This window comes from Elephas maximus, chromosome 3 (assembly GCF_024166365.1).
Source record: "Elephas maximus indicus isolate mEleMax1 chromosome 3, mEleMax1 primary haplotype, whole genome shotgun sequence".
Taxonomy (NCBI): Eukaryota; Metazoa; Chordata; class Mammalia; order Proboscidea; family Elephantidae; genus Elephas; species Elephas maximus.
This window is the reverse complement of record NC_064821.1, coordinates 144,672,076-144,744,164: the sequence shown is the minus strand read 5'-3', so window position 1 is coordinate 144,744,164 and position 72,089 is coordinate 144,672,076.

Below are 72,089 nucleotides of genomic sequence, written 5' to 3'. Positions count from 1 at the left end.
CAAAAGGTTGGCAGTTCAAATACACCGGCCACTCCTTGGAAACCCTATGGGGAGCAGTTCTACTCTGTCCTACGGGGTCGCTGTAAGTCAGAATCTACTCAGCCGCAATGGGTTTGGTTTTTGGTTTTGGAATTCTTGTTGTTAGGTTGTTGTTAGGTGCCATTAAGTCAGTTTCGACTCAGTGACCCTATGTACAACGGTACAAAACACTACCCAGTCCTGTGCCATCCTCATGATCATTGTTATGTTTGAGACCATTTTTACAGCCACTTTGTTGATCCATCTAGCTAAAGGTACTCCTCTTTTTTGGCTGACCTTCTACCAACCATGATGTCCTTCTCCAGGGAATGGTCCCTTCTGATAAGTATGCAAAATGAAGTCTCACCATTCTTGCCTCTAGGAGCATTCCGGCTGTACTTATTCTAAGACAGATTTGTTCTCTCTTTTGGCAGTCCGTGGTATATTCATTATTTTTCAACAACACCATAACTCTAAGGTATCAATTCTTCTTCACTCTTCGTGATTCATTGCCCAGCTTTCACTTGCGTATGAGATGATTGAAAACACCATGCCTTGAGTCAGGCTCACCTTAATCCTTAAATTGATATCTTTGCACTTTAACGCTTTAAAGAGGTCTTTAGCAGCAGATTTGCCCAATGCAATGTGTCTTTTGATTTCTTAACTGCTGCTTCCATGGCTGTCGATTGTGGATCCAAGTAAAATGAAAACCTTGACAAACTCAACCTCTTCTCCATTTATCATGATGTTGCATACTGGTCCTGTTGTGAGGATTTTTGTTCTCTTTATGTTGAGGTGTAATCCATACTGAAGGCTATGGCCTTTGATCTTCACCAGTAAGTCCTTCAAGTCTTCTTCACTTTCGGCAAACAAGGTTGAGTCATCGCAGATTGTCAATGAGTCTTCCTCCAATCCTGATGCCCTGTTCTTCTTCATATAGTCCAGCTTCTCGGATTATTTGCTCAGCATACAGATTGAATAAATATGGTGAAAAGATACAAACCTGACTCACACCTTTCCTGACTTTATACCATGCAGCATTCTCTTTTTCTGTTCGTATGACTGCCTCTTGATCTATGTACAGGTTCCTCATGGGCACACTTAAGTGTTCTGGAGTTCCCATTCTTCGTAATGTTACCTATAATTTGTTATGATCCACACAGTCGAATGCTTTTGCATAGTCAATAAAGATGCAGCTAAACATCTTTCTGTTATTCTCTGCTTTCAGCCAGGATCCATTTGACATTAGCAGTGATATCTCTCGTTTCATATTCTCTTCTGAATCTGGCTTGAATTTCTGGCAGTTCCCTGTTGATGTAGTGCTGCAGCCGCTGCAGCCACTTCAGCAAAATTTTACTTGTGTGTGATATTAATGATATTGTTTGATAATTTCTGCATTCCTTTGAATCACCTTTCTTTGGAATGGGCATAGATATGGATCTCTTCCAGTTGGTTGGCCAGGTAGCTGTCTTCCAAATTTCTTGGCACAGAGAAGTGAGCACTTCCAGTGGTACATCCATTTGTTGAAACATCTCAGCTGGTATTCTATCAATTCCTGGAGCCTTGTTTTTTTTTTTTTTTTTTGCCAATTCTGTCAGTACAGCTTGGACTTCTTCTTCAGTACTATTGGTTCCTGGTCATACGCTATCTCCTGAAATGGTTAAACGTCAACCAATTCCTTTTGTAGAGACTCCATGTATTTCTTCCTTCTTCTTTTGATGCTTTCTGCACCATTCACCATTATGCCCATAGAATCTTTCAATATTGAACTCAAGGCTTGATTTTTTTCTTCAGTTCTTTCAGCTTGAGAAATGCCAAGCATGTTCTTCCCTTTTGGTTTTATGACTCCAGGTCTTTGCACATTTCATTATAATACTTTGTCTTCTCGAGCTACCCTTTGAAATCTTCTGTTCAGCTCTTTTACTTCATCATTTCTTCCATTCACCTTAGCTACTTGATGTACAAGAGCAAGTTTCAGAGTCTCTCCTGACATGCATTTTCATCTTTTCTTTCTTGCTTGCTTTTTTATGACCTCTTGCTCCCTTCATGTATGATGTCCTTGATGTCATTCTATAACTCTCCTGGTCTTTGGCCATTAGTTTTCAATGCATCAAATCTGTTCTTGAGATGATCTCTAAATTCTGGTGGAATATACTCAAGGTCATATGTCGGCTCTCATGCATTTGTTCTAAATTTCTCCAACTTCAACTTGAACTTGCATATGAACAGTTGATGATCTGTTCCTCACTTGGCCCCTGGCCTTGTTCTGACTGATGATATTGAACTTTTCCATTGTCTTTTTTCACTAATGTAGTCAATTTGATTCCTATGTATTCCATCTGGTGAGGTCCATGTATATATTCGCTATTTATGTTTTTAAAAAAGACATTTACAATGAATAAGTCTTTGGTCTTGCAAAATTCTATCATGAAATCTCTAGCTTCATTTCTATTACCAAGGCCATACTTTCCAACTACCAATCCTTCTTCTTTTTTCCAAACTTTTGCATTCTAATCACCAGTAATTATCGATGCATTCTGATTGCATGTTGGATCAATTTCAGACTGCAGAAGTTGGTAAAAATCTTCAATTTCTTCATCTTTGGGCTTAGTGGTTGGTGTGTAAATTTGAATAATAGTCATATTAACTTGTCTTCCTTGTAGCCGTATGGATATTATCCTATAACTAACAGCTTTGCTTCAGGATAGATCTTGGAAATGTTCTTTTTGACAATGCCATTCCTCTGCAAGTGGTTATGCCTGACATAGTAGACCATATAATTGTCTGATTCAAAATAGCCAATACCAGTTTATTTCAGTTCACTAACGCCTAGGATATAGATGTTTATGTGTTCCATTTCATTTTTGACAATTTCCAATTTTCCTAGATTCATGCTTCTTACATTCCACATTCCAATTATTAATGGATGTTTGCAGCTGTTTCTTCTCATTTCGAGTAGTGCCACATCAGCAAATGAAGGTTCCGAGACCTTGACTCCACCCACATCATTAAGGTCTACTATTTTTTGAGGAGGCAATTCTTCCGCAGTCATCTCTTGAGTGCCTTCCAACCTGGGGGGCTCATCTTCCAGAACTATATCAGACAATGTTCTGTTGCTATTCATAAAGTTTTTACTGGCTAATTTCTTTCTGAAGTAGACCTCCAGGCCCTTCTTCCTAGTCTGTCTTAGCCTGGAAGCTCAGCTGAGACCTGTCATCCTTGATTGACCCTGCTGGTATTTGAATACCAGTGGCATAGCTTCCAGCCTCACAGCAACACTCAGGCCCCCACAGTGTGACAAACCCATACTTAATTAGTTTATGTTTCATTTTTGATCATTTGGGGTCAATTTTCCTGATGATTTTTTATTACGTAGTTTCTAGTTTTTGTTTTGTTTTGTTTTCCATTTCAGGAAAATTTTCTTAAATTATGTTTTAAAGCATTTTTTTCTTTTTATTAATTTGGTTTCTTCTGGAGGAAATTTAGTAATGTATAAATTGCATCTCCTTTGACTGTCTTCCATATTTACTATTCTTTGATTATTTTTTAATCTCTTCATTTCTGTTTCACTTTCTTATTTCTATGCTCTGTCTTTTACTCTGTAGAGTCTACTTTCCCATTGGCTAATAATTAGTGTTCATTTCTGAAATAATTTTGTCATAGTCATCTGTTTCTTCTCTAACTTCAGCATCCCTGTGTGGTGCAAATAGGTAACGTGCCAGACTGCTAATTGAAAGGTTGGAGATTCAAGTTCACTCAGAGGTGCCTCGAAAGAAAAGCCCAATGACATAATTCCAAAAAATCAGCCATTGAAAACCCTGCAGATCAAAATTCTACCCTGAAACACATAGGATTACCATAAGTTAGAGCTGACTTCACAGCAACTGGTTTTCTTTTGGATATTGGGTTATAATTTTAATCTTCTTTGTGAATAATTTTCCTGTAGAAATTATTTATAGAAAAGTTTTGCTATTTTTTTTCTCATACTGTCTTTGTAGGCTTGCTGAGCTTTTTTTTTCTTTTTTTGGTCTGATATTCACATTGAATGAGTTGTATTTTTCTGGCCTAGGTATTAGGCAGAGTACTGGAGAAGGGTGCAGTGTATAGGATGTCTTTGTAGGTCAGGATGCCTTTTTTGTTGCTACAGAGATATTTTCCTTAAAATATGTTGTCTCTTTTTTCCAGAACCTAATGTAATTCAGAAGGACTTATTCAACCTGTCTGGCACTTGCCTGATTACCTCACCTACTGCTACTCTCAAAGGCACATTACTTGCCTTTCAAGATCTTTGTAAAGACAGTTTTATTTATTTACTTATCATTTGTTTGTTTGATTGCTTTTGTGGTAGCATTCCAAGATTAACTAACTTCTTTGCCTGCTGGACACCTTCCTTACCTCTCATTTGTGTCCTGTTTGATCTCATTTGAGCTCACAGCAGTTCCTGTTCAGGAAGGAGTTCTTTCCTTTTAGGAATGTGTATTTTCTGGGAATTTCTGAGATCTACATCCACTCAGCCCCTCCACCTGGCCCACACCCCTATCATTCTGTCTCGGTGTTCAACAAGGTGGCCTGCAAGCTCTGCTGGTCTCCATTACTTTGAAAGATTATGTTTAAAATTGAATTTGTGACTAATTTTGTACATTCTCTTGTTGCTCTGTTTGTTTTCCAGGAAGAAACATGGCAATATTCAGAATCTCCTGATAGTTTCCTGCAACTGCTATTTGTTGCAATCAAACTTGTCCCTAACACTTGCAGTTCTGGGAATAAGAGAGTTGTAAAAAAAGGTGTGGGGGCAGCATGTGATCTTCTCTAACTTCACAAGAACCCAAAAACCCAGTGCCATCGAGTCACAGGGGGGAAGGAAAATCAAGATCAACAGCCTAAGGCTGATTTCTCTGAGGTGGAGGTCAAACTTGCCTCCTCTCTCCACCATCTTTACCGATTCTGACACAAACTGTCCCTCCCACAGCACTCTCTACTTCTGTGCTGAGTTTGAAAATTCATTGCGATGGCCACACAGAACTCACAGAGCACACTCACAGTTTATGGGGTTTATTAGGAAGTAACGATACAATTCAGGTTCAGGAATGCTCAGGATACAGTTCTTGCATCAGGACAGCCTTTTGTTGGTGGTGCCTGAAGGCATAACTCTCTCTAGCCCGTAAGCTTCCATCCTGCTCAGGCAAGTGTTGCAAAGCTCTTTTAGCTCTGCTGATAAGTGCCTGGAGGCACCCCACTACACCAGTAAGACTAGGCCTGAAGGACCTGAGCTTTAGCTAGGTAGGTCAGGAAACCCGGCTCTACCAAGTGTCCGGAGGCACCCTACTCCTCCAGCAAGCCTCCTGCACGAAGGTAGTCAGTTTTCTCACTCTCCTGCTGGTCTCCTGGTTCTGCGGCTGCTTCTAGGAGTCTTCTGTATTACAGCTCTCTTTCTCTTTCTCAGTCTCCTGGTACCAGGAGCTTCTTGGCGCAGAGATACCAGGTCCAAAAGACACACACCCCTTCTAGCTCTTCTTTCTTGGTGGTGGTGAGATCCTCCCCTCCCACCTCTGGGATGAATCATTTTAAGCCTAGAGGGATAGCAAAACTGACCAGTCCCCCCATTAGTGTTCCATAGACCTTATTTGCATGGTCTCAGCCCACATATGTGCTATGAACTTTATTTGCATTATTAGCAAATTATCCAGTCCCCTTGGTGGGCCACAATTACCTTATTTGTATACTCCGACCCAGTCACTTGGGTGTGAGCTAACAAGGCCATGGTGAAAAAGGCCATACAAAAATGATCCATCACACTGCAAGGATGCATACATATAGACCAACGTACCATATGCCAAAATATTTAAGGGTTATAAACCAAACTAACAAACTATTAAGTAAAACACATTCTGTTCTCCTTCCTTGCAAATATACCTTCATAATGACCTGGCTGGCCAAATTTAAATTTAGAGTTTTCAAATTCTTTCAGTCCTGCCCCAGTCCTTAACCTGCTGCCCATCCCACTCCTCCTCCCACCTTAAACTCTTTCCTCATGAGCACGTCTGTGCATGTCCCAGTCTGATTGTCCAAGCTCCTTCCACACCATCTGTAAACAGCTATCCCTTGGCTATTATGCAGACCTAAAGGTGTGTCTAAGAGCAATGCAATTTACCCTTGGGATGCCTGGGAAAGGGTCTGTGTAGGCCTTGGAAGTGTACCTTTGGGAGGGAAATTCTATATCATGGTCTAGAAGTAGGAGCACTGGTGGCACAGTGGTTAAAGGCTTGGCTACTAACCAGAGGTCAGCAGTTCCAACCCACCAGGCACTTCACAGGAAAAAGATGTGGTAGTCTGCTTCCATTATGATGACAGCCTTGGAAACCTTATGGGGCAGTTCTACTCTGCCCTATAGGATGGTTATGATTCAGAATCAACTCAGTGGCAATGGATATGGAGTCTAAAAGTGGGACGGGGGGCACTCCCTCTTGTCTGTATGAACTCCCCATCTACTGGACGCAGTTTGGCTAAAGGAAAGCCAGGGCAGGGACATTAAAACTGTGGACCCTGGACAGGACCCACATGTCCAGGTGTAAGAGAAATACTTGTTGCTATATAGGCTCCAATCCACTGCCTGAGACAGTCTTTCTAAAAGACGTTAAGGAAAGGTGATAATCTATGGATTTCCTTAGCAGAAAATTCACACCCAGTTGAAGGAAACTCTTCCAATAAAAATGACATGCAATTTTCTAGGTCCTTGAAATAATCATTTTGAAAACTATCTTTTAATTATCTGATAGCAATATTTTCAGAAGAACTTACTCTTATACTCAGCTTTGGCCTAGGCACTACAAGGATATTAGGGTAGTCCTGTCTCAGTAAGTTTACAACACTAAAGAATATATGAAGTAAAGGCAAAAAAAAAAAAAAAAAGTAACTATACAAAATAGTATATAAATAAGAGTTAAATCATGTTGCAAACAACAAGAACCGACTATTTATTTTACTAAGTTAAATCCCCACCCCACCCCACCACCCCCGCCGCCAAGCTGGTGTGTTTAAAAAGTCAAACTTCTTATAAAAAATTTTTGGTGAACTGAAAACATGAACTATGCTCAAATTCATTTTTCACAAAGGGGTCTAATACCCGCTGCTGTCGAGTTGATTCTGAGTCATAGCAGCCCTATAGGGCAGAGTAGAACTGCCCAATAGTGTTTCTAAGGAGCAGCAGGTGGATTTGAACTGCCACCCTTTTGGTTAGTAGCTGAGCTCTGCATAGTTTGAACAGGAAAACAAAATAAAATGAAAATAAAGAAAGAAGGAAAGGAGGGAAGACAGGGAGAAGGGAGGAAGGAAATCTCAAAACTATTGGGAACATGGATAAATTGATTATAGAATATTATATAGCTTTTTGAAAAAATGAAACAGATTTACAGGTAATAATAAATAATAATAATGGATAACATTGACTGATTTAAGTGTTTTAGGAGCATTTAACTGATTGAATCCTCACAAGAACTGTGTAACTTAAGAACTATTATTATTCCCATAACATAGTGAAGAATATTCACATTTTAAAGTTAAGAAACTGAAATGGAGAAAGCCCAAACAGCATATTAAAAATTTATTGTTGAGTTTTTTACAAAGCCAAAATTCAGAACAGTGTTATTACTCTATGTAAATGTACATATGTGTATATGTATATATATATATACACACATTAATGTGTATGTGAATGCATAAATATTTGAAATGATACTATAAATCAGTTAACAGCAATTATGTCTACAGATCAATAAATATGAAATATAGGGTAGGGAAAAGAGAATTTTCACTTTATATTTTTCCTCTGCCGTATGTTGTTGTTAGGTGCCTTCAACTCATAGCAACCCTATGTAAAATAGAACGAATTACTATCTGGTCTTGCGCCATCCTCACAATCATTGCTATGCTTGATCCCCTTGTTGCAGTCACTGTGTCAATCCACCTCATTGGGGGTCTTCTTCTTTTTCCCTGATCCTCCACTTTACCAAGCATAATGTACTTCTCCAGGGACTAATCCGTCCTGATAACGTCCAAATTACATGAGATGAAGTCTCGCCATTCTTGCTTCTAAGGAGTAACCTGGGTGTACTTCTTCCAAGACAGATTTTCTTGCTCTTCTGGCAGTCTATGGTATATTCAATATTCTTTGCCAACACCATAATTCAAAGGCATCAATTCTTCTTCGGTCTTCCTTATTCATTGTCCAGCTTTCTCATGCACGTGAGGTGATTGAAAATACCATGGCTTGGGGCAGGAGCATCTTAATCTTCAAGGTGACGTCTTCGCTTTTTAACACTTTAAAGAGGTCTTTTGCAGCAGATTTGCCCAATGCAATTCATCATTCGATTTCTTGACTGCTGCTTCCCTGGGCATTGATTGTGGATACAAGTAAAATGAAATCTTTGACAACTTCAACATTTCCTCCATTTATCATGGAGTTGTTTACTGGTTAAGTTGTAAGTATTTTTGTTTTCTTTATGTTGAGATGTAATCCATATTGAAGGCTGTGGTCTTTGATCTTCATCGGTAAGTACTTCATACCCTCTTCACTTTCAGTAAGCAAGGTTCTTTCATCTGCATGTTGCAGATTGTTAATGAGTTTTCCTCCAAACCTGATGCCCCGTTCTCCTTCATATAATCCAGCTTCTCAGATTATCTGCTCAGCATACAGATTAAGTAAGTATGGTGAAAGGAAACAACCCTGACTCACACCTTTCCTGACTTTAAATCATGCAATATCCCCTTGTTCTGTTCGAACGACTGCCTCATGATCTATGTACAGGTTCCTTATGAGCACAATTAAGTGTTCTGGAATTCCCATTCTTTGCAATGTTATCCACAATTTGTTATGATTCACACAGTTGAATGGCTTTGCATAGTCCATAAAACACAGGTAAAAATCTTTTTGGTATTTTCTGCTTTCAGCTGAGATCATCTGCTATCAGCACGGATATCCCTTGTTCCACGTCCTCTTCTTGAATTTCTGGCAGTTCCCTATCAATGTACAACTGCAAACTTTTTAAAATATCTTCAGAAAAATTTTACTTGCATGTGATATTTTGATATTGTTTGATAATTTCTACATTCTAGTAGATCACCTTTCTTTAGAATGGGCACAAATATGTATACCCCTCAGTCAGTTGTTGGTCAGGTAGCTGTCTTGCAAATTTCTTGGTATAGACAAGTAAGCACTTCTAGCATTGTCTGCTTTTGTTGAAACATCTCAATTGATATTCTGTCAATTCTTGGAGCTTTGTTTTTCACCAGTGCCTTCAGCGCAGCTTGGACTTCTTCCCTTAATACCATCAGTTCTTGGTCATGTGCTACCTCCTGAAATGGATGAAAGTCGATCAGTTCTTTTTGGCACAGTCACTCTGTGTATTCCTTCCATCTCCTTTTGATGCTCCCTGTGTCTTTCACTATTTTGCCTGTAGAATCCTTCAATATTGCATCTCAAGGTTTGAATTTTTTCTTCAGTTCTTTCAGCTATTTGAATTTTATATATATGTGTGTGTGTGTGCCCTATTATATAAATATGTTCTTTTATTTATATTCATATATATACATTTCTTTTATAACAAAAAATCTTGATTTTTTTAAAACGGTGTCTTAGTTATCTAGTATTGCTGTAATAGAAATACCACAAATGGATGGCTTTAGCAAAGAGAAATTTATTTTCTCATCGTCTAGTAGACTAGAAGTCCAAAATCAGGGCATCAGCTCCAGGGGAAGGCTTTTCCTGTCTCTCGGCACTGGAGGAACATCCTTGTCATCAGTCTTCCTTTGGTCTGGGAGAATCTCAGTGCAGGAACCTCAGGTCCAAAGGACATGCTCTGCTCCCTCCCGGCATTGCTTTCTTGGTGGTGTGAGCCCCACCCCTGCACTTCCCTTTCCTTTTTATCTATGGAGAGATAAAAGATGGTACAGGCCATACCTCGGGGAAACTCCTTTTACATTGGATCAAGGATGTGACCTGGGTAAGGGTGTTACAATCCCACCTGAATCATCTTTAACATAAAATTACAATCACAAAATGGAGGACAACCACCATATTGGAAATCATGTCCTAACCAAGTTGACAGATATTTTTGGGGGGACACAATTCAATCCATGACAGCAGGACTCTAAATAATTAAAAAGTCTCATTTTAAGAATATTTTGTGATTTTTCAATGAGAAATGCAAAAGCTAAGCAGATAGAAAGTGGGATTACTGATAATTGTAATTTTCCTCATTGTCCTTTCCTATAGGTTATTTTTTTTTTATATAGGTTATGGAGCTTCTACTCTAAATATGTACTATTTTCATAATCAAAAAAGAAACTTATTAAAAATGAAAAGGGAAGCCTTCAAAAATAAATAGTAATCCCCCCCCCAAAGAAACCTAATAATAATAATTGTGGGCAAAAAAATGGATTTCCACCTTTCTCTAATGAGCCCAAAGCATATTTCCCAAATTCCTTTTTTGCAACACACACTTTTCTGAATCATACCAAGACTGCTGATTTGGCTTTCGGTCTTTGGACACAGCTGTAAAGTATGTAAGATGTGCCTGGACAGCCTCTGTAGCTATGGCCTTATGCCTTTTCTTCTCTTACGTTTAGGTCTGTGGTCAGCAGAGATTATCCACTGAGAATGGCCAATCTTTTTCATGAGCCTCCTTCCACCCACCAGGGTACCTACGTGTCTGTCTCTGTTCACATGGATTTAATAACTTCCTGCAGTGGTTTCAGACAGGAGATAGAATGACAATGGAGCTGCCCAACATCAAAGGACCATTAACTCTAGAATCTCCCAAGTCATTTCCAAAGAGGGGAGCTTCCCAGTGTTTGATTTATAGTCCTTATTCCCTTGGGTCCCAGGTTTTTCTTTTTTGGAAAATATTTTGAACTCTTCCACAGAACAATTACCCTCCGCACCCTTAAAAAAAAATTAGTTGCTGTCTAGTCGATTCCAGTTCAAAGCGACCCCATGTGTGTCAGAGTAGAACTCTACTCATAGGGTTTTTAATGGCTGATATTTTGGACGTAGATTGCCAGGTCTTTCTTCTAAGATGCTTCTGGGTGGACTGAAACCTCAATCTGTCAGTTACAGCCGACGGTTTGAATATACCCAGGTGTTCCTCAGATGAAAGGCCTGGCAATCCACTTCTGAAAACATAGTTCTACTCTGACATACATGGGGTCTTCATGAGTTGACTACATGACAACTGGTTTCATCTATAGGATTCCTTCTCTTAAGTTAGGACGCTTTAGGGACTGACAGAGCAAGAGACCTAGATGAAAATATATGAGGTTTTAATGAATTCTGGAAGGCTCTGAGTAAACGAGTTTTGGTGAAGATGTTATTTCTCCCTTCAGTGCGTTGTAACTCCATTTTTGCACTATACCCTTAAGATCTGTAGCTTAATTCATCAATAATAAGACAACATAGATAGCAGTATGACCAGATAATTTCTAGTCAACTCACAGGTGTGTCTTCTACTGTGCTAAGTGCTTTGCAAAGCATTTTAAATGTTTATTTTGTGTGTTAATATTTTTCATGTGCCTTCTATTGGTTTTGTTTTCCTAAAAATTGCTCTTGTAGAAAATGAAACTCCAACTTTCATTTTTTTTAACTTCTTTCTTTTAGATACTTTTAAAATGTACACTATATAAAAATTAGATAGACTGTTTAAGCAAAAGGAAATACACATAAGAAGGAAAGAAAAAAAAAATCATTCGTAATTCCACTACCCAGAGATAATCGTTGTTACTACCCTCCTTTGGGGCACAGTGAAAAATGCAGGCCTTTATTTCCCCTCCTTTCCAAATCCACCACTACCACTGCTACACAAAATGGCTGCCTCCTCAAGGATAACCCTATTCATGAACAATTATTCTAAAGTGTTTCATTTCTAAATATAGAATCTAGAATCTGAAAATTTACTAACTGCAAGGATGACATCATCTAAACAGAGACCCGAACGTCTCAAGCCATCTCTATGAAAGTGCTCCTCTCCGTGTTTGAAGACGCGGGGTTCTTATCTTTGTATAGCATGTTCTGCCCGCATCTTATTTCTCCTTTTCACGGGCTCCAGCCAGCCATACTGCCTGTGTAAATAAAACTCAGGCGTTTTTGCTTTTGATACTCCGAAAGCCATCTTCAACATTTTTGATCCGTGTGCAGTGCATTAAATACTACAGCAGATGGTGCTTTTTGATGATGTGTTTCTACACGAAGCAACATTTTGTCCTGTATGCTGCATTATCAAAAAATCAAACATGTAATTATGCAAATATGTATGCCTTTATAATAATCAAGTTTTATTGTAAATGGTTGACGCACATCAATTTGATCCTGTAGTGCTGTTTTAAGTGCGGTTTAAGTGGCTTTTCAGTGTACCCAGAGGCAACACAAATGCATCTCTAGAATATTAATAAAATCCTGAATCTTTGAGACCCCAACTGGAATCTCATTTCTTGTACTGATTGAAACGAAATGCTAATCCTTTAAAAAAAAAAAAAAACCCTTTGTTATTTAAAACACTGATATTAGTATGATATGAAGGGCCATTTTATTTTAAATTGTATTTTAATGTAGTTGTTAAAATAATGCCTAATCATACTATATTCAGCCTTCACAATGTAAATTTGATGAGACATGAATCCAATCATTTTGCAACAATGAATGCAGTCATGTATTTTAACCAGTCCGGTGTTTCTAATTCCATAAATTTCTATTGCCTGTGGCTGTTTACCGGTTTCACTTTTGGATGCATTAGTTGTCCTTTGTGGGGACATGTATTGTGAATATTCATTGCAGAAACAATTCACTTAAAAAAAAAAAAAAGGAAGGGGGATTCTTTAAGTTGAATTCATATGAGCATTTTCCAGCAGGATTACAACATGGACAGTGGGATTCATTATTGAACAGGACCTGGGTTTCATATATCGGATTGTTTTATTGGTACATAATAGTGCCCTCCCGTCTCTCCGCAAATAAAAGCACTCTCACACATTCTGTTGTGGTTAAGCTAAACAGATGGACTGTGGGTACTGATAATTTATGATTGTAAATTATTTTTGCTTATTCTTCTTGAAGAGAAATAAAAGGATGAGAAAAGCAGAATACAAAAGAAAGAGCAATGTAGCTTTAAAGGGAAGAAAATGACTGTGTAATTTCCTTTTTTCTATGTCCAGTTCTCCTTCTCTTTATATTTACATTGTTTTTTGGGTTCACTATAATTACTCGTTGTGTTTTCAATAGCTGCTGCTCCCTCACAAGTTGAAATATGTACTTTTTTTTTCCCCTTTGGTCTTATGCCTAGTTTCCCCAGCATTAGCCTTCACCTTACCATACAGCACATTTCATTCTTCCAAATACGTTCATTTGATGTTTCCTTTCTTTTTCACCTACTTTGCGTACCACAAAAAACCCAAAACCACTGATTTTTTCATTGGCGACTGTTAAATCGCTAGCTATTTTTATTTACCTTGTGCAAAACTCTCTAGTTCACAGTCCCTAATGCACCATTGTCAGTATACACTGTGCCCCCTCTTTTCTGGTCAGTTTGGGGTCACTTGTTTGCTGTCCTATCTGCTGGGTGCATTTCTTTGTCAAAAATTATACCATTTTATCGTCTTCACGTTTTTATACTTCCATTTACCCATTCTCTTACTCAACAAGATCAAGACATATGCATCATTTTGTCTGCTTCGCATTTTTTATCTCCATTTACCCATTCTTTGGTTCAACAAGACCAAGAAATACATTGTTGTTGTTGTTGTTAGTTGCCCTCAAGTAGACTCCTGACTAATGGCAAACTTACATAAACACAACAAAATGTTGTAGGTCCTGTGCCATCTTCATATTGTTTGAGCCTATTGTTGTGGCTATTATGTCAGCCCATCTCATTGAGAATTTCTCTCATTTTCGTAGACTCTCTACCAATATATACATACATGTATTGGTGCAGTTCTACTCTGTCTTAGAGGGTCGCTATGAGTCGGAATCGACTCGATGGCACTGGGTTTTTTTCTTTTATTGATATATATGGCAATTTTTTGGACTGAGACTCTTTTATTACTTAGATGTTTATCTATAACCACATGATGACATAAAACCTCAGGAATTCATATCTGAATATTTTAAAATAATTCTAATGCATCTATTTTTCTGATACACTTTAAGAGCTTAAAACTTCTCTGTAATTAGTCTCATGGATATCCATCGTCCATGTCCATTTTGCTTCCTCTAGGCCACGTTAGTTCTATTCTAGATCGTTGAAACTATGCTGTTTGGGTCAATCATTAAAAAATGCTATGGATTTTGATACTTGTTACTGTAGTGGGATTTTTAATACAATAATGGCACACACACACAACATTTCCATTAATGTAACTGTGAAGTAATGTTGTTAGTGGCCATTTGTAAAGGTCAAGGCAAGCTCTGGACAGTTTCAGATTCCAATCTGCGTGGTTTCTTTCTCTTTCCATAATCAGAGCCCTGGTGATGCTCCCGGAATTAAAAGAAACTGAGCTGGCATTTATGTTTGAAAGCCCATTAGATCAGGGATTTTACTAACTACCATGGTGTGAGTGGGTTAGAGCTGACCTGAATTCCTAGAAAAACTCATACCCTTCAACTATGTATAAATAAAAAGGGTGTTTCATTCAGAGGCTGTGACCCTATAGGTAACTTTTATATAAATGCAAGAACACAACCAATTAGTTTATTTTTTTTCTCAGCCACCTTTTTATTTTTTTTCTCTTTTTTTTTTTATTTTTTAGAGCAACTTTAGGTTTACAGAAAAATTGGGCAGAAAATACAGACAGTTCTTGCATCCCCCTTCCACCCCCAGAGTTTCTCCTATTATTAACATCTTACATTAGCATGGTACATTTGTTAGAGCAGATGAGCAAATAATGATACACGATTATTAACTAAAGTCCATGGCTGACGTTAGGGTTCAGCCTTTGTGCTGTGCAGTTATATGAGTTGTGACAAATGCCATAATGTCATGTATCCACCATCACAGTATTATGTGGAATAGTTTCACTGCCCTACAAATGCCCTGTGATTCACCTGTCCATCCCTTCCCCCATCCCCAGCCCCTGGCAAACCTTTTACTCTCTCCACCTTTGGTTTTGCAACATGGGATTCATATATGATCTGAAGCATACGTCGAAGCTTCCATCAGTCCTCCTAATCTTTATCTGGAAAATCAATAGCATTCCTGGCCTTTTGGTTGCTTTTAATATGTAAATATAACGCAATACTTTTTTTCAGCTTTTGAATTTAACTTTAGATAACATGACATTTCAAGCTCAGTTTAGAGAGAAAAACACGACAGTAATATACACAACTGTAGCACTGATTTTAATAGAGTAACAAGAAATGTAGTCACATATTCTGGTTAAGTTTCCCCAGCAGAAATTGCTTCTGCATCAGAGCCTATTACAAATGCAATTCACTAAGGTCTTATGGGTGACAAAGCTTTAATTAGCATCACATTGTTTTCTAATGTGATTTTGCACTTGTAAAAACAGGATTAGGAATCAAAATATGCTTTTATAAATGCCAATTTTAATTGCATTACTGATGGTCTGAAGGTCTTTAAGCACCCCACACAGCTTCTCACATAATACTTCTCCATTTGGAGGATTAACTGTGAAACAGAAAGAAAAGACGGCATATATTGTCTAATAAAACACCTTGAAATCAGAAAAGGAAATACAGTCACTTATGGTATATCACACTTCATCCAACATCAGCACCTTTGCAGTCCGTGCCTCCACAGCATCGTCTGCCCATAAACAGGTAATGCTTGATAATTGTCTGCTGTTTTATTCCACAGCAGAAAAATAGGAGCAGCAGTGCTCAATGGGTGTGCCTGCTCGAAAACAAGCCTCAAAATCTGCTAGCTCCTTTCTAGGCCCTTCTTCCGAAGAGACCTGCATTTTTTATTTTTTTATTTAACTTTCTTGCCATTCTTCATCTTGATTTTGTGTTTGTTATTGCTGTTATATGAGCTCCCCTGTCCTCCCTCCACAAAGGGAGGCTTTTCAGGAAGGGGTCATCTTCTTTTGCTCAGAGAATTTTTCCAGAAAGTCTTGATTTGATCCTGGAATCAAAGATTTGCTTTAAAAATCACACTATTGTATTGTTCAGAATCGTGTCTGTTCTGAGCACATAATAAATTTGTACTCACACACCTGCATCAGACACTTTTGATAGGTGAGCAACAACTTTTACTCAAGCTTTTAAACAGAGGTGGATCCAAAGACTCAGTGGAGTTTAAACAATTTATCGAAGGGTAGCCATATTTCGGTTGGAGAAATAAGACCACTGCTTCTATTTCTACTTCCTGACCTGCAGCAATAATTACAAGATCTGAGAAAGATAAAAACTAGGCATTAAAGTAAGGGTTGTTTTATTTTTTTTAAAAAAAAAAAATCTTGTTTCTGTTTTTTTTTGTCTATTTTTGTGGATGAAGTAAATAAAGAAAAAGAGTGCATCTAAATTTCAGTTAGAGAAGGCTTAGAGCTGAAGTGATCTTAGTTGGAAGTGACAGTTTTAATTGTGAAATGTTGCCTCTATACTGCAAATGAAATGATTATTTGGAAAAGTGATTCTCATTCTACAGCAGCTCTGCAGGGCCACTGCTCCTGCCATAAACTACGCTGTGTCCACTTAGCTGTTTGCTAAAATCAGCGGGAAGGGGGGACATTTTATATTTTAAAATATAAACGTAATTAATTAGTTGTTTGAATTTTAAAATGTAAGTTTTTTTTTTTTTTTAATAGTCTTCCTTTTTTTCCCTTTCTATTTTGAAAAATTTCAAAATGGCAGGAAGGTTGCGAGAATAGTACAATGAGTTTGATGGTTTTTAAGGCTTGATTTTCTGGGAGGAAAAAACCTACTGCCAGGTCAATGTAAATTTTTCAGGTTTCTTTTTTTTTTCATTTCTTGTTAATTGCTTCTAAATTTCTTATTGATCTGCGAACGAAAGGATTTTCATTTGATTCACTGAGCGAGCTGGAAAGAGTGTCTGGGTGAAATTAAATCAGGTGACCTAGACTCTTTCGCTAGAAATTGGGTTATGCCATTGTAATGGCTCTGTTTGCACAATACGGAAGTGCCATAATACGGTTCATATTTGAATTCAGTACCACCCATTGTACCCGTTAGGCAGAGAGACTGCAGGAAAAACTTGTGTGGGAATAACTTTGCACTATTCCCAAAGCCCAACTGGGGCTCAGTTACCCTGAGGATTTTCTTTATTTTATTTTATTCCTAGGTTATAGTACGGAGATAAGTAAATAGAAAGGCTTGGCATTAATGCCCTCATACTTTAACCAATATTTTTCAACATCCCCCGTTTTTTTTTAGTCTTACCTATCTCCTTTCTGCCTCTATCTTCTTTCCTCTATCCCACCCTATGCTCATTCTTGTCTTTGTGCCTTAATTCTAGTTGCTTCTGTCACTGGATTGCTTTCAATTAATACAGTAAACACCTATTTCTTTTCTGGTTGTTTAAAGACCATGAGTACTTTTGACTATTGTCACAAGTCCTGTGGCTTCTGGGAAACCCATCCTGATGTAGCCAACCCATATCAATCATGCCCTTCTATAACTCTTCTTTTGCTTTGTCATCTTGCGCAAATGAATACTTAATTAAGTCTGCCTAATTACCCAACTGTTATATATATATGTGTGTGTCTCAATATTATCTACATTACCTATGTCTCTACCTAGCCACACTTCATATCAGTAGGTCTTGTTTTTGTGTCATCCCTCCACCCCCATCCCGTAGCACTCTGCAGAGGTATAGCCTGACCTCACAGGCACAAAGAGAAGTGGCACATGGTCTAAAATCTCAGGTAGGTAGGAGGCAGCAAGTAAGTTATAGAGGGGCACATCCAGCAAAGGAAGGGGATCCAGGAGGACAGACAGCTGGGGTCAAGGGCCCAACCTGAAAGTACAGTTTGAAGAAAATCAGGGTCTGGACAGAGTCACTTGGCTGAGTAATTTGCAAAAATGTATCTAAGTGCTAAGAAGTGGTCAGTCCTCCATAATTACGACCTCCCAACTGGTCTCAAAGTGTGGTGAGGTTTACATAGCTAGTTGGAAGCAGGTGGGACCATCTGCAGTGTACAGGGAAGTCAGGAAACAAAAGCCTAACATTCCCAGCAGATATAAAAATAATGCTTAATAAATGCTGGCTCATTAATTAAAGCCCATTCAGAAGAGCATTAATGAAGCTCCTCTGCCCCGGGTGCTAGATCAAGCTCTGCAAGTGGATAATATTCCAGTTAACATCTATAAGCATGTATTCCCTGAAGTCTACCAATCTAAAGTTCTTTCCTGCCTGCTGAGTTTTCAGATACTGTGTATCAAGGACCACTAACTGCTGCCTTCAGGGCCTGAAATACAAATTTTATATGCATTTGCTTTCAATATTACCCTCAAATCTCTTTTAATTGCCAAATTCCTCTTCTCAGTAAACAACTCTAAGCTATCTTCTGGTGAGGACTGTAAGTATATTCTGGTAGCCACAGCCAATTTATAGTCGTGATAAATAAGTGCCTTTTTATTACTTTGACGAGCAATCCCATAAATCCGTGTCTGGCCCCTCTATGCCTCCCTTTCAAGTATTCTTGAGTGTTCTTCCTGATTATCCATACAGTAACGCTTCAAACGTTTCATCCATGTTTTGCCAGCCCTGGAGAACTTTAAGTCAGTGCTGAAGTCTAAGATCTCTGACTTGAAGGCAATTTCGGTAGCTCATTTTTACCTGTTTCTCCCCCTTGAAAACAATGGTAGATATAAGGAGTGAAAAGAATATTAGCTTGGCTGTTAAGAGACCTCATATCTTAGGCTGAGTTCTCTAGAGAAGCAAACCAATATGTATGTATGTAGGTACGCATAGAGATTTATCTCAAGGAAATGGCTCACGCAGTTGTAGAGGCTGGCAAGTCCCAAGTCTGTGAGTCAGGTGTCAGGGTGGAGATGCCTCTTGACTCACGTAGCTGCAGGGGCAGAAGAACCCAGGATCAGCAGGTCAGATAGCAGACTGCTGGCTAATGGACTGTGGAGGCTGGTAAATCTAAGATTGGCAGGCAACACTGTAGGCCGCTGGCTCAAGTTCCAAGAACCTGACGTCAGATGATGATAAACCAGATGTAGGATCCAGAGTGAGCAAAAGACAGCAAGCTTTGGCAGAACATCCATATATATTGGATGCATGCCACACCCCTAAGGAAACTCCTCTTACAACTGATTGGGTGATCACATCGGATCATATCACGAAGGCAATTATATCGCAAAATGGAGGATAACTGCATCATTACATAGCTGTCAAATGACATCATTATGTAACTGCCAAACTACATCACATAACTACCAAACTACTGAGAATCATGGCCCAACCAAGTTGATACACAAACTTAAGCATCACACCTCAGTTCTAATTCTGCCTCTGTTGCCAACCCTTTGGCCTTGAACATGTTGCTTTTTCTGTAACCTTTCTGGGCCTCAATTTTCTCATCTATAATAGAAATCAGTTTGTATTGACTAAGACTCCATACAAATAGATTTTATGTTTTTTCTTGGGGGAGAATCCAAAATTTCAAGTGTTATATAAATTTTATATAAATGTGCATATGTAGGTTTGCGGGGACAAATTAAAATATAATTGGAATGTATTCCAAATGAGCTTTATAAGGAAACAAGTATGTCTTCGTGATTTTCTGGCTGTTTTCATTCTGAGTAGGAAATTTTTCTCATATGGTTTTAGTGATCTGGCTGGATTATTCCCTGTCTTGGAGCATTCATTTTTGCCTATATTATCTCAATTGTCTGAGATTATACTTAATAGGTCTCAATTTTTTTTATCATAACTTGATAAAAATAATGATCACAGCTAATGGTTTTGAGCACTTATTATGTGTCAAGCAACATTCTAAGTGCTTTAAAATCGTTAATTCATTTAGCCCTGAAAAGAGCCTCGTTAGGTAAGTGTTACCATTATCCCCATCTCCAGATGAGGATACCAAGGCATGAAGAGCTTAAAAACCTTGCCTGAGATCACCCAGCTAGAAAGTGGAGATCTTTTATTGAAAACCAGGTAGCATAGGTCCAGAATCCATGTTCTTTAATGGTTATACTACATTGCCTCTTATTGTTTAAAGTTCCCTACAAGAAAGCACAACCTTGGCTAATGTTTTCAGATTAGGTAAGACCTTTCACATATTCTGTGTAATCACAATTTAATTGTAGGGTAGTCATTACCACTACAAAACAGTTGGTTAAATTTTCATATTTTACAATGCCTACTAGCCAGCAGGGGACTCAAATGAAGACACTGATGCTCCAAGAATGCCACCCTGTTTGGAACACAAGGGAATGAACCATAACAATCAACAGGGACAAAGAACATCCTGACATCAAAGAGGTGAAGTTAATCGGAAGTGACAATCCAGTGTTAAATAATTAAATTGTTTTAGCTGTTAACTGTAAGTGAATGTTGTTTTTAATTGCACTTTAATAATGCCATGCCCTTTATAACCAAAATTAATGTTTTCTGTGGCTCTGTTTTTGAAGTATGTGTCAGTTTAATTAAACTATTAATGGTAGACAGATTTTAAATACTTTATATTCTTCATTAAATTGTATCTGTTCAACAAGCATAAACAGGAAAATCAAGTCAGTGAGGAGCAGATTCGCATTCTGCCTGATAAATCCCTCATCATCGAATAAGACCGTGCGTTGTGCTCATTTAGGTGCTTGCTCCCTGTGATAAACAAATCCACTTTCAGGTTACGATATTCATTGAGTTCATGTAAAAACAAAAGCAACTGCTCCTTCGAAAAATATGGACTGAGTAAGAGGGTTTGTTGGGCTTCTATGAAACAGATAACCAAAAGGCAGGCCCTGAAGTACTGTGGTCATAATGGCTTTGGTTTATTTGGGATCCTGGGTGTCTTTCTGCTACCTAACTCTTGACAATTCAGGAAAGAGAGACTGCAAGAAAGGTTAGCTTCCTCTCCTTTATCCTTTCTGGCTTGTCTAATTATAGCCGAGTCTCCTGCAAGATGCATGAACCCAACCTAATACAAAGCAGCCATTTGTTTTTATTGCCAGAAATGACAATTGATAAAGGAAACACTGTGCACACCGCAAGCATCTCCTGGATTCAATTCAAGAGGATCGATTGAGTCTTGGTTGCAGCTCAGGAAGGGCTAGAGCAAGGTAATTTCTTGTGTGTTCAGCCCATTGATGGCATATGCAAATAGAAAAAAAAAAAAAGAAAGGGGACTCTAATTGTCAAAGGCTTAAAGAATCAGGGCAGTCTCAAAATTACGCTTCTCCAGCAACTACTGCATATAGTCAAAGATGTAACATGTTATAATAGAGACAAGTGTGTCCTTCCTTTGTGTGGCAGATCAATCAATAGCTTTTCATGTGATCTTGTTCACTATTATGTTAGTAATGAAACCCTCGTGCGATGTGACAACTGTGGAATAACGTTTGGTCACATAGCTGGTGTTAACAAGCACAACCGGCACTCTAGTAATTAGACTGACTTCTGGTCTCTTCTTTCACAAATTGTCGATAAGTGCAGTAAACAGGCCGTTGATTCCTTACTGAACAGCTATATTAAGCCTCATATTCTTAGAAATTCATCTACTAGGTCTGTTTGTGGGGGAAGAGAAAGAAGATTCTTTGATAGTCTTTCCCTCTTGACCAGCTGAGCGTAAGCTTGTGCATATGTAAACACATCTATCTACCTACTTACCAATCTGCATCTATCTGATTTTTTTCACTAAAATTTAAATCATATATTAACATATTTAATTTTAATCATACTGGCAGTTGGCTGAGGACAAGATCCAGACAGACAGAGACCCAGTGCAGATCTCTGGGTTTAAGATTCACTAAAAGAAACACATAGAAAAATACATTAAGTGCAGAGTGGTAACAAACTAAAAATTAACTATATCTTCTTTAGACTTCCGTTCAAGGTACACTATGCTTGAGAGGCTATAATTAATTTCCAAGAAAATCTTTGTTATTATCCACACTGACCAATTATTTTTTGGCCTTCATGTTTTCTTGTTCTGAACGGATTTTCTACAGAGGGCAGGAAAAGCAATTAAATACAAGGCAAAACGGAAATCTGATCCATCAATAGACAATCAGTAGGATTTTCTCTAGAACTCCATTGTCATCAAAAACACTAATTGAATCTAACTGTGGGTGACACTAAATGCAGGATGAAGAAGTTTACCCAGAGGAGGCCCTTGCTTCGCAGAAGCTCTGATCTGAGCCAGACACTAAGAAGGTCTGACATGCCTTCAGTCAGACAAAAGACAACTTTGTTTAGGGAAATCACCACTATACAACGGCTGAAAACATATGGAAGCCAAAATGAAGTCCTGGGTAGAGCCAGGTCCTTTGTTAAGATCCTGCTTTAAACCCCTCAATGTTTCACTTCCTCCCTGTCCTAGAACGTTTGCTTGCTACTCAGTACACAGGAGCTTAGAGACAAGGACACATTTTCTTGTGTCAAGTTTTTTTTCCTGGGCTTGGTATTTCATTCTCTGATAGGATTTTAGATATTATTTTTTCTTGAGTTCTAGTGGATACTGAAGTATTTTAATGTAGAATGTCATTCTCCATCCATAAAGAAAATTCTTACATTAGTTCCATGTACACCTTCGTCTGATTTCCAGTTTTTATGCTAGTGGCTCAGGGGTTGGAGTCCTATCTCTGCTTATAAATATTACAGCCTAACAGGCCTTCACAGGGGTCAAGCCCAAGACCTCAGCCTCATGAACATGGTTTTCTGAGCAAGTGTGTCCACAAGGCTTATTTCTTCAAGTGGTGTCTCCTCAGTTTTACTCAAAACAGTTCAACAAACATTTCCTGAGTGACTAGTCACTCAGTAAATACATGGCTAGACAATGAAGGTGGGAAATGACATGACGTAATCCTTGTCCTCACGGAGCTCACGGTCTTAATGGAAGAGGTGGGCGGGTATGCCAACAATTTCAAGAAAGTATTCTAAGTTAGCAAATATAGATTGATTAGAAATACAAATTGGGAAATGGGACTCAGCCTGGGGGATATGGAAAGGCTTCCCAGAAAAGGCAACATTTGAACTGAGTCTTAAATTAACACAGACATGAAAATGATAGACAAAAGAAGGTGAGGTATTGCTGGGAGAGGGAACAGCATATTCCAAGGCATGGAGGCTTGAGATTATATGACATACCAAGGGAATCTAGAGTAGTTTGGAGTTTGAGGTAATGGAAGATAAGAATGCAACCATAAAAAATAGGCAGAAGCCAAACATGAAGTTTTTCTATACGTCATCCTAAGAGATTTTGTCTTCATTCTGAAGACAATGATGAACCATCAAAGAAATTAAACAAAATACATAGAAAGAAAATATATGGAGAAATATATGCATTTGAAGGATATTTTCAGTGGAGAATCCACAATACTTAGAAGCTAGCTGATTTATTTATTAGTTAGAGAAACATTTAGAAGTCCTTTCTATGGTTCATGTTTTTTTAAGCAGTGAGGGTGGCAAATAGAAATAAGACAAAGTTCTTTTCCAAAGAAGGGTAACTGGCTGTGGTATAAGTAAGGCAGAAAGGCCACCCATAAACAACACTACAGGCAACAGAGGCTCTGTAGGAGCAATGCCCAGAGTTCAAACAAGTGCAGACAGTGTATTTGCTGCTGATCTTTTAAATATTAGTGTTCTGGGGGTACCCTGCAGTCAGGCTCCCATAAGATGACTTAAAGCTAGCTCTGTGTGGGGTATTACTTAATACTCCCACCAATATTTTCAGGCAAGCGTCATTGTCCCCATTTTATAGGTGAAAAAAACCCGAAGTTTAGAAAAGGTAACTCACCTGTCCAAAGTCATGCAGCTAGTGGGTGATGAGTAGAGCATTTGGCCAAGACTCAGTTTGACAGCACAGCCCATATGTGCTTCCCACCACACAAAAATGTCAGATGCTAACAGGGCATGTGATTGATTATACATGGGCCACTTACCCGGGATTCTCAGGGAAGAGGGTAGCTACTACCCTCTCCATTTCAACTAGGTAGGCCATGGAGGGTTAGTTCTCGATTAGCACAGGCATGAGCACAGGAGGTAAGAAGAACTTTGAATTTCTGCTCAAATCAGTGCTGGAAATAGTCCACATTTAGATACTAAATTAAGAGGTGAAACAGCCAAATCTAAATAACTAGCAGTGAGTCCTCACATAAAAGTTTATACTGGCTTCCAGGAGACTACAAATCCCTATCTCTTGAAAGGAGAATGAAACAAAAGGCACAGATATGCTCACTACTTGACTGTTGAATCTAGAGATCATTTATAAATGTGTCACAGGTTGTAAATCTGACTACAAGGGCCCTCTGTTAAAAAGCTGGCACTTACACTGAAATACATAAATGCCTTTTATCCATCGTCCTTTTCCCATAGCTATCCCTCCCATGCTCTCCTGCTAGTCATTAATAACTACAATTTGAACCTACCTCATGCTAGGCAATGTACAGTATCTCATTTAGTCCTAATAAAGGGACATTTATTAAAGGGAAATTTGAAGCTTAGAAATTTTAAGGTCACATTGCTTTATGTGTTAGAGCCATAATTCAGACCCAGGTCCATATAGATGATCTTATTGTAGTGCACAGTCTATTACGGATGAGAAAAGCTAGCTGGAGATACTAGAAGTCGTCCCAGGATATTTGTCAAGAATGCTCCCCACATCCTCTCAACCAGTATCCCATGCCTATTCCCACCATTCCTCAATCTCTGGCTTTGGACCTCTAATCTTGGTCCGTGAATTTTTAGTAACCACATAGACTTCCCTTCCATGACTCCCACTTAGAGCTGTTACGTATATACTCTCCTGATACTATCATCTACTCTCTGAAAGACCACTTTTATCAGACCCAAGGCCACAGAGCTTGGGTTTCTATGCTTTCATGAATACTTCTTGAAAAGAAAGCAACATTTAGACACCATGTAAGGATGTTAATGAGCTACTTATGGGATTGAAGTTAAATTTTAGAAAGAATATTGTTTGCAGCATGAAGAATGGATTGTAGAAAGGCAAAAGTGAACATACATAGACCAATTAAAAAGCCGTTGTGGTAATGCAGATGAAAAAATGGTGTTAGCTTGCACCAGAGCAGTAGCTAAGAACAAACTCCCGAGCCACACTTCTCAGATGTGATTGCAGACTTTGCCATTCTCTAACTACGTGGCCTTGGCAAATTACCTAACCTGCCTGTGTTTCAGGTCTCTAAAGTTGTTATGAAAATTAAATAAATTAAATGTGTAAGAGTAAGCTGACACAATAAGTGCTATAAAGGTGTTAGCTATTATTGACGGCAGTGGAAGTAGAATGAAGAGCAATACAAAATAAATAAGGACATTAAATATATAAATCATTTAATTGATTACCTATGAAGGAAGAATAAGAGAAGTAACTAGAAAGATTCTTAAGTTTCCATCCTGAAGCCTTGCTTTCTAAGGCTTCAGTCCCAATAAGTACAATTTTGTAAGGAAGGAGTGTGGGGATCGGAAGAGCCCTGGATGGTAGGCAAATTGAAGGTATGTATTTATTAGCTAGATTCACTAACCAGTGAAGGTACTCACAAATTAATACATGCCAGAGACCTTAGTGAGGGTTCTCTCTCATAGTTGTTGTTGGTTGCTGTCTGGTCAATTCCAACTCATGGCGACCCCATGTGTGCAGAGTAGAATTGCTCCATAAGGTTTTCAAGGCTGTGACCTTTCAGAAGCAATCAGGATTGTCTTCCTAGGTGCCTCTGGGTAAGTTCAAACCACCAACCTTTTGGCTAGTAGTCAAATACTTAACTACTTGCACCACCCAAGACTCAGTCCCTCATAGTAAAGTGTGAAAGCTAAATTCATGAGTTCCCTGTATTTACTGTATCTTTTTTTATTTTACAGACAGACTGAGATTCAAAGAGATTAAGTGACTTGCCAATTTCATAGCTAGAGAGTGAAGACATCCACTTTTCCTTGAATGTAGAGCTTGTGTTGTTTCACTGTGGCCACCACCCTGCAGGCCACAGAATGACACCCATGTCTTGGACAAGAGGCCCAGGGATAACCAGCGAAGGAGAAGCAGCATGTTAGGGCTACAAGATGATGAATGCAGACAATGAACTTAATCCAGAGTGTGCATTTTAATGCGCTAATGCATTTTTTTAATGCATAAAAGACTATGTTGGTACTGTGGTGCATGGGGCAATTTGTAACTTATTTATTTGTATTGTCAGTTATTCAGTATAACTAAATTTACAAGATAATTCTTATTCATCCCCAAAATGGTTTGGGTCATCTGCTCTTTGTGTTTTTTTTTTTTTTTTTTTTAACTACATGGTATTTTATGTTAAAAATCAAGTGGTCAATAGAAGTTTTTAATTTTGATGAAGTCCAATTTATCTATTTTTTCTTTTGTTACTAATACTTTCAGTGTGATATCTATGAATCCATTGTTAAAAACTAGTCCCCAAAGTGTTACTGCTATTTTTTTTTCTAAGAGTTTTATGGTCGTGGTTCTTAAATTTAGGACCTTGATCCATTTTGAGTTAGTTTTTGTATATAGTGTGAGGAATGAATCTGGGTACAACCCTCATCCATTGCTAGCAAGAATGTAAAATGATAGATCTGCTGTGGGAAATAGTTTAGAAGTTTCTATAAAAGTTAAACATAGAAATACCATAAAAAACATAAATATATGTATACATATATTTTTTTATCTAGAAATTCCACTTCTGGGTATATACCCAAAACAATTGAAAACAAGAATGCAAACAGATACATACACATCAATGTTCATTGCAGCACTGTTCACAATAGCTAAAATGTGGAAACAGCCTAAATGTCCATCAACAGATGAATGATTAAATGAAACGTATTACATACATTTTTTTTTTTTAGAATGTAATATTAGTCATAAAGAGAAATGAAGTTCTGAAAAATGCTACAACATAGATGAACCCTGAAAATATTATGCTGAGCGAAATAAATTGGTCATAAAAGAAAAAATATTATATGATCCCACTTATATGAAATATCTAGAATAGGCAAGTATATAGAGACCAAAGTAATCAATGGTTACCAGGGAAGGGCGGGAGGGAGCATGTAAAGAGGACTCATTGCTTAAGAACACTGAGCTTCTATTAAAGGTGATGGAAGTATCTGAAAATGGATAGTCATCATAGTTGAACAACATGATGAATATAATTAATGTCACTGAACTGTACATGTAAAAAATGTTGATATGTCAAATATTCAGTTACATATATATTTACCACAATTAAAAAAAAAAATCAAGTGGCCAGGTCATTTCTTCATAAATGTGTATGGATATTTAGAAAAACCATAGTTGTCACATTCAGGAAAATTAAACAATTTATTGACAAAAATCCATAAACCTAAGATATATAAAATATACAAAAAATTATAAACATGAAGTATATTCTAAGGACATACTAGAGAACACAATTCCTTATTAAATTTTTAAAAAATAACTTTTTTTATTAATTAGCCACAATCCTGTGGACAATCATAACTTACTTTCATTGAAAATTTTTCTGTTCATATTTTAAAAATAGGTGGTGACATTCATTTATTCATTCATAGAACACCCACTCCGTGCCAGGTACTATTCTGGACATTGGGATTCAATAATGACAAAACTAAGTCCTTGCTCTCATTAAGCTTTTGTTCTACTTAAAAATAATAACCAACTGAATGAGTAGTGTAAGTGATACCATATTTACTGTATGTATTAGAGAAAGCTCCCTTCCCTAAAATATCCCTCACAACAAATGACTTAAATCATGTCTTTTAATAGTGCAGGGAGCCTGGTTGGTGAGTAGCTCAATTCCCATGTGCATTTAAGGATTAGGATTCCTTCCAGGTATCTGCTTCACCATCTCCTAGAGTATAGGTGTTGTTGGCTGGTCCAACCAGGTCATCCTTCATATCCGGGTGGAAACTGGTAGGAAGGTCTTAACACAACAGCCTAGATTTTTCTCCGTAAGCATTGATCAGCCATTTTCTTGGAGCATATAGTTTATTTCCAATGTTTTCATTGCCATCGAGTTGAATTCAACTCATAGCGACCCTATAGGACAGAGTAGAACTACTCTGAAGGGTTTCCAAGGAGCGGCTGGTAGATTCTAACTGCCAACATTTTAGTTAGCAGACGAGCTCTTAATCACTGCACCACCAGGGCTCCTTACTATTAATAGTAAAAGAACAATTAATAGCTCATGCTTAAACTTCTCTCTTTTTTTTGAAGATTATGTCCTTAAGATAGAGTCCTAGAAATATACTTACCTAATGCCCAATGCCGTCGATTCCAACTAGTAGCGACCCTATTTACTGATTTACTATTTTTTACCTATTTATTTACTATTATTTACCTATTTACTATTTACTGATAAAAAATGTTTGGAAAGTTTCATTATTTGTTGTTAATCATTTTCCATATGCGTTTTAGTCATGCTTCATTTACTCATAAGAGTTTCTTTCCCACTCTTGCTGGGAATGTATACGTACCTTGTTATTCTTTGTAAGTATGAGGAACAGAAAAACGATCTCACTGTTTTCATGTGCATTTCTTTGATTTCTTTCTTTCTTTTTTTTTTCGGTCAATTACATGTTTTTCATTTACCTGTGGGGCATTTATATTGAATCATATAGGTTTTTTTTTTATATATATATTAAGGCTATAAACCCTTTGTCACATTAATTATCAGTATGTATTTCTCTTAGGTATTCTTAAATATTGTTATTAGAATATACCAGCAAATGGTATATTTATAGTATAACATTATACACTAGTAGTCAATCTTATTAAAATTTTTGACTTTCCTGGTTAGTCGTATCTAGTGGCCCCCTTCTATCATCTGCTTTTGGAGCTTTCAGACATACAACTGGACACAAGCCTGAGTAACTTCATATTATCCATTCTCAGTCTCTTTAGGGAGACTGAGTCATTGGGTAAGGACTGTCAAGTTCTGGAAGGAGATGCTTCCTGCTTTCCACTTTTTTTTTTCAGATCATAATTTCTAATATGTGACCGTAGATGATTTTGATACATTTCTATTCAATTTAATTGTCCTTTGTGATAAATTGAAAGGGAAAGTTGCAAGGTAGTGTGAGACCCCTCTTGTCATCATTGAGCTTGTTCAGGTTGTCTCATTCATTCTCACCATCATGACCAGGTGGCTCATTCCCAAGCAACTTTATTTTTTTTCCAACCCATTCCATCTCTTACAGGAGCATTTTTAGGGAATTAATATATTTTCTTAAGTTCACAGTCAATATTTGAGCATGAAAATTCTATTTCTCAAAAATACAAAATTGCCTTTTTTTTTTTTTTTTTGGTGAGAATGTTTTGGAATTCTAAATGTACCAGTCCCTGGGTGGTCCAAATGGTTAGCACTAAACTACTAACCAAAAGGTCAATGGTTCAAACCCACCCAGAGGCAGCTCAGAAGACAAGCCTGATGATCCACTTCCAAAAGATCATGGCCTTGAAAACCCTATGGAGCACTTCTACTCGGCACACACACACGGGGTCACCATGAGTTGGAATCACTCGATGGCAATGAGCAACAACAACAAAAGGTACCAGCCAGCTTTTGCTAAGTTACATTGCAATAACAACCCTATGTCTCAGTGGTTTTTCAAGTTCTCCAAGACAAAGCATTGTTTAAAAAATTAGGAAGAAGAAGATGGCGGACTAGGTGGATGCTACCGCGGATCCCTCTTGCAACAAAGACTCAGAAAAACAAGTGAATCGATCACATACATAACAATCTACGAACTCTGAACAACAAACACAGATTTAGAGACGGAGAACGAACAAATACGGGGAGACAGCGATTGTCTTCAGAGCCAGGAGCCAGCGTACCAGGCAGGGGACCTTCGGAGCCCGATTTGGGGCAGAGCCCGGGGGGCAGATGGCACAGACAAGGGGCCCAGCCCTAGCCCCCGAACTTATTCCGGGAGGGAGCCAAGCTGGTTGGCGCGGGAGGCGTGGCAGCACAGCCGGTGGGAGAAGTCCCCGGGAGGCAGCGACAGGTCTTGGAGCGGGGAGAGCAGTGTCCCAGCCAGGGAGCCGTCCCACCGGGAGTTTGGGGGGGAGCGGGCGTGGCGCGAGCGCAGGGACCAGCTATATTCCCCTGAATTCACCCGGGGGGGGCCCAGCCGCCCAGCCGTTCGTGCAGGCGACGCCCACCCAGTTCGCACCAGTGGCGAGGGGCGCTGGAGGGAGAAGTCCCCGGGAGGAAGGAACTGGTCTTGGAGCGGGGAGAGCAGCGTCCCAGCTGGGGAGCCGTCCCGCCGGGATTTTGGCCGGCACGGGTGGGGCGTGAGGGCGGGGATCGGCTACATTCCCCTGAATTGACCCCGGGGCGGTCCCAACTGGTCCGCGCGGGCCCAGCCGGTTCGCGCAGGCGGTGTGGCAGAGCAGCCGGTGGAAGAAGTCCCCGGGAGGCAGTGGCTGGTCTTGGAGCAGGGAGAGCGGCGCCCCAGCCAGGACGTGCAGTCACGACTCAGGCGTGGGGACCTGCTCCGCTCTCCTGAGCTGACCCCGGGGGGGGGAGCCCACCCGGTTCGCGGGAGTGGCTCGCGACGCGGCTGGCGGGACAGGGAGTGCCCGGGAGGCAGCGACTGATTTTGGAGACTGGAGTGCACCGTCCCAGTAGGGGAGCTTTAACCTTGGGGGTGGGGCTGACAGAGGAGGATCTGACCGTGACACCAGTGGGCCAGACCCCCCGTGGGGCAATCTCCACACAGCCAGTACATAAGGGCGACGCGCCCCGCAGAAATCTCAGATATAAGAGTCATTCCAAGTAAGACAAACAACTCTGGCTATATTCTGAGGTGCTACACTCCTAGCTCTCTGATCCCTCCCCCACCCTCCCCAGGCGGCTCCACTAACATCCGAATAGCCTGAGCCAGGGGGAGAACTCCGATAGGGATCTGACTGCATTTTTTTTTTAGCGGATTTTCTGGAAAAACTAGTTTCCCAGTGATGGCTTGGAGACAGCAGTCCATATCAAACCACATAAAGAAGCAGACCATGACAACTTCTCCAACCCCCCAAACAAAAGAATCAAAATCTTTCCCAAATGAAGATACAATCCTGGAATTATCAGACACAGAATATAAAAAACTAATTTACAGAATGCTTCAAGACATCACAAATGAAATTAGGATAACTGCAGAAAAAGCCAAGGAACACACTGATAAAACTGTTGAAGAACTCAAAAAGATTATTCAAGGACATAGTGGAAAAATTAATAAATTGCAAGAATCCATAGAGAGACAGCATGTAGAAATCCAAAAGATTAACAATAAAATTACAGAATTAGACAACGCAATAGGAAGTCAGAGGAGCAGACCTGAGCAACTAGAATGTAGACTGGGACATCTGGAGGACCAGGGAATCAACAACAACATAGCTGAAAAAAAATCAGATAAAAGAATTAAAAAAAATGAAGAAACCCTAAGAATCATGTGGGACTCTATCAAGAAGGATAACTTGCGAGTGATTGGAGTCCCAGAACAGGGAGGGGGGACAGAAAACACAGAGAAAATAGTTGAAGAACTCCTGACACAAAACTTCCCTGACATCATGAAAGACGAAAGGATATCTATACAAGATGCTCATCGAACCCCATTTAAGATTGATCCAAAAAGAAAAACACCAAGACATATTATAATCAAACTTGCAAAAACCAAAGATAAACAGAAAATTTTAAAAGCAGCCAGGGAGAAAAGAAAGGTTTCCTTCAAGGGAGAATCAATAAGAATAAGTTCAGACTACTCAGCAGAAACCATGCAAGCAAGAAGGGAATGGGACGACGTACACAGAGCACTGAAGGAGAAAAACTGCCAACCAAGGATCATATATCCAGCAAAACTCTCTCTGAAATATGAAGGAGAAATTAAGATATTTACAGATAAACACAAGTTTAGAGAATTTGCAAAAACCAAACCAAGGCTACAAGAAATGCTAAAGGAGATTGTTTGGTCAGATGACCAATAATATCAGGTACCAGCACAATACAAGGTCACAAAACAGAACGTCCTGATATCAACTCAAATAGGGAAAGCACAAAAACAAACAATTAAGATTAATTCTAAAAAATAAATAAATAAACAAAATAACACACATAACAGGCAATCATGGAAATCAATAGATAAAAGATCACAATAATCAAAAAGAGGGACTAGATATAGGAGGCATTGAACTGCCAGATGGAGAGTGATACAAGGCGATATAGAACGATACAAGTTAGGTTTTTACTTAAAAAAAATAGGGGTAAATAATAAGGTAACCACAAAAAGGAATATCAACTCCATAACTCAAGAAAAAAGCCAAGAAAAACGTAACGACTCAACTAGCATAAAGTTAAACATTATGAAAATGAGGATCTCACAAACTACTAAGAAAAACGTCTCAGCACAAAAAAGTATGTGGAAAAATGAAATGGCCAACAACACACATGAAAAGGCATCAAAATGACAGCACTAAAAACTTATTTATCTATAATTACGCTGAATGTAAATGGACTAAATGCACCAATAAAGAGACAGAGAGTCTCAGACTGGATAAAGAAACACGATCCATCTATATGCTGCCTACAAGAGACACACCTTAGTCTTAGAGACACAAACAAACTAAAACTCAAAGGATGGAAAAAAATATATCAAGCAAACAATAAGCAAAAAAGAAGAGGAGTAGAAATATTAATTTCTGACAAAATAGACTTTAGACTTAAATCCACCACAAAGGATAAAGAAGGACACTATATAATGATAAAAGGGACAAGTGATCAGGAAGACATAACCATATTAAATATTTACACACCCAATGACAGGGCTGCAAGATACACAAATCAAATTTTAACAGAATTGAAAAGTGAGATAGACACCTCCACATTTATAGTAGGAGACTTCAACACACCACTTTCGGAGAAGGACAGGACATCCATTAAGAAGCTCAATAGAGACACGGAAGACCTACTTACAACAATCAACCAACTTGACCTCATTGACTTATACAGAACTCTCCACCCAACTGCTGCAAAATATACTTTTTTTTCTAGTGCACATGGAACATTCTCTAGAATAGACCACATATTAGGTCATAAAACAAATCTGTGCAGAGTCCAAAACATCGAAATATTACAAAGCATCTTCTCATACCACAAGGCAATGAAACTAGAAATCAATAACAGAAAAACTAGGGAAAAGAAATCAAATACTTGGAAAATGAACAATACCCTCCTGAAAAAAGACTGGGTAATAGAAGACATCAAGGAGGGAATAAGGAAATTCATAGAATGCAACGAGAATGAAAATACTTCCTATCAAAACCTCTGGGACACAGCAAAAGCAGTGCTCAGAGGCCAATTTATATCGATAAATGCACACATACAAAAAGAAGAAAGAGCCAAAATCAGAGAACTGTCCCGACAACTTGAACAAATAGAAAGTGAGCAACAAAAGAACCCATCAGGCACCAGAAGAAAACAAATAATAAAAATTAGAGCTGAACTAAATGAATTAGAGAACAGAAAAACAATTGAAAGAATTAACAAAGCCAAAAGCTGGTTCTTTGAAAAAATTAACAAAATTGATAAACCATTGGCTAGACTGACTAAAGAAATACAGGAAAGGAAACAAATAACCCGAATAAGAAACGAGAAGGACCACATCACAACAGAGCCAAATGAAATTAAAAGATTCATTTCAGATTACTACGAAAAATTGTACTCTAACAAATTTTAAAACCTAGAAGAAATGGATGAATTCCTGGAAAAACACTACCTATGTAAACTAACACATTCAGAAGTAGAACAACTAAATAGACCCATAACAAAATAGAGATTGAAACGGTAATTAAAAAACTTCCAACAAAAAAAAGTCCTGGCCCGGACGGCTTCACTGCAGAGTTCTACCAAACCTTCAGAGAAGACTTAACACCACTACTACTAAAGGTATTTCAAAGCATAGAAAATGACGGAATACTACCCAACTCATTCTATGAAGCCACCATCTCCCTGATGCCAAAACCAGGTAAAGACATTACAGAAAAAGAAAATTATAGACCTATATCCCTCATGAACATAGATGCAAAAATCCTCAACAAAATTCTAGCCAATAGAATCCAACAACACATCAAAAAAATAATTCACCCTGATCAAGTGGGATTTATACCAGGTATGCAAGGCTGGTTTAATATCAGAAAAACCATTAATGTAATCCATCACATAAATAAAACAAAAGACAAAAACCACATGATCTTATCAATTGATGCAGAAAAGGCACTTGACAAAGTTCAACACCCATTTATGATAAAAACTCTTGCTAAAATAGGAATTGAAGGTAAATTCCTCAACATAATAAAGGGCATCTATGCAAAGCCAACAGCCAATATCACTCTAAATGGAGAGAACCTGAAAGCATTTCCCTTGAGAACGGGAACCAGACAAGGATGCCCTTTATCACCGCTCTTATTCAACATCGTACTTGAAGTCCCAGCCAGGGCAATTAGGCTAGACAAAGAAATAAACGGTATCCGGATTGGCAAGGAGGAAGTAAAGCTATCACTATTTGCAGATGACATGATCTTATACACAGAAAACCCTAAGGAATCCTCCAGAAAACTACTGAAACTAATAGAAGAGTTTGGCAGAGTCTCAGGTTATAAAAGAAACATACAAAAATCACTTGGATTCCTCTACATCAACAAAAAGAGCACCGAAGAGGAAATAACCAAATCAATACCATTCACAGTAGCCCCCAAGAAGATAAAATACTTAGGAATAAATCTTACCAAGGATGTAAAAGACCTATACAAAGAAAACTACAAAGCTCTACTACAAGAAATTCAAAAGGACATACTTAAGTGGAAAAACATACCCTGCTCATGGATAGGAAGACTTAACATAGTAAAAATGTCTATTCTACCAAAAGCCATCTAACGCACCTCCAATCCAAATTCCAATGTCATATTTTAAGGGGATAGAGAAACAAATCACCCATTTCATATGGAAGGGAAAGAACCCCCGGATAAGCAAAGCATTACTGAAAAAGAAGAAGAAAGTGGGAGGCCTCACTCTACCTGATTTCAGAACCCATTATACAGCTACAGTAGTCAAAACAGCCTGGTACTGGTACAACAACAGGCACATAGACCAATGGAACAGAATTGAGAACCCAGATATAAATCCATCCATGTATGAGCAGCTGATATTTGACAAAGGACCAGTGTCAGTTAATTGGGGAAAAGCTAGTCTTTTTAACAAATGGTGCTGGCATAACTGGATATCCATTTGCAAAAGAATGAAACAGGACCCATACCTCACACCATGCACAAAAACTAACTCCAAGTGGATCAAAGACCTAAACATAAACACTAAAACGATAAAGATCATGGAAGAAAAAATAGGGACAACCCTAGGAGCCCTAATACAGGGCATAAACAGAATATAAAACATTACCAAAAATGATGAAGAGAAACCAGATAACTGGGAGCTCCTAAAAATCAAACACCTATGCTCATCTAAAGACTTCACCAAAAGAGTAAAAAGACCACCTACAGACTGGGAAAGAATTTTCAGCTATGACATCTCCGACCAGCGCCTGATCTCTAAAATCTACATGATTCTGTCAAAACTCAACCACAAAAAGACAAACAACCCAATCAAGAAGTGGGCAAAGGATATGAACACACATTTCACTAAAGAAGATATTCAGGCAGCCAACAGATACATGAGAAAATGCTCCCGATCATTAGCCATTAGAGAAATGCAAATTAAAACTACGATGAGATTCCATCTCACACCAACTAGACTGGCATTAATCCAAAAAACACAAAATAATAAATGTTGGAGAGGCTGCGGAGAGATTGGAACTCTCATACACTGCTGGTGGGAATGTAAAATGGTACAACCACTTTGGAAATCCATCTGGCGTTATCTTAAACAGTTAGAAATAGAACTACCATACAACCCAGAAATCCCACTCCTCGGAATATACCCTAGAGATACAAGAGCCTTCACACAAACAGATATATGCACACCCATGTTTATTGCAGCTCTGTTTACAATAGCAAAAAGCTGGAAGCAACCAAGGTGTCCGTCAACGGATGAATGGGTAAATAAATTGTGGTATATTCACACAATGGAATACTACGCATCGATAAAGAACAGTGACGAATCTGTGAAACATTTCATAACATGGAGGAATCTGGAAGGCATTATGCTGAGTGAAATGAGTCAGTTGCAAAAGGACAAATATTGTATAAGACCACTATTATAAGATCTTGAGAAATAGAAAAAACTGAGAAGAACACATACTTTTGTGGTTACGAAGGGTGGAGGGAGGGAGGGAGGGAGGGAGAGGGTTTTTTATTGATCAATCAGTAGATAAGAACTAGTTTGGGTGAAGGGAAAGACAACACTCAATACAAGGAAGGTCAGCCCAATTGGTCTGGACTAAAAGCAAAGAGGTTTCCGGGATAAAATGAATGCTTCAAAGGTCAGCGGAGCAGGGGCTGGGGTCTAGGGAACATGGTTTGAGGGGACTTCTAAGTCAATTGGCAAAACAATTCTATTATGAAAACATTCTGTATCCCACTTTGAAATGTGGCGTCTGGGGTCCTAAATGCTAACAAGCGGCCATCTAAGATACATCAATTGGTCTCAACCCACCTGGAGCAAAGGAAAATGAAGAACACCAAGGCCACACGACAACTAAGAACCCAAGAGACAGAAAGGGCCACATGAACCAGAGACCTACATCATCCTGAGACCAGAAGAACTAGTTCGTGCCCGGCCACAATCGCTGACTGCCCTCACAGGGAGCACAACAGACAACTCCTGAGGGAGCAGGAGATCAGTGGGATACAGACCCCAAATTCTCATGAAAAGACCATACTTAATGGTCTGACTGCGACTAGAGGAATCCCGGCGGCAATGCTCCCCAGACCTGTTGGCACAGGACAGGAACCATCCCCGAAGACAACTCATCAGACATGAAAGGGACTGGGCAGCGGGGGGGAGAGAGATGCTGATGAAGAGTGAGCTAATTAAATCAGGTGGACACTGGAGAGTGTGTTGGCAACTCTTGACTGGAGGGGGGATGGGAAGATAGAGAGAGAGGGAAGCTGGCAAAATTGTCACGAAACGAGAGACTGAAAGGGCTGACTCAATAGGGGGAGAGCAAGTGTGAGATGGGAGTAAGATGTATGTAAACTTACATGTGACAGACTGATTGGAATTGTAAATGTTCACTTGAAGCTTAATAAAAGTTAATTTAAAAAAATTAGGAAGAAGGTGAAATCAGGATAATTTAAAAAATAAGAAATCATCTCTCAGTAAGGTCTAGTCTGATCATTCTATTTAAAAATGAAAACCTCGCTGTCCCTCTAAAAACCTGTAGCTGTCAAGTTGATTCCAACTCATAGCAACCCCATGGGACAAAGCAGAACTTCCCCATAGAGTTTACAAGGTTGTAATATTGGTTAGCAGCCAATCTCTCAACCACCGCACCACCAGGGCTCCAATCTTTACAGAAGCAGATTGCCACATCTTTCTCCTGTGGAGCAGCTGGGGGGTTGGCACTATCGACTTTTTAGTTAGCAACCAGTTGCTTTAACCACTGTGCCATCACGGCTCCTTTACCATGCCTCTACCCATCATATTTTTCTCTCATATTGTTTTTTTTCTGATGTACTATATGATTTTGAGTTATATGATTTATTATGTGGAAACCCTGGTGGCATAATGGTTAGCTACTGTCTGTCCTCACTAGAATGTAAATCCCATGAGGGCAAAGTTTTTGTCTATTTTGTTCACTTTTGCAGTCCCAGTGTTTAGAACAGTGCCTGGGACATAGTAGGCACTCAAAAAACAATTGTTAAAGAATGCGAAAAAATTTCAGTGGCTCACAATACTAAAATATTTCCCCAATCATTTAACGTGCTTTCAGGGATTAGTTGCATCACTGCTCCGTGGCATTCTTATTTTGAGGCCCAGTTGAAGAAACAGCCATAATCTGAGAAATGGCCTCATTGCAGGGAGGAAAAGAAACGGCAGATTAGTGATATCTCTTAAAGCTTCAGCTGGGAAGTGGCACAGGTCACTTCCACTAACATTTCCTTGGCCAAGGCAATCTCTTACAGGGATAGACAGTGGATACTTGAAACAATTATACAGTCTACCACACCAGTCCTCCTCATTTTTCCTTTCTTATATCATGTGCACAAAAAAAAAAAAAAAAAAAGTTACCTGAAAGGAGAGGAAAATCTTCATTGTGTATTTATGTTCTCTTAAAAGACTGTAGTGCAGAAGGAAGTGATAATGGGATCTAATCTGTAGTTTGTGGGTAACTAGGCAAGAATAATTGCTCTAAAAGAGATCACAATTAGAAGTAAATTTGAGTTCTAACTATTCATTCCCATGTGCCCTCTCTTCCTTTCTCCCCTGTTATTATAAGACACTCCATTCAAAGGTAGTAACTTTGAAAGATGCAATAACCATAATATTGCCTGCTTAGATACTAAGGGAAACCCTGGTGGCATAGTGGTTAAGTGCTATAGCTGCTAACCAAAGGGTTGGCAGTTTGAATCCACCAGGTGCTCCTTGGAAACTCTATGGGGCAGTTCTACTCTGTCTTATAGGGTCGCTGTGAGTCGGAATCGACTCGATGGCACTTGGTTAGGTTTTGGTTTTTTAGATACTAAGCAGAATTCTCAATGTGATATTCAAAATGAGAACTGGTTACACATGTAACCATTCTATGAGGCTGAAGATTCCCAAACCAAATTACTGCAAAACTGAATTGAAAAAAACCTTTCACAGTGACAAAGGCAAAAACTATAAACCTCCAAGAAGGTTCAGTTCCTTTGCTCAAAACTACTTCAAATTTGAATATCAGTAGTGAAAAAATTTCACAGTTTCTAACGAAGTGGTTCATTTATATTCCCCAGGGGCTTCAGGGATTAGACTGATATTGAGGGGAAGGACAAAAGCAAGTATCCAATCCAAAGCACAGATAACAAACTTACCTAAACAATTTAATTGTGTTAAATATATTTTGACGTTGTATGCACAGCCAAATGCACGCATATTATCAATTTAGTCCAAATGCTTCAGATTAATAATAGTGGCCATAAATGCCATGTTATGTACTTATTTACTAACAGTGAGCCACTTTTCATTTTGGCTTTCTTTCACCTTCTATCCTTACTATTTTCTCCTCTTGCTATTTTGTTTGACTTTGTCCCTTTCACACCTGATAACATTCTAGGTGCTAAGAATATATAAGACATGTTCCCTGCCCATTAGGAGTTTATAGTCTGGCAGCACAGACAGGAAAGTAAGTTGACACTTCAAAAATGAGTTGAAAGTGCTTTCATAAATGTATTTAGATGGAAATACAGTGGAAGACCACCACCCATCTGTCAGTATGTCCTATTGTGGCAGCTTGTATGTTGCTCTGATGCTAGAAGCTATGCCACTACCAGTATTTCAAATACCAGCAGGGTCACCCATGGTGGACAAATTTCAGTCAAGCAAATTAGACTATGAAAGACTAAGAAGAAGGGCCTGGTAATCTACTTCTGGAAATTAGCCAACGAAAACCCTATAGATCATAACAGAACGTTGTCTGATACACCACCAGAAGATAAGCCTACTAGGTTGGAAAGCATTCAAAATACACAGTGGCCACAATAATGTACTCAAGTGTACCAATGATAGTGAAGACAGTGAGGGATCAGGCAATGTTTTGTTACATTGTACATAAATTTGGCAGGAGTTGGAGCCAACTTGACAGCAACTAACAACTATAACAATGGAAGGGCATCAACTAACTACATCTGAACTGATGGGTACTGGATTAATAGAGCTTATACAGGTGGGCTAGGGAGTAAGAGGACATTCTAGCCAGATGGAACAAGGTATGCAAAATTAGAGAGATCTGGGAGAGCACAGCACAGGAAGCCTGAAGTTCAGGGTGTACATACAAGAGTAGTGGGAGATGGGGCTAAAGCAGTGGTTTTCAATCAGGGAGACTTTGCCATGCAGGGGACATTCAACAATGCCTGGAGACATCTTGGTTTTCACAACGGGTGTGGGGTGGTGCTTCTGGTATCTAGTGGGTAGAGGCTAGGGCTGCCGCAAAACATCCTACAAGGTGCAGTGCCTCCTACAATGCAACAAATAATTATTTCGCCCAAAACGTCTATAGTATTGAGGCTGAGAAACATGAGCTAGGGTGAAAGAGAATAGCAGAAGCCATGATCCCCCAACATGTTTCTCCAAAATTTTTTGAAAAGAGAACCTAAAAAAAATAATAATGTCAATGTCCCCCTTAGCATTTGGTTGGTAGAGATGCTACTGTTTCAAGAGACAAGTCAGCAATGAGATCTCATTATATTGATGCTAGGGCCCTGCATCTAGAAATCTTTAGGTTCTGCAAGGATCCTGTCTTAGATTTGTTCTTTATTTGGGTAAGAATATGTGATGAATACAATGTCTATTGTGGATCAAATCAGTGATTTTTCCCTGAATGCAGCAGATTAGTTGAATTGTTAGTTTTGAATTCTTGATGAACAGTACTGTCTGTGGTGACAGAGAATAAAGCTAACAGGCTCAGTAAAACCTTTAGATTTTATCCTTCAATCTTACCTTCTTTCCTAGCTTTGTGTATTTGAATTCTTTCTTCTTATCTGGAAAAAAAAAAAAAAAAAACTTCTTTTTAGAAATAAAGAAAAAACAAAAACCACATCCATTTTAAAACCAAGAATCTTAGTGTCCACAATAATCTAGTACTTCCCTACTCATGCCCCCAAACAAATTACTGTTTCCCTTCTAGGATTTTTGTCTAGTTACAGTTATGATGCATATCAAATGCACAAATGAACAAATTAATTACATAAAATAAGAATGAAAACCATTCTAATTACACTGGAGTTTTGCATCAAGCCCAGTTGAACCACTCCATCCTCAAGTGGTTTGGTCAATAAGTAAAATTACTCCATGGTGCCCTTGTTGACATGGGTCTAAGTTATAGTATTACACCTGAGAATTACACTACAATTTTTCATATTACATTCAACTAACATTATATTTTATTTCATGATTTTACAATCATAGATCTGAAAAGGCAAAGATAGTAAAAAAAATCTCTTATTATTACAGTCTGTTTTCTGTTCCTTGCTTGGGTTAACATTAAAACTCTGGGACATTTTAGGCAATTGGATATAATTCAGTGGGGTCATCAATTTGTACGTACACCCTCGCTCTCACTGCCTTAGCTGATTTCCTTCTTTCATATGTCAACTCAGAACAAAGTAAGAAGCTACATGAAATTATATTTCATGTGCAGTTTTCCAGTGTTATTTTCCTTTTGTAGCATAAAGAAGATTGTTTTGCCAAACCTTCTATTGAAATTGGTTAAATTTACCCCCCAATTGTTGTTTGTGGTTTGCCGATTAGTTTTGCTAATGAATTAACTAGTGCAACCGACCGCTTGCAGAGCTATTCTCAGTATAATGAATGTAATTATTTAGCACTAAACCAGGACAGCATCTTTCTTTTTCAGTGACAAGCATAATTCTTTATTCTCCCATTAGCCAGGTGCCCTGGTCTCTGTAAACTAGTTATTGACCTGCTCATTTAAGGAGCTTCACTCTAAATGTTTCTTCTCTTATTTAACTCAAGCAAGCTCCTATAATTCCCCCTCACCATACGGGGTTAGCATGTAAAGAATTCATTGTTCATTTATTGTGAGTAAAGCAAGGCGTCAGGGAGCTATTCTTAGATAGATGCTCAGACTCCTGAGCCCTGCTTACTTATCCCTTGTTATAATGGATACAAAACCGTATGGGGCTTAGCGAGCATCATGTAAGCTCCATAGGAAATCTGAGGCAATGAATCATGGAGCCAGACCCCTGCTGAGAACTGTGTGTCTGAACAGACTACAAATAGACAGAAAAGCAGCTTAAGCAAGTGGCTTTCATATGACAGGAATGCATATATTAGACATAAGAGGAGACTATTTGGATAAGGTTGTATATATATAAAGGACAACAATAATTCTTCTAGCCAGGTTCTGAGAGAGCAAACTGTTAGTAAGGAACAATGCCCCTTGGGCCCACATTGACATGTTTCAGGCGTATCTTCTGCCACCATTTAATATCCTTTTTTAAAAAATGTCACACGATATTGGATCACCTTGGCCATGATGTATTGTGTCAGGGCACATGTAATGAGACATAGTGAGATGTGACTGGCGAAGCCTAAAGTAAAGATTAGATGTCACAAATTAAAGAAAAAGCCACCACCATCATTCATGATTGAACTTCCTTTTGAAGCTGCTTGGGGAAAAAATTAAAAGAGTTTAAAATTACAAAGGAAAGAAAGTTGTGTATATCGTGTTTAGGGGATAATACTCGCTTTCTCTTACATTTTCTTTAAACAGCAAGTATTAAATGTTGTACCTGACTGCTATCTGTAGAGACATAATTGTGCTGCTAAAAAAAAAAAAAAAAGTAAGCAGTAAACACTCCCACCTTGGGGAAACCTTGTTAACATTTTTATTAAATTTTTATGTTTGAATAATGATACTTTAATATATCTTTTTCTTGACTGCAATTCCCAGAGTCCTTTTAAGAGTAACTTGGCTTGACAGCCCAGGAATTTTGAGATAAAGAAAAGACAAATTAGGACTAGGTCTATAGGGGGAGACAAGATTATATTGGAAAGATCATGGTGTGAAGAGAGCGGGAAGAGAATCTATCGGTTTTCTTTCAGGGCTGTTTATGTGTATGTATGGTAAGAGGGATGAGCCATACATGCATATATAATCCATAAACATGTTTACATTTGTCCCCGTGCTTGCTCCCTTGACTGTTTCAGCTAACCGTACATGTATAAACATGGTAGAAATAATAACTTTCTTCCAGAATAACAGATAGGACTCAAACTGGGAATTCAGCTAATGGAGTAAACGCTCAATTAAGACTATTACCAAGGATGAGAGTGAGTTAGATACAAAAACAAAACAAAAAAAAAGGAAGAAAAATACAACAAATTACAGTGGAGTATTTTGAACCTTTCCATACAGCTTTTGTGCGCATAGGGCATAATTCGGCATCCTAAACAAAATAATGCTTCTATTAATTAGTAGCTAGATAGCACCTCATCACATTTTCAAGATACAAACTGAGGTCAAAAAGCTGAGTGATCTGAAGTCAAAATTCTATCACCGAAGTCTTTAAAATAAGAACTTAATATTTTAGATTTAATTTGCATACCCATAAGCATGCTAATTGTTACCATGAAAAGCCATAAAGCTAAGGTAGCCGCAGTATGAATAAGGTTTCTTAGTGCAGTACCACCACTGTGCCGCAAAGCCTTTTGCAAAATATAAACAGGTAGCCCCCAATTTACAAGATACTGAAGTTACAACGAGCAACACTTAATGACCATCTGTATTTCTTTTTTAAGATTTGTGTATTTTTTTTGTATGTTTGTAGTTGTTGTTAGGTGGTTAGGTGCTGTCGAGTCAGTTCCAACTCATAGCACCTCTATGTACAGCAGAACGAAACACTGCCCAGTCCTGTGCCATTCTCACAATTACTGCTATATCTGAGCCCACTGTTGCAACCACTGTGTCAATCCATCTCATTGAGGGTCTTCCTCTTTTTTTGCTGACCCTCCACTTTACCAAGCATCATGTCCTTCTCCAAGAACTGGTCCCTTCTGATAATGTTACAGGACAAGGCTTCCCAGCTTGGGACTAAGCTCTGCCTAGGTTCTTGCCTTCTACTGACCAAGAATGACCAGGAGAGGCTCAGAGGTTCCAGACGAGCAAAGGTTTATTAGCGACAGAAAGAGAGTAAAGCCTCATGAGTGGGGAACAGAGAGGGACCAGGCAATGCTACCTTCTGTTCCCCCAAACAAAGGTTTTGCTGGGGCTGATATGGGTTTGACAAGGAAAATAGAGTAATGAATATTTATTAGGTTTCTTTCAAGGGGCAGGTACTTCTCAGAATGCTGTGCATACTAAATTATGTTGCACGCGTATCTGGAATCCAAGATGGAACCTGTAGCAAAGGCTCCTGGGACTGGGTGGCAGAACTTATTATGGGGTGTCATGCCTGTGCAGTCCCTCCTGTGGTGCTGGTTTGATTCCTGTAGCAGGTATTTGCATCAGGCCGAAGTCATCCGTTGGTCACATTGCAGATGCCTGCGCATGCTCCAGGGCCGGTTCCTCTGAAAAACATCTTACATCCTTATCACACATTCAAGGATGGGGGTTTTGCAACATTAGCCAAGCATGTAATTTTTGTAAGCAAGTTGCAAGTTGCAGGTGTTGTATGGGTCCTTGGCTAGGGGCTCAGTCCCTGTTTCTTCCCTATCTCAATAACATGTGAGACGAAGTCATCCTTGCTTCTAAGGAGCACTCTGCCTGTACTTCTTCCAAGACAGATTTATGTATGTATGTAAGTATATATTAAAATATACCTGCAAGTTTATATGTAAAGTTTTCAACCTCCACAAAGAACGTATTTATAAAGCTACTGATAATAAAAGGCAAAATAATGAAAAAAAAATACTGAAGTATTTGACTTACGTCGAATCAGCTTATGACTGAATTGTTGGAAAGGAAACCTATAGTAACTTGAGGACTACCTGTAATCCCTAAACACTTTTGAATAGAATTTAAATGAAATTATGCAATGTGTTAGCTGACTTGTGTAGTTGATTCGATAGTAAAAGTAAAGAATGCAAAAAATTAAGATTCAAAAGTTATCAGATAATTAACAAAAGCTAAATACCATAATTTTTGCTATGCTTTTGGTATCATTTAATCCATAAAAAAAAAAATCCATAGACATTATTAATTTGTTGTTGTAATTAATTAGGTGCCATCAGGTTGGGTCCAACTCACAGAGACTCCACGTACAACAAAAGGAAACATTGCCTGGTCCTGTGCCATCCTCACAATCGTTGGTATGTTTGAGCCCACTGTTGCAGCCACTCCTTGAAGGTCTTCCTCTTTTTCACTGACCCCCTACTTTACAAAGCATCATGTCCTTCTCCAGGACCAGGCCCCCCGATAACACAGCCAAAGTACATAAGACAAAGTCTTGCCATTCTCGCTTCCAAGGAACATTCTGACTATACTTCTAAGACAGATCTGTTCATTCTTCTGGCAGTCCACAGTATATTCAATATTCTTTGCCAACACCATAGATAGAATGCACCAATTCTTTGGTCTTCTTTTTTCATCATCCAGCTTTCACATGCATATGAGGTGATTGAAAATACCATGGCTTGGGTCAGGCGCCCTTAGTTCTCAAACTGACATCTTTGCTTTTTTAATACTTTTGCAGTGGATTTGCCCCATGCGGTATGTTATTTGATTTCTTGACCGGTGGGCATTGATTGTGGATCCATGTAAAATGAAATCATTAATGTAGATGTGATCAAATACGTCATTTTTCTTTCTGCTAAATGGCTTATGCTTTCATGCTTTATCCAAAGTGCATTAATATCTTTTCCTGTATTTTATTTTTTTAATTATGCTTTTCACATTTAAGTCTCAAATCTACTTGAACTTTATTTTTCTGATATAAGGTGGGGATATAATTAATACATAACCAATTTTCCTTTTTGTTAAATTGTTAACTCATTTCTGATACACAATGCCATTTCTGGAATATATTAAATCGCCATGACATGTAAAGAAAAAAAAAAAAAAAAACACAACCATTGCCATCGAGTCAATTCCGACTCATAGTGATCTTACAGGACCGGGTGGAATTGACCCATAGGGTTTCCAAGGAGTGGCTAGTGGATTTGAACTGCTGAGCTTTTGGTTAGCAGCCAACCTCTTAACCACTGTGCCACCAGAGCTCCAACATGCAGGAAGCCTGTTTTTAGGCAATTTATTCTGTTCCTGGGGGCAGTGGTGGTTCAGTGGTAGAATTCTCACTTTTCATGTGGGAGACCTGGGTTCTATTCCAGCCAAAGCATCTCATAAGCAGCCACTGCCCATCTGTCAGTAGTGGTTTGCTTGTGACTCTGATGCTAAACAGGTTTCAGTGGAGCTTCCAGACTAAGAAAAAAGCCCTGGCGGTCTGCTTCCAAAATTTCACAGCCATGAAAACACTATGGAGTGCAGTTCTACTCTGTAACACATGGGGTAGCCATGAGTCATAATCAACTCAACAGCAACTGGTTTGTTTTAGTTTTCATATATTCCACCCTAATATGTTATTAATATATTTTCTATATAATCTATCACTTACTGAGATGACGTTGTTAAACTCAGTCAAGAATCGTTGTTGTTGGGTGTCATGGAGTTGGTTCCAATTCAGAGAGAACCTATGCACAACAGAAGGAAACGCTGCCTGGTCCTGCACCATCCTCCTGATCATTGTCGTGCTTGAGCCCATTGTTGCTGCAATGGTGTCATTCCATCTAGTTGAGGGTCTTCCTCTTTTTCGCTGACCCTACTTTACTAAGCATGATGTACTTCTGCAGGGACTGGTCCCTCCTGAAAACATGCCCAAAGTATGTGAGAGGAAGTATTGATATAATATAAATATTAAAATATTTTCTGTATAATCTATCAGTTATTGAGATGCCATTGTTAAACTCAGTCAATAATCATAGATTAATTCTTCCTTGTAATTCTTTCAGTTCGTTCCTATTTTGAGACTATCTTATTAGGTATTCAAAAGTTCAGGATTTCTATATTACCTTTATTATTGTGTTGTGACCTTTTTATCATTAAGTATGACTTTGACTCTATTCAATATTAATAGAGCTACCCTAGCTTTCTTTTGATTAGTATTTTCCTCTTGTATTTCTTTATTTTTAACTTTTTTATACCTATATGTGTTAGATGTACCTTATGCAAATAACAAGAGTATACAGTCAGCCCTCTGTAACCAAGGGTTCTGCAAAAATAACTGAAAAAAAAACACTTTTCAATCTTATCATTATTCCTTATACAATATAGTAAAACAACTATTTTACATAGCATTTACATTGTATTAGGTATTACAAGTACTCTAGACCCCCCAAAAAAACCCACTGTTGTCGAGTCTAGAGATGATATAAAGTATATGGGAGGATGGGCATAGGTTATATGAAAATCCTAAAAACCCATAAAACCAAACTCATTGCCATCTAGTCGATTCCAGCTTTTAGCAGCCCTATAGTTCAGAGCAGAACTGGCCCACGGGGTTTTCAAGGCTGTAATCTTTATGGAAGCCAACTGCTCCACTTTATATAAGGGACTTGAGCATCCATGGATTTTGGTATCCGTGGAGAATTCTGGAACCAATCCCCCATGGATAATGAGACAATTGTATATTTTTTAACCAATCTGGAAAAAAAAAAAAAAAAAAACCTCATTTTAAACTGTTCATTTATATTTACTTGTTTACTTTCATACTTAGATGTATTTCTATCATCTTTTATATTGTGCTTCCTACTTATTATTCCATCGGGTGTGTGCAGTGGTTGCTTTCTTCTTTCCTGGATTCTAGCTTCTGTGGATTTATGCTTTTGCCTCTCCCTCCTCTACCAATTTAGAAGTTACATATTTTATTTCTATTCTTTTAGTGGTTACTCTGCAAATTTTATTATACCTTCATGAGTAACAATTCTAAATTTAATCACTATCTATCTATTCTCAAACAATGCAAATATCCGAATGTATTAACTAGATCTCCTTCAGTTTTAAGTGTTATCGTTCTTGGTACTTCAGTTCCACCATGAACGATAATAATTACTAATTTTATACAGTCAATAAATTATTTATTATTTTTATGTTGAGTCTACCTATTCACGAGCATGGCATGTTTTCCATTTATGTAGGTCTCTCTTGGTTTCTTGCAGTAGTGTTTTGTAGTTTTCTTTGTATAGATCTTTTACATACCTAGTTAGATTTATTCCTAAGTATTTTATTTTTTTAGTGGCTATTATAAATGGTATTGCTTTCCTGACTCCCTTTTCCTAGTTCTCCTTATTGGTGTACAAGAATCCAACTGATTTTCTTATGTTGATCTTATATCCTACTACTCTGCTGAATCTTTCTATTAGTTCCACTAGTTTTCCTATGGAGTCTTTAGGGCTCTCTACACATACGGTATCATATCATTCACAGATAGGGATAGTTTTACTTCTTCCTTACCAATTTGAATGCCGTTTATTTCTTTTTCTTGCCTTATTGCTCTAGCTAGGATTATGTTGATTCATTTTCTAATGCTGAACCATTCTTGCATACCTGGTACGAATCCCACTTGGTCGTGGTATATTATTTTTTTAATATGGTGCTGAATTCTATGCACTAGAATTTTGTTGAGAATCTTTGCATCTATATTCATGAGAGATATTGGTCTATAATTTCCTTTATTTGTGATGTCGTTCTGTGGTTTTGGTATCAGGGTTTTGCTGGCTTCATAGAACATATTCAAAAGTATCCCTTCCTTTCTATGCTTGGAAATAGTTCGAGTAGTACCAGTAGGATAATATCCACATGCCTACAAGGAAGACCAGTTAATACAACTATTATTCAAATTTACACACCAAATACTAAGGCCTAAGATGAAAAAATTGAAGATTTTTACCAACTTCTGCAGTCTGAAATTGATCAAACATGCAATCAGGATGCACTGACAATTACTGGTGATTGGTATGCAAAAGTTGGAAACAAAGAAGAAGGATTGGTAGTTGGAAAATATGGCCTTGGTGATAGAAACAATGCTTGACATCGCATGACTGAATTGTGCAAGACCAATGACTTCTTCATTGCAAATACCTTTTTTCACCAACATGAATGGCAACTATACCTCACCAGATGGAATACACAGGAATCAAATCAACTACATCTGTGGAAACAGACGATGGAAAAGCTCAGTATCATCAGTGAGAACAAGGTCAGGGGCCGACTGTAGATCAGACCATCAACTGAGCTTGAAGAAAATTAGAACAAATCCATGAAAGCCAAAGTACAACCTTGAATAAATCCCACCTGGATTTAGAGCATGTTGAAGACTAATGACAGAAAATCAGACGAGTTGTGGAATGATCCTGAAGACATCACCCATGAAGAAAGCAAAAGGTCATTAAAAAGACAGGAAAGAAAGAAAAGACCAAAGTGGATGTAAGAAGAGATCCTGAAACTTGCTCTTAAACATCGAGTAGCTAAAGCAAAAGGAAGAAATGACGAAGTAAAAGAGCTGAACAGAAGATTTCAAAGGGCGACTCAAGAAGGCAAAGTATTATGATGACACGTGTAAAGACCCGGAGACAGAAAACCAAAACGGAAGAACACGTTAAGCATTTCTCAAGCTAAAAGAACTGAAGAAAAAATTCAAGCCTCGAGTTGCAACACTGGGGGGATTCTATGGGGAAAATATTAAATGGCACAGGAAGCATCAAAAGAAGATGTAATACAGAGTCATTACACCAAAAGGAATTGATTGACGTCCAGTCATTTTAGAAGGTAACGTATGATCAGGAACTGATGGTACTAAAGGAAGAAGTCCAAGCTGCACTGAAGGCACTGGCAAAAAACGAGGCTCTGGGAATTGATGAAATACCAACTGAGATGTTTCTACAAACAGATACAGTGCTGGAAGTGTTCACTTGTCTATACCAAGAAATTTGGAAAACAGCTACCTGGCCAACTGATTGGAAGAGAGCTATATTTATGCCTATTCCCAAGAAAGGTGATCCAACCAAATGTGGAAATTATCAAACAATATCATTAACAGCACATGCAAGAAAAATTTTGTTGAAAATCATTCAAAGGCAGCTGCGCCAGTATATCAACAGGGAACTTCCAGAAATTCAAGCTGGATTTAGAAGAGGACATGGAACCAGAGATATCATTGCTGATGTCAGATGGATCCTGGTTGAAAGCAGAGAATACCTGAAAGATGTTTACCTGTGTTTTATTGACTATGCTAAGGTATTCAACTGTATGGATCATAACAAATTATGGATAACATTGTAGAGAATGGTATTTCTATAACACTTACTTGTGCTCATGAGGAACCGGTACATGGATCAAAAGGCAGTCATTCAAACAGAACAAGGGGATACTGCATGGCTTAAAGTCATAAAAGGTGTGTGTCAGGGTTGTATCCTTTCACCATACCTATTCAATCTGTATGCTGAACAAACAATCTAAGAAGCTGGACTACATGAAGAAGAATGGGGCATCAGGATTGGAGGAAGACTTATTAACAACCTGGGTTATGCAGATGACACAAACTTGCTTGCCAAAAGTGAAGAGGACTTGACGGATTTACTGATGAAGACCAAAGACCACAGCCTTCGGTATGGATCACACCTCAACACAAATAAAGCAAAAATCCTCACAACTGGACTGATAAGCAACATCATAATATATGGAGAAAAGACTGAGGTTGTCAAGGATTTCATTTTACTTGGATCCACACTCAACACCCATGGAAGCAGCAGTTAAGAAATCAAAAGATGTATTGCATTCGGCAAATCAGCTGCAAGACATCTTTTTAAAGTGTTCAAAAGCAAAGATGTGACGTTGAAGACTAAGGCGCACCTGACCCAAGCCATGGTGTTTTCAATTGCCTCATATACATGAGAAAGCTGGACAATGAATAAGGAAGACCAAAGAAGAACTGACATCTTCGAATTGTGGTTTTGGTGAAGAATATTGACTGTACCAATGGACTACCAAAAGAAGGAACAAATCTGTCTTGGAAGAAGTACAACCAGAATGCTCCTTGGAAGCAAGGATGGTGAGACTGTGTCTCACATTCTTTGAACATGTTGTCAAGAGGCATCAGTCTCTGGAGCAGGAAATCATGCTTGGTAAAGTAGAGGGTCAGGGCAAAAGAGGAAGACCCTCAATGAGATGGATTGACACAGTGGCTGCAACAATGGGCTCAAGCACAGCAATGATTATAAGGATGGTACAGGACCAGGCAGTGTTTCGTTCTGTTGTTCACAGGGTCACTATGAGTGGGAACTAACTCAGCCACACCTAACAAAATCAACAAGTATTGGTGCCAGCTCTGCTCTGAATATTTAGGAGAATTCTCCAGCGAAGCCGTCTGGGCCAGGACTTTTCTTTGTTGGGTTTTCTTTCTTTCTTTCTTTTATGTTTTCAATCTCTTCTCTTTTTATGGGTCTGTTCAGATTTTCTATATCAGTTTGTGTTAGCTTAGGTTGGCAGTGTGTTTCTAGAAATTTGTCCATTTCTACTAGGTTTTCAAATTTGTTGGCATACAGTTTTTCTTAGCACTCTGTTATGATCCTTTTTATTTCTGTTGGGTCTGTTTTAATGTCCCCCATTTCACTTCTTATTTTGGTTATTTGCATCCTCCCCTGTTTTTCTTATGTCACTTCAGCCAACAGTGTGTCAATTTTGTTGATCCCTTCAAAAAACCAACTTTTGGTTTCATTGATTCTTTCTATAGTTTTTCTATTCTCTATTTCTGCTCTGATTTTCATTATTTCCTTTTTTCTGGTGGCTGTGGTCTTCTTTTGCTCTTCTCTATTTGTTCATGTCATAGGGCTAACATTTTGATTTTATTCCTTTCTTCTTTTTTTGATGTGTGCTATAAATTGACCTCTGAGTACTGCCTTAGTTATATCCCAAAGCTTTTGGTAGGATGCATTTTCATTCTTATTTGATTCTAGAAATTTTTTGATTCCATCTTTGATTTCTTCTATTACCCAGGGTTATTCAGTTTCCATGTATTTAATTTTTTTCCTTGCTCTTCATGTTACTAATTTCTCCTTTTATGGCATTGCGAGCAGTGAAGATGCTTTGTATCATCTCAGTGTTTTATTTTGTTGAGGGTTGCTTTGTGGCCTAAGATGTGTTCTATCCTAGAGAACATTGTATATGCATTAAAATAGAATGTGCTGTTGGGTGGAGTGTTCTATATGTGTCTATGAGGTCAGGATGGTTGATTGTGGCCTTAAGATCTTCTGTATCTTTGCTGAGTTTCTTTCTAGATGTTCTGTCCTTTACCGAGAGTGGTGTGTTGAAGTCTCCTACTGTTATTGTGGAACAGTCAATTTCTCATTTCAGTGCTGTTAGTTTATATATTTTGGAGTCCTGTTGTTGGGTGCATAGATATTTATTATCATTATGTCATCATAGTGGACTCTCCCTTTAATCATTATATAATGTCCTTCCTTGTCTTTTATGATGGATTTTGCCTTAAAGTCTATTTTATCTGAGATTAGTATTGCCACTCCTGCTCTTTTTTGGTTGCTGTTTGGTATATTTTTTCCACATCCTAAGGTGCATCTCTTGTAGACAGCATATTGATGGTCCTCTTTTTTTATCCAGTCTATCACTCTCTGTCTCTTTATGGATGCATTTAGGTCATTTACATACAGTGTAATTATTGATGGGTGTGAGTTTATTGCTGTCATTTTGTCATGCTTTTTTTTGTGGTATTGACATTTTCTTTGTTCCTCTTACTCTTCTGGGCTGAATTCCTTTTGTTTGTGGATTTGTTTGTTTCTTTTGTTTTTTGTGTTTACTGAGACCTTGTGTTTTTCTTCTTTATTTGGATGAGTACACTTGTTAACTTTGTGGTTACCTTGAAATCTACCCTTATCTTCCTAAGTTTGAACCAGTCTTTTATTACTTGATATTGCCTTGACTTCCTTTCCATTTGAAAGTTCTTTATCTATATCATGTATTCCCCCCTTATTGTTCTGACATTGTCATTATTTGTAGATTAATGTCTCTAGTTCCCTGCTTTGAATCTTTCAGTTTTGTTTTATCTTTGAGAGTTCATTACTCAGGTCAGTATTTAGCTGATGCTGACTTGTGTCCTACATTCACGTGGTTGTCTAATGTTGTTTCTGTAACCAAAGGACTCCTTTTAATAATTCTTGTAAGTCTGCTTTGGTTTTTACATATTCCCTTAATTTCTGTTTATCTGGAAATATCCTAATTTTGCCATCATATTTGAGAGGCAGTTTTGCAGGATGTATTATTCTGGTTGGCAATTTTTTTTCATTCAAGGCTTTATATATGTCATCACATTGCCTTCTTGCCTGCATGGTTTCTGCCGAGTGATCAGAACTTAGTCTTATTGTTTCCCCTTTGAATGTAACTTCATTTTTCTTGAGCTGCTTTCATGATTCTTTTTGTCATTGGTTTTACAAAGTGTGAATATGATACGTCTTGTGGGTTTCATTGTAATGTTCAAGGAAGTCTGATATGCAGCTGACTAAGCTGCATCCTTAAGAACTGGGAACAGAGATTGGGACAGACATGGCTCTAGCAGTATGCTTGTCCTTTTCCTACTTTTGCTTCTTTAAATGCTGAATAAAACCTTTCTTTTTGCTTTACTAAACTTTGTGATGTTTTCACCCTAAAAGAGTTAATGATGTAGTTGTTACAGGGACTCTAAAACCATGAATCCAGTTGACCTCAAGGAGACCTGAGCTGCAGAGTAGAAACTGGCAAAAAGAGAGGTCCTATCTTCTGGACCCAAACATTTGCACTCCATGTCCTTTCAACACCAACGGGTTGAGTGCTCTCAGAAAATGAGCCTTTGCTTATTCTTTTTGTTCTTTGTCTCATTCTTTCTTAAGTTTCATTTGGCATATTTTTTTGGAAAAACTGGTTATTTGCTTAAGGAGAATCTTTCTTAGACTTTTGCTTGATCGTTTCTTTAAGAGTGATATCTAGTAACTCTTGGTGAACTACAGTTTAGGTCCGGACTTGGGCATTTGAAACAATAAAAAGGTAATTTTATTTTCAAAGAGCTCGGAGATACTATAAGCTGCAAAAATTCAGGAACAGGTCAACCAGTAAAAGCCATTAGGGTGGTCACCAGTGCTCATCATGAGCATCAAAGACTCCTGTGACAAGATAAGGTGGTTGCGAGACAGGCTAGAGCACTAGGCTGCCTGCCACCCGCAAGTAAACTTTCACACAACTAAGGTACACATTGGTCTAAGTGAAACACTGTCCAAATCCCATGGTTCCTCATTAGGTTTCTTTTTCTGGCTCAGAGAAAACTTGGAAAATAGTGCTCTATTTTGCCAGATTTGTAGACAAGAGTGGCAGCTTCTGACCTGTTTTATAAAATTTGCAAGGAGAAGTGGTAGCTCTATACCTATTTTATGATATAGTTCCTCAATAAAGAATCACTATAATATGCCTCCATATGGTGCTCTGACAAGTTAAAAAAGTTTTGTCTAAAACCTGTTATTTCTGTTGAATTGAGAGGATCTACCAAAAATTGATATATACACTTTAAGAAACCAAAATCCCCATATCCTTGTTTTGTGTGGTATTGCTCAGTTAGTTTATGTGGTCTTTCTATCTCATTTTGTTCTTAGAGCTTCCTTCTGGTCTAGAGCATTGTGTCTAAGTTTTTGTCTTGTATCAGGTTGGAGGCTATGGCTCAGAATTTCTGTTTTTTGTAAGGCTGTCTTAGAACCTCAGTTCTTTCCTCATCCAAGAAAAACTGTCTTCTGTCTGTCTTATGATTTAGATTTTTAGTAACTACATTGAAAAACTTTATGTTTAAGTCAATCTTAGAATCAAAACCTTTTTAAGTAACTTAAGCTAGATATTATACAAAATGCATTTTACTTAAGGAAAAAGAATAATTTTGTCTTAAAGTAAAATCAGTAGTTCCAGAGTGGGCAAAAAAGAGACATAGGAGAAGCATTGGGGGGCGGGGGGGAGGGCTAGCCAAGAATTGATGGATTCACTTACAAAATTGCTAAAGATCTTTCGTATTTACTGAGTAGATAACCTTTCAAAATGCCTAGATCAATTTAAACATATGTAAATGAATTAGAATGGCCTAATCTCATCTTCCACCATGAGTCAAAAATAGGGAAGGTGGGGCAACATCAAGCCTCCCTGGTCCCCAGTCTCCAAGGTCATATAGCTTTAGGAAGCTTACTATAGTTATCAAAAATTGGGTAGATCCCAATCATAAAAGAACTGTAAACAAGTTTTCTCTATTGCAGGGAAACTTTAAGAAGCCAAAAAAATAGAAATCACAATGAGACACACCTGAGATGACCTGGAAAAATGTTTCCAATACTAGCCAGACACTTAAGGTTATATCCATATCAATGAATTGGTCAGTTGAGCAGAGACATTGTGATTTCCAAAGCCAGTTGAAAAAATCTTTAAGGGCTAAAATTAGACTGGGAAAATACAAGAAATAGTAAAATTGAATGAAAACTTAGAATGTTTAAACAGACTTTCTTTCAACAACAGCTATGTTCTATACAGGCTTAAAATACTTCTAAGACCTTTTAGGTAACTTCTTGATGTTAAATTGAGTTAATAGATATTTGTCATGAGTTAAGCTTATATATTTTTGCTTTTTATGCCACAAGACAAAGGAGATTTTATTTATTTATATATATATATATATATATATATATGTCTGCTAAAAAGTATGTTCATCCTTGCCATTTTAAAAGAATGTACTATAAGAGATATGCAACAAGGACAACATTTAAGAGGTTTATTGAAAATTCATTTGGTATAGTCTAAAGTTTTATCTGTCTCACTAAAATTTAATGGTTTAATTTATGAGGTTTTTAGGAGCTTTACCATTAAATAAAATGTAAAACAAAGAATTGTATTTCTCGCTGTTAAAATAACAAAATTTTCTTTGATTTCTGAGTTAAAAGGTTAATTTTTTTTCTTTGTGTAATCTGCCTCGAAGACAAAGGTTTGGTCTCTCGTTAGAATAAGATTCTTGAGTTGAAAACCAAGCCACATGGCTTAAAAAAAAAAAAAAAAGAGAGAGAGAGAGAAAGAAAGAAAGAAGCTAAGGTTTTTACCTTTAAGATTTTTGGTTAAATAACTTAAGTATTGTTTTTCAGTGACCTATAATAAACTCCTAACAACTTCAAAACTTCATGGAAAGCCATAAAAAACTTTTTAAAAAGAAAATGTGCTGAAAATTTTTATTTAATAAATTACATGAAACACGTTGTCAAGAGAAATGCCCGATTCTCTCTGGGTTAAAATTTATATGTTAGTATTTTCTCTTGTGTTTTTGCCTAATATTAGACAGCAAACCCATAATATTATGACATAATTTTATTACTATTTAATTGCTAACTTGGTCACAACTTTATCAAAGCCAGTGGTTTGACTGGGGAATTCACATAATTTAACTATAAAGTTTGTTTGTTTGTTTTTACTAGTCAGGTATTTAGAGATTTGATAATCTTTGTATTTTCTTAGTATATCCTGACTATACAATATTATGTCTCAAGATTATTTTGTATTATATCTGAAGCTCTTTAAAAACATGGCTAGTGGTTATATTTAGAAATATTTTTATCTACAGTTTTTTTTTTTTTTAACTAATTGTATTTGGCCTCTATGTTATCCTTGTAATTAATTTCTATCACGTCTTTCACTGTAAAAGTATTACTTTTATAAGTTAATTGTTGTCATATTAAGTTTTGTCATCTGCAGATAAGTTTTTACTTTGCTGTCTTGCTGAAAATGTTTGACCAAAATATCTCAACAAAAGGATGGACTATATTAGACTTGCAAAAAGGACTGTGACAAGACAAAATTTCCAGAATTCCTGTGCAGAAGCTGACAGGTTTGCAGACTGTGGCTGATCCAAAATCATGTGGAACAGAAATTAACTCCATAAGACTGAATAAACAAAACAAACAAAAAACCTATGGGTTTTATGTGGGAATATTGCTGATGGTTTAAGGTCCTACTTTCTGGATATAAGAAACCATTTTCCTTTCTCCTGAATTATCCAACTAATTGGTTTAGATATTATAACTCTTAAATTCGAATTTCTTTTTGGTAAACTTAGCAAAGTTGTAACTATCATAACCAGATTAAGTGTCTAAAGTTCAAGCTATGATTTTACAAAATAGAATAGCATTAGATTTCCTATTAGTTCTCTTGAGAAACAGTTTGTACCTTAATAGATAAATGTTGCTGAGTTTATATTAATACTCAGTCTGAGGTTTTATAAAATACAGTTGTACTAAGACACATGAAAAGTCATTACTGATGCTGCTTATGTATAACAAACACCTCATGAGATATCCTTCCTCGGTTCAAAGACCTTAGGGTCATGGTTTCATTGGTTATTTCAGACAATTGGCCCAATATTACTGTTAGTGTTTCTATTCTACCTGCTACTTAATTGTATGGTGCCTGGGATCTTAAAAACCAGATGGTGCTCAGTTACCATTTATGGAGCATTTTTTTTATCAAAGATTATATAACAAGATTATGATACAAAAAAAAGTATAATAAAGAGTTGTAATTCTCCTAGAATCCAGATTTCTGACTTTCATGGAGGTTATGGTAACCCACACAGGCCATTGCCTTTGGGTGGTCTTTTCAATCTCAAACTTTGGAGGAAAAAAACATCTTTAAGAACTTTATCAATCATTATGGGACAAACAGCAGACGAAGTTGCTAATGAGATAAAAACACAACAGTAATCTCTGACCTCGTTAACCAAGATGACATGAGGTAACAAAATAGCCTTAGGTTTTTTATTAGTCCAAGAAAGTGTAGTCTGTGCTGTAGCAAATACCTCTCCTTGCATTTGGATAAATAACAGAAGAGAAGTAGAACAGGATCTACACAGAACTAGACAGCAAACTACTTGGTTACACACTGCAACACCCTTACAAACACCAGATTTATTTAGTTAGTTACCATCAGGAATAAGTACACAGGCTAGATCACTACTGCAAGAGACAGTAACATTTTTAGTCTGCATCCTGATATTAGGCATAATAAAACTTATCTTTGATTGCCTTACACACTTAAAAAAAAACCTCAGGCTAAAATGTTGATGTACATTGAGTCTGCTCACTTCGGCAATGCAAGTAATGGGAACATTGCTCTTACTTAAGATCCTGGTGAAGCACTAGATGGTATCCCGTGGAAAACCAGTACTATGAGTTTAAAGAGCCTGCCATGGCCACCACCTAAGGGCTGGACTAAGTCCAGGTATTAATTTCTCCAATCTCCAATCAAAAGAAAAGAATGATTTAAGAGATAATATTAGAGCCATTATTCCCTGTCCTTGAGCGTAAAGAATGTGACCGAGCTGGAGCTGGACTCACAAAGACTCATGAAGACACATCAACAGAGCCCTGAGGTATAAAGACAGTAACTAAGACAATCCGAAAAAAAGAGAGAATCTTTTAAACAGGGCATAAAAGGCATTCTTTTTCTTTTAATATTTAGTGAATAGTCAATTATAAGCCAACAAGAGGTCAGTAGCCACAGTGAAAGGCCTAGGTCCAATATTTGCCCCTCCCTGAATATATGCCAAACAATTCAGAACCAGGCTATAGCTCAAAATGGATACTGGTCTTGAATGACTAATGTCCAAAAAGAAATGGGAGCAGTGAGAGGGAGCCCCCACAGGGCTGAATTCTTTACCTGGCTTCCTCCCCTACAGTGTTATATTGAAAAATTGTTTCCTTTGCTCCCTCCTCCCCACCCTCCACCAGCTTTGCATTTGAAACCTGCTTTTGCTTGGAAGTTATACGTAAAACCCCATTGCCTCGCAACTTGTATGAAACCGCCTACTTGTAAACCCCTTTAAAAGTAACTTGCCTGCCCAGCCTTGGTAAGCAGTCTTCACAACAGCAGCTCCAATGGACTCCTTTTCCTTGTACACTGAAATAAAGGTGCTTTTCTTGTTATCTCACCTTGGTCTCTCTTTCATGGGCCAATATGAGTCATGCTGAACAAAAACATGGGGTTCCCACCAGGTGTGCAGAGCCAGTCACTCAGCTATGGTGGAGCAGAGCAAGTCCAGCAGGAAAGGAAGGGAGGAAGCTGCACCATTTGTCTGCAGCATCAACCTGGCCGGGGGCTGGAGCAGGGCCACTGAGGTCTTGTGGGGCGGTGGAGGGGGGGCAGTTCCTGAGCGGGCAGGGAAAAGCCTAGGGTCCAGACCGGGTCTCCTAGGGGCTACGGTTGGCAGTAGGAAGGGTCCGGACTAGCAAGAAGGGGCCTGGGGTCTGGGCCAAGTCCCTACAGGGCTATGGTGAGCGGCGGGAAGAGTCCAGAGCCAGTGGGAAAGGACCTGGGGTCTGGGCCGGGTCCCCATGGGGCCACAGCAGGTGGTAGGAGGGGTCTGGAGCCAGTGGAAAAGGGCCTGGAGTCCGGGCCGGGTTCCCTGGGTACTGCGGTGGGCGAGTTCCAGAGCTGGCAGAAAAGGGCTGGGGGTCCGGGACTGTCCCCTGTAGGCTAGAGCTGGACGCGAAGAGGCCTGGTGTCATAGCCAAGTCCCCTTAGGGCTGTGGGCAGTGGTGGGAGGGGTCCAGAACCAGTGGAAAGGGGCCTGGATTCTGAAAGAACCCTCAGGGCCACGGGCAGCAGGGTTGGAGCCAGGCAGAGGCCAAGGCAGGGGCAGAGGAAGCTAGGCTGAGGAGGACAATAGGGTGGGATACTACTCTGGTTCCTGGTAGGGCATTCAGGATTGCCACGATGCGGTGGTTATAGCTAGCTGCTGTTCACCAGAGGGCTGGGGGGTTGTAGGAGCGTGCTCCTGTGGTTACCAGGTGAGAGAGTCTGGGCTGCTTCTTGAGGTGCAGCCAGTAAACATGGTTTTACTTAGTTCTGTGTCTATCCAGCAGGGTACCTCAATCTCCTATTGGGAATTCTGTGGAGGTGCCTTTCTCCCTGGGGGGTTGTTGGCTTTATTCCAAGATACTGAGCCATGCCATTTGGTCAGGAACCTCCACTCCCTATCTTTATTCCTTCCTCGTTTTCTGTCAGTTTCTTCTTCTCCTCAGTGACTTCCAACTTAATACTTTATCCTTTCATTTAAGGTTCAGGGTTCTAGGATTGACGTCTGTATCTATTTTACTTGGTTTTTCAGGTCTTTGTTGCATAGGATGCTTTAGTGAATCTGACCAGTCTGCCATCTTGACTCTACCTCCTCAGTAAATTAGATATCCCTGCTTTTTGCCAGTTTATTTGCCTACTACTCTTTCTTGTCTGTCACTCCTTCTTTTTTCAGATTGTTCTTCATGAAACACTGCTTTCAGAGTTTCTATGAGAATCTATGAGTGAAAAATACTTAAAAAGCTTTGTCAAGAAATGTGTTATGCTATACCAGCTCTTCAAATGAGAACTTACCTGCAGAAGGTTAATATTGACAATTACTTTTCTCTCAGAACTTTAAATGTACTTTTTGGGTCTTTTCACACATTTCTTATAGCACCTTATTTAATTTTTGTTTATAATTACTTCCTCTATATTTTAACAAATTTTAAACATGTAATTTCTGTTAGTTCTATATCTGAGATTCATAGGGTTTTAATCCTAATGTTTAATATGCCTGTTGACATTCCTTAATAGCAGACGTTTTCCTTATTTGTTTATGATGTTGAAGTGTGAAGTTACATTTAGTTGAGCTTGGTCTTTGGGGATCCTTTTTGGTCTGCTTGGAATACATGTCCCTCTAGAGTGGATTTGAATCTACGAGCTGCTCCTTGGAAACCCTGTGGGGCAGTTCTACTCTGTCCTATAGGGTCGCTATGAGTTGGAATAAACTTGATGGCAACAGGTTTGGTTTTTGTGGTTTATTACAGGTGGCACAAAGTAATTTTGGGTTACTTTTGCTAACCTGACTCTACCAGGCCCGAGATGGAATCACTTATGCTAAGCCCCATGTCAGCAAACCAAAACCTAGCTAACCAACCCATTGCCATTGAGTTGATTCCAACTCATAGCCACCCAATGCTGACACCAACTGAGTAAATCAGCACATTTTCCTTTGATCCTAACCACCAGACCCAGGTCAGATCTCACAAAAAGACACAGTCTTCCAGACTGCCAAGTCTCCCCAAGGCCTTAGACACTAGTCTCAAGCTTGGGGGTCCCCATACACCCTCACTTCTGACCTCTAGCTATAAATTCAGGGGTCTCCCACCGCACCCTCAGGATATCAGCTATAAGCTCAGGGGTTCTGACTGCTGGCTCCCACTACATCCTCTGGCTTGACAATTTGCTAGAATGACTCACAGAATTTTCTCACAGAATAGTCATAAGTTGCTCTACTTATGACTGCAGTTTTATTACAGTAAAAAGGATACAAAAGAAGAGACACATAGGGCAAGGTCTGTTAGGGTTCCCAATAGTTTGCATTTCCCAAAATATGTGCTACCCTCCCATGTACATCAGCGTCTTTCACGGAGTTGGAAGCCAGTGGAGCTCAGTGTTCAAAGCCTTTATTGGGGCCTCATTACATAGATATAATGGATTGAATCATCTTCCATCCCCCCTCCCTTGAGGTTGGGATGATATTGCAGCTGGATCTTTCTGAGTAGATAGCCCCCGCCTAAGAGTCATCTCATTAGCATAAACCCTCAGCTGTGATGTGGAGCTCTTACAGATAAAAGACACTTAGATCACAGGAAAATTCTAAGGTTTTATAGGTTATCTCTCAGGAACCAAGGACAAAGACTAGCTTCTTTGTGCGAACTTAATTGTAAACCCTACCTTGTCCCTAGAGATTTTCCCAGCTTTCTTAAGAATTTAGCATTTACAAAAGTGATTGCTATATTTTGTCACGAACATGTGAGTTTTTGTAGTAGGAAAGAATTTCATGTTATCTTGTTCACGATTTTACTGGAATTGAAAGTTTGGCATAGATTTTAGGTACTACTGAAAAACAAATTCTTCTTGAGACAAAGGTTACTTTTTCTTGCCTACACTGGAAACACTCAAGCAAAACTATAAGCAAGCACCCTTAATATAGATGCCTAAGAAGTTTTTGCTTTGTGGGGGAGGGAGTTGGAAGAGGTCATTTGTAAAATCATTCTAAATATGACATTTAGTTTTTTATATTCAACCACTAATGCTAAAATTTCAGTTAGCTTTTATAAATGTTCTTAGTTTAATTTAAAGACTAATTTTATTTAATGAAGATGCCTATAACCAGTTTACTTCTGACAGTTTTATCAATACCCTAATAAGCACAAGTCTCTTATTTTAGAAATACTCTAAAACAGAGTTAGTAGCTTATGGTTGAATATAAATTAGATGTGATTGAAATTTGGTATTTATATGAAATATGGCATTTAATAAGAACTGATACATAAACTTATTTTTTCATCTGTGTTTTGACTCTTTTCCTAATCATAGGATTAGAGTATTGATTATAATCCATGTGGATATTAAAGGAAAAATGCTAATTATGTCATTTGCTACTGAGTCAAAATCGACTCAATGGCAACAGGTTTGTTTTTGGTTTTTATTAAGTGATTACCTTGGGCAGATATTGTGATAAATATCTCATATATCTTATCTAATTCATCCTTAGAATAATCCCGTAAGAAAAAAAAAAAAAAACCTAGTTGCTGTCTAGTCAATTCCCACCCATGGTGACCCATGTGTGTGTCAGAGTAGAACAGTGCTCCACAGGGTTTTCAATGGCTGATTTTTTAAAAGTAGATCACCAGGCCTTTGTTCTGAGGAGCCTCTGGTGGACTCAAACCTCCAGCCTTTCAGTTAGCAGCTGAGTGCATTAACTGTTTGTAAGGCCCAGGGACTCCCTAATATAATCCCATAAGACTAGTATAATTTTGCTTATTTTTTAGGTGGAAAAAAGTAAAGCTTTTTTTAATTAGTCCAAGTCCACACTGTAGGTAAGCAATGAAGCTAGGATTTGAATACTGGTCTATCTGACTTGAAAATGTGTGCTCTTAATCTTCTGGGTACTCTGTGGGGCAGTTCTACTCTGTCCTATAGGGTTGCTATGAGTCAGAATTGACTCAACAGTAATGGGTTTGTTTGTTTTTAATCTTCTGGGAGTGTATAGTGTACAGAGGAAAGACAGATAAGCCAGTATGTTAAGATATGAAAAGTGTCTTGTGAAATTATGGGAAACTGAGAAGAGGGAGGAGCCATGGTGGCACAATGGTTAAGAGCTTGTCTGCTAACCCAAAAGTTGGCAGTTTGAATCCGCCAACCACTTCTTAGAAACCCTATGGGACAGTTCTACTCTGTCCTATAGGGTTGCTATGAGTCAGAATCAACTCAATGGCAAAGGGTTTGGTTTTTTTGGTTTTGAGAAGAGGGAAAATGTCTGGGCAATCAGAAAAAACTAAATCAGGGGACATGGGACTGAAAAAGGGTAAAGCATACCTAGAGGCTATGGAAAGCAAGTTATTCCAGGAAAAATAAAAAGCATGTGCAAAGGCAAGGAATCAGGAAGCAAATACCATATTTCATTTAATCAAAAACATTGAATTTATGTTAATGTCACCAAAAAACAAATAATTTAAACTACTGTTGTTGTTGTTAGGTGCCATAGCTACCCCACATGACAGAGTAGAACTGCTCTATAGGGTTTTCTAGGCTGAAATTGCCCAAGGACAACACACAGAGTAGAGAAAATGTTAAAGACAGAGCCCTGAAGAACCATAATATTCAACAGGCAACCAGAAAAAACAACTAGAACTGTCAGTAGAGAGGCAGGAAGGGTGCTTTGCTGGTGGCCAAAGAAGGGAAGCTTTTATAAGAAAAGTCAACAATAACAGTGCTATAGAGAAGGGACATAGGGCAAGAGTTACAATTAGATCATTAAAATTGGCAACAGGACTCTCTGTCCAGTGGCTGTAATAAGATCAGCTGATTGTTGGAAGTCAAAACTACATTGTCCTGGGTTAAAGAGGAAGTAGGAGTCCCTGGGTGATGCAAATGGTTAATATGCTAACCAAAAAGTTGGGGGTTCAAGTCTACCCAGAGGCACCTTAAAAGAAAGTCCTGGTGATTTACTTCCAAAAAAATCAGCCGTTGAAGACCCTATGGAGTTCTAGTCTGACACACAGAGGTTGCCATGGTCACAGGCAACAGGACGGCCACTGGTTGGCAAAGAGGGAGGATCAATTAGCTTTCCCTGTCCTTTAAAATAGCAACCATTTGGTTAGCTCACAATTCTATGGTCAAGTAATTTAGGCCAGGCTCAGCTAGTTGATTTTTTAACACTCAGCTAGGTTTACTCATGCTCTTTTTGGTCAGCTACCAGTCAACTTCTGGTCAATGTCTGGCTGTCAGCTGGGGTGATGAAGGCAACTGGGCCATGTGTTACACGTCATACAGCAGGCTAGCCCAGACTTGCCCGCATGGTAGCTTTGCAGGGATCCAGTGAGCAGAAGGGATCCAGTGAGCAGAAGGGATCCAGTGAGCATAAGGGATCCAGTAAGCTGAACCATGCAAGGCTCTAGACCTAGGTGTGAAACTGGCACCCTGTCACCTCTGCCCTATTCTGTTGGCCAAAGCAAATCACAAGGCAGCCAGAATCAAAGGGTAGAAGAATGGACTTTACTTCTTCATGGGGGAATGGCAAACTCATATATCAAAAGGATACAAGGATGGAAAAAGTATGGTGGTCATTTTTGCAATTCACCACAGGAAATGAAACATTGGACCTAGTAAATCAGATGAAAGGGTCCTGGTTCTCTCCTCTTTTCCCCTCCCCACATGATCCCTCTGCAGAAAGAGCTAAGACACCCAAGCCTAATTTCCACTATAAATGACACCTAAACAAACAAACTATATGGCTACAAAATATTTATGAGGCTGCTACATCAATAACACTAATTATACTGTAATTGCCAAGAACTGGAATTAATGTGATTTTGTGGAAATCCACAATCAATCTCAAGCCTAATTTCTGTGAATGCATGCACTCTGAACAAAATTTCAGTTTAGAGAGCATATTTCATTCTTTGAGTACTTGGCAAAATGACATTGGGGAGGAGAGTTGTGAGATGTAATAGTATACTTCAATCCCAAACTATAAAGGCAATAAAGTCAGTCTATTCAATACCGCCTGATTATAAGGCAGCTCCTTAATGGTTGCACAGTGAAACTGGTTCTGTGAATTATCAGACCTTACCTCTAGCCATAAGAACACTCTCAAGACAGCAGACTGAAAAGTTCAGTGATCTCAGCATCATAATAATATTTCCCCAACCATACACAGAGCTACAATAAAGTTGAATTATTTTGTGTTTAGATAGCAGGCATGAATGAGAGAGACAAAGAACTTTCTCCTGCCTGTTTCAGCATAAAGAAACTAAATGTATTTTGCATGGTGCCTAATGTGACTGTTATGTTCTCTATCTTTGCGGTTAATTTTGAGCAACACTGTGGTCTTAAGCTTGTAGGAATCCATCTCACTTTCATTTTGTGAACGGTCCTTGTCTCGAGTGTTGTTCTAATATCACAGAGCAGGAATAGAGCTAGACCTCTTGTTTGTATTTCAGAGACTAAACAAGAGCTGCTGAAAATAAGGGACCGTATTCTAAACATTCAATTTTAGCATGGAAAACACTGTTTACACAGTCCGCAGTAATGGCAGCTGTTTCAGCTATTTAAATAGTATAATTACACATTTCATTCCAGCGTATAACAGTAACAGTTAGTTTACTAGTAAATCTCAAATTGAACGTACCCGCTCCTATATAAATATGTACAGGTAACCTATCAATAGTTACTGCCAATTATATCTGAACTATAATTTGGTCTTTATTGGAGCTGCTGTGCTTGAAAAGAACACTTTACTTGGGAACGTTGAACCTTCCTCCACCCACCCCCCCCCCATGATGGAAAAAAAAAATACAGTTGTCAGCATAATGTCTTGACATTCATGATGCCAGCCTGTCTTTACTGGTGTCAGATGTGAAAATAAATAGATATTAAACTGTCAGTCAATGAAATTGCAAAGTCAAGAACAGCTCTAGCTGTGATCCTGTGTGTTCTATTTGATGGACACAGGTGTTTAAGTGTTATGAATTCACCAGGGCTAGAGAACAAGAGAAAAACATCTTCCAGCAATTTTCTATTTGCTAAAACATCTGAGATGAACTTTCCTACATCTCAGGACTTCAGTAGAATCTCAGAGGTTTGAGAAAGTGCCAAGAATTCCCTCACTGTTTTTAGTGCTAAAATGTGAAAAGTCAGCCCCAATTCCTTGAGGTACATTCTGCTATCACCAGTGCACACAGGTCTCCAAAGCCAAAAAACAAAAGGGCAGCTCCATTGGCTTCACATCTGTGACAGACACCAGAAGCCCACCCAGTTTATTAATTATTCAGAAGACACTTAAAGCCAATCATCTGTCACTAATAAGCATTAACACTATTAAACATTAATGATCATCTTACAGCATGCTGAGACCAACTCTGCTTGATGAGTACTGGAGCAAAGCATATCACATTCATTTTTAGCACTTATAAATGTTTACTTTTTGTTGCTGTTGTTGTTATTATTATTAGCAATATCATCATGGTGTTGGCCCATGTGAGAGATCTTACCTGCTTGATGATAACAGACTTCCCTCTTCTCAATAAGTATCATTAAATTAATATCTCAACAAGTATCATTGAATTCTCCTACAAGAAAATGTTGATTTATAATGCATCATAAACAAAACCTTGTACTTGAATACTGATTAGGGGTATGAGGAAAGAATAGGATCTTTGTTGCCCTAGCACCCTCATGCTGACTCATGGCCAGTTCACAGAATAGTGTTCTGGGAAATTCCACCCTGTAGTAGATGAATTTGAGGCAAATAACCTAGTTTAATGTCTACGTTGATCAAGTGATAATGTTGCTCAAGGCTGATAAAATACCATTTTTTTTTATTACTTATTATAGGTATAAAATCGTAGGTTGAGAGTATCCCCAATGATTCTCTTGCACTTATAATCCAGTTTTGGCATCTGCTTCTCTATGTACCTGTGCCAATATTTCTTTTGAAATGCAGTTTAGAGAGATTACTCCATTGGCTAATTGGAAAATGAATTTCACAGAAACAAATCTTACCAAATCATATGTTTTTGTTTGGTGCCATCAAGTTGATTCCAACTCAAAGCTACCCTATGTGACAGAGTAGAAATGTTCCGTAGGGTTTCCTAGGCTGTAATCTTTACAGGAGCGAATTGCCAAGTCTTTTCCTCTGCAGAGCCACTGGGTGGGTTTGAACTGCCAACCTTTAGGTTAGCAACTGAGCACTTATCATTGCACTACCAGGGCTCCTTAAAGTACCTCATCCTGATTTATGTCTTCAAATCAATATTCATATTCAGGCATTTGCAAACTTGGGATGGATAGTAGTTGTGGGGCTGATGGGCTCAGAAGATGGGCATGAAGTTGGAAATGCAAGAACCATAAAAGCAAAATTTGTCCTAGTGTTTATGGGAATAAAATTCCCACATAAGCGTCCTTTCCCTTCAGGGTTCTGCATTATTTTCTCATCATCTCTTCACTGACAATGTTAGGCCACACAGCCTATATTCTCTTCCTCATCTTCCTCTCTGTGACAGATTGCAAAAAATGGCCACCAATCTTCATCCACCCCTATATCCTTTTGCTATTCCCCCATCATAAAGTTCATTTCTCCCTATCCTGAATTCTCCATTTCTCACACCGTCTACCCACAGTTTCCCTTTCTTCATCACCATGTTCTTCTTTGTTGGCCACTGCAAAATTATGACCTAAGATGCAATGTTCTTAGGTCTGTTCTCCAATACTCCTAGTAGTTTCCTACACCAATTTTTGTTCTACATCACTGTTATGGCTTGATTCATATCCAACATGATTCAATGTGAATCGTGACCCTGTTTGGAAATAGGGTCTTTGAAGAGGTTATCAGTTATGTTAACACGAGGTCACATTGGAGTAGGGTGGGTCTTAGTCTTACATGACTGTTGTCCTTATGAAAGAGAAGATACAGAGACAGGGGGACAGAGGAAGGACTCCACATACTGCTGCATCTGCAAGCCAAGGAATGCTTAGAACTACCAGAAGCTAGGAGGGAGGCAAGGAAATGATTCTCCCTCAGAAGGGATTAATATGGCCAACATTCTGATCCCAAACTCCCAGCCTCCGGAATTGTGAGACAATAAATTTCTGTTCTTATAAGCCATCCAGTTTGTGGTATTTTGTTATGGCAGACCTAGGAAACCAATACAACCACCTCTTCACATTTTGTTTATCTAGCTGTCTTGATTTGCAAAGGATACTGGATTTAGAATCAGAAGCCTTTGTTTAAGTCCAGACTCTACCACTAATTTGTGTCCTTGAGCAAAACTCAGTTCTGAAATGGAAATGATTCTAATGTCTACATTCGACAAATGTTTATTGAGCATCTACTATTTTAGGTAGTATTTTAGGTACTAGAGACACAGCAATGAAAACAAAATTGGTGAAATCCCCTTCCTCATGGGCCTTATATTCTAAAATTATCTACTCTTCCCTTTAAGCTTTCAGCTAAAACCACTCCCAGAGGTCACCATTCAGCTAAATAACAGACTGGCTCATAAAATAAACAATATCACCTGTGAGTACTGTACTTCTTTAGAATAAAATTTTTTAAAAATCATCTATATGAAACCAGACAGTCAAACTTTACCCTAAAGCAAAGATGAGAAGATCAGGGGGGCAGGGAAGCTAGATTAATGAAAATGGAACAACTGGAACAGAAATAATGGGAATGTTGATAAAATGTAGAAAATGTAACCAATGTCACTGAATGAACAGAAATTGTTAAATGGAAACCTAATTTGCTTTATAAACTTTCACCAAGAACACAATAAAATACTTTAAAAAATAAAATTATCTACCCTTAAAGGATTAAACAGAAGCCCTGGTATCACAATGGTTAAGCAATCAGCAGCTAACTGAAAGGCTGGCAGTTTGAACCCACCTAGTGGCTCTGCAGGAGAAAGACCAGACAATATACTCCCATAAAAATTACAGCCTAGAAAACCCTACAGGGTTGTTATGAGTTGAAAATGACTCAATGGCATCCAACAACAAAAAAGGATTAAACAGAATTTATATGTGAAATTTTATTATAAACCATAACATCTATATGTAATGCTTTATGTTACTGATAATAAGAAAACAATTTCTTTTGTTGGAAACCCTGGTGGTGTAGTGGTTAAGAGCTATGGCTGCTAACCAAAAGGTTGGCAGTTCAAATCCACCAGGTGTTACTTGGAAACCCTAAGGGGCAGTTCTACTCTATCCTACAGGATTACTATGAGTGAGAATCAACTCAATGGCAATGAGTTTGGTTTTTTGGCGTATTCCAGAAATAATCAGCTTGCCATTTTACATGGCCTAGCTTTGTACAGTTGGTGAAAAGAGGTAAAGGAAATAGAGGGTATTTGCAAGTTAAGAATGTACAAGAGGTTACTGGGAAGGGTGGGAAAAAGAAAAATGGAAAGTGGAGAAAAACAGAGATGATCAATTGACTAAGTGCACATTCACAGAGTAGATTGTTTTTAAGACAAGAGACAAATGCTAATTTTATTGACAAAGACCATGTGGTGCATAAGAAAGTACAAAATTAGGGGATGGGGAGACTGGGTTTCTAGTTCTGTTCTACTACCTATGTGAGCTTGCACATCTTGAAATTTATTTTTCTGAACTATAAAACAGAAAGCTGGATTGCATGATTTCCAGGAGGCTTTTAGCTGTTGGAAACCCTGGTGGCATAGTAATTAAGTACTAGGGCCGCTAACCAAAAGGTCCGCAGCTCAAATCCACCAGGTGCTCCTTGGAAACTCTGTGGGGTAGTTCTACTATGAGTCAGATTCGACTCAATGGCAGTGGGTTGGTTGGTTTTTGGTTTAGCTGTTACTTTCCATATCTTTAAAACAGGAGTTTGTGTCATTGAGTTCAGCCCTCCACTAAGGACCCTCCGAAATGCCTGCCACATGAGATAGGCAGGATATGTTTTTTGTGTGACAGTTTCTGCTTTGCTTTTAAATGTCCAAAAATAAATGGCAATGTGTTTTATCGTCTCTTCTAATAATAATTGGAAACCCTGGTGGCGTACTGGTTAAACGCTACGGCTGCAAACCAAAGGGTTGGCAGTTCGAATCCGCTAGGCACTCCTTGGAAACTCTACGGGGCAGTTCTACTCTGTCCTTTAGGGTCGCCGTGAGTTGGAATCAACTCGACGGCACTGGATTTGGTTTGGTTTTTGGTTTTCTAATAATAATATTTGCTTTTTCTAGAAGGTATATTTATGTATGTATAGTTTTCACCAATATTAGTTTTGACTAAAGAAACACCCCAACACTAAATTTCTGTAGTCACTAAATCCAATTTATTTCATATATTAGTTCTAAACGTATTTGTGACTTTTTTTTTTTTTTTTTTCCTATTGTTAGAGGATTTATAAAAGCCTTGGAGGGAATAGTTTCAGATTTTCCTCAAGATTTAACAGTGCATTTTATAAATAAGGAGGCTAAAACACAGTGGACTGTCATATTTTTGAATCGCAACAAGGCAAACAATCCTTTCCTGAATATCTTGCACCTCACCCCTCAAAAAGAAAAAAAAAAAAAAAAAATCTGAGAAACGGTTTTAATCTCTTTGTGAGTACAAGGAGACATCGTATTCCAGAAATAAGAAAATTTAAGTAGATAAACAATATCTTCTCATTTCAGGCCCTGTGGGAAAATCCTTGTCTTTATTAGGTGAAAGACAACAGTCACATAATTTATGTTGGTGACATCAAGGGACCCAAAGCTGACCTTACCGCTGCTGGCCACTCTCACACAGCAGTGACTGGAGGCAGCTCCTGTCATTTCCCAAACTCACCACTTCAGGCCACACTCTCACAACCCTGAACCTTGACATGCTGCTGCCACCAGCCAGCCTGACATTATTACACTGAGAATCCTCAGAATGGTGAAGACAAATGAGACTGTCACATGATCGTAATGTCAATGTTTATATTCCCACAAAACGAACAGAGTTTTAAGGGCTAATGTAATTTTCCATTACAATGTCACCCTCAATAACAATGCTCTTTTACTGAACAGAAATAAACAGAATGGAAAATGAGGCAATGCCATAAAGCAGGTATTCTCTGTTTATGGTTGTTGTTAATTGCCATCAAGTCAAACCGACTCATGGCGACCTCTTGCACAATGGAAGGAAATGCTGCCTGGTCCTGTACCATCCACATGATTGGTTGCAGGTTGGACTATTGTGATCTGTAGGATTTTCGGAAGTAGATTGTCAGGCCTTTCTTCCTAGTCCTTTTAGTCCGGGAGTGCCACTCAAGCTTATTCAACATCATAGCAACACACAAACTACCACTGACAGATGAGTGCTGGCTACACATGAGGTGTACTGGCCAGGAATTGAACCTGGGTCTCCCACATGGAAGGGGAGAATCCTGCCACTGTACCACCAATGCCCCCTGGTGCTCTCTGTGGGCACTCGGAAATACTGCTGGGCAATATTTACTAACTTTCAACAACTTGAAAGTCCTCATATTCAGACATGAGATTACAGGGTTACTCAGATAACTCTTCCTGCCACATCCAGTGTATAATGTGAGCAGTATAAGAGACAAAACTCAAAGAATGACAGGCTCTTTGCATAGCAGCGGCAAAAATTAATTAAAGAACCACTTTAGCATGCACTCTGTAAAAAAACTCAAATTGTCTTTTCAATCAATAACTCTGGCAAATGTGCTGAAGACATAGTTAAATTGCTGCCTCTGGTTTCCAATTGGATGATGGAAAATTTGCCATGGAGTTTATCATTACTCTTTTTAAATGAAACCCATCATTCCATCATGTGTATGAGTATTTTATGGTTCCTAAAATACTATATATATTTTCATTTATAAAGCATTTAAATCTAACATTCTTCTACCCTTTGATGTACTGTACTACCTATGATGTGCTGTTAAACTAACGGTCAAATAATAAATATCTCAAATACAGCTATTTGGATTGTAGGAAGTTCTGAAATATCCTGATATATTCCAAATAGCTCATTTGCTAACCAAATTTCTCAAATATGATTATTGCCTAGAAAAGTGATAATGAAGACACCAGGACTGAAAACCTATAGAAGAGATTCATCTGCTTTTCTTCTGAGAGG